The sequence below is a fragment of the Bidens hawaiensis genome, unplaced genomic scaffold (assembly GCF_021521415.1).
Source record: "Bidens hawaiensis isolate Kalapana, Puna unplaced genomic scaffold, B.hawaiensis_p1.1 tig00057717_1, whole genome shotgun sequence".
Lineage (NCBI taxonomy): Eukaryota > Viridiplantae > Streptophyta > Magnoliopsida > Asterales > Asteraceae > Bidens > Bidens hawaiensis.
Window position 1 is genome coordinate 1 of NW_027500398.1, and position 65,898 is coordinate 65,898.

General features: G+C 38.3%; 2 protein-coding genes across 2 annotated transcripts; one reads left to right on the top strand and one right to left on the bottom strand.

The window, feature by feature from the left end:
* Window positions 1-3,705: 3,705 nt before the first annotated feature.
* LOC143601983 (laccase-2-like) lies at window positions 3,706-6,669 on the top strand. The gene is made up of 6 exons (XM_077079242.1): window positions 3,706-3,845; window positions 3,951-4,102; window positions 4,196-4,440; window positions 4,528-4,656; window positions 5,325-6,290; window positions 6,373-6,669. Exons 1-6 carry the CDS (start codon window positions 3,729-3,731, stop codon window positions 6,501-6,503), a joined length of 1,740 nt encoding a protein of 579 aa, XP_076935357.1. The 5' UTR covers window positions 3,706-3,728; the 3' UTR covers window positions 6,504-6,669.
* Window positions 6,670-9,425: 2,756 nt separating this feature from the next.
* Window positions 9,426-9,980, bottom strand: LOC143601982 (uncharacterized). The gene has a single exon (XM_077079241.1). It carries the CDS (start codon window positions 9,978-9,980, stop codon window positions 9,426-9,428), a length of 555 nt encoding a protein of 184 aa, XP_076935356.1.
* Between the last annotated feature and the right edge of the window lie 55,918 nt (window positions 9,981-65,898).

The window sequence follows — 65,898 nt, forward strand, 5'->3', positions numbered from 1 at the left end:
TAATATTTTTGGAAATATTGCCGTTGATTGTTATTGATATATATAACAGCAGTATCACTCAAGCATATATGATGATCTTTACTAGCACTAAGTCTTGGAGTTTGGTAATCATAAGTTCTTACTACGTAACACATGCACATATTAAAAGGGGCTTTCATTAGAGGGAGTCGGTTCAAGATGGAGATAGACTACTGTGTTGAGACTAGAGAGGGAGATGCTATCAACGTCTTCCGGGGAAGCGAAGTGTCGGAGAAGAAGATGCTATGAAAATAATAATTTTCTTTTCATTTATAGAAGAAACTATCATATAAGCATTTATTTATAATAAACTAGTTTAAAGCAACGGACAATTGATGAAAATTTTAAACTTTAACCATTAAGTGAAATGCATTCAATAAAATTATCATATATTGTTAATACAATTATAATTTATGTTAAAATTACAGAAATTACATATTTAAGATTACACAAATATGTTACAAATAGGTAAAACATTCCTTGTACACTAAATTTGTGATTGTATTGGTGGGTATACATTGTTTATCAAAAATCAGCATCTTTAGTTCATGGCTGCTTGTAACTCTTAATAAGGTAACATATAGGTTTTCTTATAACTCTTCTGTGTGACCAATAGGGTTCTTCAAGTAAATACCAACACTAGATAAATGATAATGTATCCATAAAACTAACAAAAAAAATATTCATGCACATAAAATATCATACCTTTTAATAAATTAATATGATGTCATTTGAGATCATCTGCTCATGTTTATCAAAAAAACAGATTATCTCAAAAACCAGATTACCTGTAGGCTGTTGATATAATCATCCTTAAAATCTTTGGAATTTATGATAAATTTGTTGGCATTAATATTCAGTGTATGACAAATTTTTAATTGCTTTTATATTTTACAATTAACAATTGTATAATCAAGCAACATATAAAACTATAAAAACTATAACAAAAGGCTTTGTTTCATTTCATATGAAATGTAATTGTCAGGAAAATGACAAAAACATACTAACCTTAAAGCCATGTTCAAATAACAGTGAGTTAGCAGGATATTATAAAATTTAAAGTTGCATAAAGTGAAGGTAGAAATTCTTAAATTAGAAATTCTTAAATTTGAATACTAATCCCGTTTTATTAGTTAATATTATGGGAAATTGTTGGAATATTTAATTAATTGATATATATATTTTAACAACTTATAGAAAACAAAAAAAAGAAGCAAAAATTTCGGATTTTATGTAAGAATGGTAAATGACTTTTAACTAGATTAACTATTTCTTTTAAATTAATGTGAAAATGAAATATTCCTTGAAATTGTAACGAGGAACATGATTAAGTTACATATAATAAAAAATAAAAAATAGAAATAATAAATATTTCTAATTTTCTATTAAGTTACATTATAATAATTATGAATTTTAATAAATTTTTATAACATATTTTAATAATAAATACTATGACTGTAATTTTTTTTAAATTCTGTATATAGCTTTTTTATTTTGATATAAACTATAATAAACACTTTAATTATGTACTAACCAACATGTAACACTAACTTAAACCCAATTCATTGTATTTGTATAAAAATAAAATTAATAAGTTAATATGATATTGAAATTATGTAAATAACTAATGAAATGCTAGCCTTTTATTAGAGTAGGTAGATTCTCCATGTTTGCAATATTTATACAAAATATTTAGAGAAAATTTTAAAAAACACACATTTTCTTGAGTTCAAATGATATGAGAAAGTATTAAATCCAAATTTGAAACCAATCTTATATAAAAAAATTATGCACGGTTGGTCGAATCCCAGTTTAAAAACAATTTGTAGTTTACCAAACAAATTCAAATTTTTCGACAATGATACACCATTATTTTCTTATTTGCAATTACCCGTAACTTTAAAATTTTATTCTAATAGACATGCAACTTCAATTTTTATATTTCATTATTTTCTTATTTCACCATTAATGTTAATAAATGAATCGGTTAGGATTTACATTAATAAAAATATTGAATTCATTAATTGAAATGGCTTAAAAGATAAGGACTGTATATTAAAATTGGTTGAAAATAAATGTAAGAAGGTCTATGAGATTGACAAGCAACAAAAATGGTAATCTTTTCATTAGAGTAGATAGATTATTTGCAATTACCCGTAACTTTAAAATTTTATTATAACATACCTGTAACTTCAATTTTTATATTTACTTATTTTCTTATTTCACCATTAATGTTAATTAATGAATCGATTATGATTTACATCAATAAAAATATTGAATTCATTTATTGAAATGACTTAAAAGATAAGGACCATATGTTAAAATCGGTTGAAAAAAATATGAGGATGACTATGAGATTGACAAGTGGCAAAAGTGGTAGTTTTTTTTATTATAATAGATGGATTACAGAATATTCTTACTTAGGCCAATAGTAAATCCCTTAACCAAATCTCTATATTTGTTATATGTATCTATATATTATATATAATACATCAGATACGAGCAAATTAAGACATCTTCCTTTTAAGGTTACAAATCAATTAGCACAAGGTACCCTTCAATGCATTTAGGATAAGGGTAAACTTGTACAATAAAAAAGTCAAATACACTTAAATTCAGTTATTATATAATAGTTCAACATTTGCCTCTTCATTTTGCTCAACTTTAGTAAATTTAAAAATAGCTACAACTATGATCTTGATCTTTCACTCATACGTGATTTTTTTTCACTTTTAATACAACCCCCCCCCCCCCCCCAAATGATTTCTAAACATTAAGAATTTTTCATACGCTATTTTTTTTTTTAAATTACATCATAAAAACGAGCATATGTTTCTCTTTAATTTGAGTATGATATTGTTATAGTTTTTTTCAGTTGAAATTTACGTATGGTTGTTTGCAGTATGCTTTTGATGGTTTTTAAATTAAACAATGAACCAAACTGTTAGTAGTGGCTTTTTGTCGTCAAAAACCGAAACCGAACATTTGAAAATTGAAAATGACTAAGCAAAAGTTAATGAAAAAAAAATCAACCGTGAAATCAAACCATTAACCGGTTTGAACGGTTTTACGGTTTCAAATCGAACAACAAACACCCATAAATTTGTTACATGATTACCAAGGTACGTGTTTCCCGCTGCATCGCATGCGCAGATGTCTAATATTAGATTATGTATGAAAATAGAAAACTATTAACCTTAAACTATTCAATCATTCATTTATGATGTGTACTCAATTGGAACAAGAATTCAACAAAAATGGCTAAGAAGGTTGAAATGATAAAGGTCAGTTGTGGGAATCTCTTTCATCGAGTACTAAACCCATTATTATGTTTAAAGACTTACTTAGATTTCATAGTACATAACTTTATTCTTCATCCAACAGAGACAAGAAAGGGTACCAATTAAACATGCTACTATTTACTAAAGTGGATAATGTTGGAAAAATGAAATGCAAGTATATATACTTGGATGAGTTAACAACATAAATTAGTCAAAATTTAATTTTAAAAAATGACTTACAACATAAATTAGTCAAAATTTAATTTTAAAAAATGACTTTGACATTTGATCTTCTTGCTCCACCATGCAGTAGGTGGATGTCTTTTTTCCCGTGCATTGAAAACTTGTACCCAGCCACCTGTAGCTTTATATTTCATGCCTATATAAACCCTCCCACTAAAATGTTTCTTCATCTTTGCATATTTGACCATGGTGATGTCTTATCTTCCTTCATGTTTCTTTGGAGCTTTACTCTTCGTTACATTCTTTGGAAACTTGTACCCTGGAGTGGCATTAGCAGGCGTTACAAGGCACTATATGTTTAACGTGAGCACCTTTTTACTAATAGTTGATACATATGTTTATTTAGTACTTTTAATGCATCTTAGATGATCATCACCAAAAGAATACTTAATGTAATTCTGGTTTTAGATACGGTTGAAAAATGTGACAAGATTGTGTGGGACAAAAAGCATAATAGCCGTTAACGGAAAATTCCCCGGGCCTCGGGTTCTTGCTAGGGAGGGGGACCGTGTAGTCATAAAAGTGGTCAACCGTGTTTCCAACAATATCACAATACATTGGTATGCTTTATTAATTTATATACAAACACAAATGCTCACTTATGTTTTCGGTTACTTTATATTGATTGTTGATTGATGACGGGTTACGGCTAGGCATGGAATTAGGCAACTTCAAAGTGGATGGGCTGACGGGCCGGCTTACATCACACAATGTCCCATTCAAACAGGCCAATCATACGTTTACAACTTCACCATCACGGGCCAAAGAGGAACGTTATGGTACCATGCCCATATCTCGTGGATTAGGGCAACGCTATACGGGCCAATCATCATTCTGCCTAAACATAATGAATCATATCCGTTTGTCAAACCATACAAGGAAGTCCCAATCATGTTTGGTAAATTAGAGACTTAAATATATTTATATTATTGCAATATGTTGTGTTTGTATGGGTAAGGCTGCTAATCCTGGCATTGTATTATAGGTGAGTGGTGGAAGGCTAATACTGAGACTGTGATTAACCAGGCCATTCAAACCGGGGCTGGGCCCAACAGTTCGGACACTTTTACTATTAATGGGCTCCCTGGCCCTTCATTAAATTGTTCTGCAAATGGTACTTTCTACTAAAAAAACGTGACAAAAAGAGAAATTTTTTGACAATAAAACTCTCACTAATTGCAATCGATTAGCGCAAATGCGCCTCTAAAGATGTTTTTGATGTCACTAATTAAGTATGTTTTGTAGTATTCATGGTTGCATATGTGTCAATTTGGATTCATTTTCTCATACCCAGTATTAAACCCAAATTCACAGTCTAATGAACATGTTCCATTGGTTCAATCGCAATGATTGGACTGTTAACCGGTCAACCGTCCTCTTTTGACTTGATGGTTTCACCGGAAACCATGGACCAGATCAACCAAACTTGGTTCAAGAAATTTCTTGCCTCTTTTTTGTTTATAGAGTTGAAAACAGAAAAAATTTTAATTCTCTGTAAAGTGAAAACGTGAAATGTTTAATAAAAACGTGAAACGTTTAATAAAAAGAAAATGAGATTAATTTTTTTAGCAATGCATCTAAAGATAAAAGTGAGTTAGATATGTGAATCGCAAGTTGTGACCTATGTTAGGTATTACAACGGTATTTACCTACTCATCCCAACTACCCATATCTACTTGACTTTATAACACTAACACAAGCAAACCTTTTAAACATTCAATTTTATATTTACGTTCAATTTGAGTATTATATCTAACAATTTAAATATGATCATTCATGTAGAAACGTATAGTTTAAAGGTGAAGCCCGGGAAGACATATCTCCTCCGATTAATCAATGCTGCACTCAACGACGAGCTTTTCTTCAAAATCACAAATCATACATTCACGATTGTCGACGCAGACGCAAGCTACGTGAAGCCATTCGAAACCGACACAATATTCATTGCACCGGGCCAAACCCATAACGTTCTTCTCAAAACCAAAAACCTCACCTCCAACACCAAGTTCTTAATGGCCGCTAGACCATATTCAACCGCAGCCGCAGGGACGTTTGACAACACCACTGTCATCGGACTTCTCGAATACCACGTGGATAATATTACCTCCAACTCATCCATTAACACTCTCCCGGTCCCACCACTCCCACCAATCAACGCAACCACGTACATTGCCAACTGGACCAACCAACAGCGTAGTTTAGGTAACTCCAAGTTTCCCGCAAACGTTCCACAAACCATCCAAAGACGGTTTTTCTTCACGGTCGGTCTAGGAACCAACCCATGTCCGAAAAACCAAACATGCCAAGGACCAACCAATGCCACCAAATTCTTGGCCAGTGTGAATAACATTTCATTTATTATGCCTACAACTGCGTTACTTCAAGCTTATTATTTTCGACGTGGGAACGGGGTTTACACCACCGATTTCCCCAACAACCCGCTAATTCAGTTCAATTACACAGGTACCCCACCAAACAACACACAGGTGACTAACGGCACCAAATTGGTGGTTCTGCCGTTCAACACCACCGTGGAGTTAGTGTTGCAAGGAACCAGTATTCTCGGAGCCGAAAACCATCCTTTCCATCTACACGGTTATAATTTTTACGCCGTCGGCCAAGGCTCCGGGAACTTTAACTCGACTACTGACCCACCTAACTTCAACCTGGTGGACCCTGTTGAAAGGAACACCGTCGGTGTGCCGTCCGGTGGGTGGGTTGCAATCCGGTTTCGAGCTGATAATCCAGGTAAAATTTAACACCTAATTCATCGACAACCTGCCATAAAAATGCAACGTACTGATATTGTATATTAACTACTATGCTATAGGAATATGGTTCATGCATTGCCATATAGAGATACACATTACGTGGGGATTAAGGATGGCGTGGCTGGTGATGGACGGGAAGCTTTCTAGTCAGAGGCTGCTACCACCACCGGCAGATCTTCCAAAATGTTGACGTTAACTCCGGCGGTTACAAATTCGATTTTGGATTTAATTTATGTACCACACGAGTGCCGAAAATGTATTTCTCAATGGTTTTTCTCAGGGTTTTAATTATTTTATATCTTTTGTACTTCATATTTCAATCTAAGTAAAAGAATAATGTGTTTTCCATTCTGAATTGACTCTGTAAATCTTCTGCATTTCATTTATTAGTTATGTGTGAACTTATATATACGAATTAACATTTACAATTGTTTTTATCAAAATATTAATTAGGAAAGAATAGTTTTATACTTTATTACGCTTGGATAGTGAAAATGGGTGAAATCCTCTAGACCCATCGGCGTTCAAACCATATAAGGACTTCTGAAGCTTAAGAACTTGATGATTTGGAAGCTCCATACCAGACAGTGGTAGCATATAAATGTCTTCATCCAAATCCCCATGAAGAAAAGCGCTATTTACATCAAGCTGAAAAAGAGGCCAACTTCGTTTGGTAGCCACAGCAACGAGACTTCGAATGGTGGTCATCTTAATAACAGGAGAAAAAGTCTCATTATAATCAATCACTTCCTTTTGAGTATCTTCTTTGACCACCAAACATGCTTTACAGCGTTCAACAGTGCCATCTGCTTGGTGTTTAATTTTAAACACCCATTTGCTCTTAATAGCCTTCTTTCCAGGAGGAAGATCAACAACAGCCCAAGTATTAGTATTCTCAAGAGCCTGAAACTCTGCTTTCATGGCATCTTTCCATGCAGGAATAGTTGCAGCTTCTTTGTATGAAGTTGGCTCATGTAATTCAGAGAAGCTGTGGTGAGAGTTTGACTGGAAGGAAGGAGTTGAGAAGAAGAACAAGACACACAAGAGGAGCATGAATTAGTGACAGTGTGAAAGCAATGGTGAGAATAATTAGAATGATTACAGACATAATCATTCAAATAAGGAGGAATAGAAATTCTGGAAGACCTTCTAATGGGTGGATCATTAGAAGGAGGAGCATGAATATCGGAAGTAGCAGAAGAATTAGGAATGGAATCGGGAATTGAATTAGAAGCGAAAGTAGAGGAAGAATCATCAAATAATTGATTGATGATATCAATAGATGGAAAAATAAAGCTTTCTTTGGAGTTTGTGATTGAAGGGAATAAAACTTCAAAGAAAACGATATTTCTTGATATGATGATCTTATTTTGTCAAGATCATATAAACGATAAGCCTTTTTACCAAGAGGATATCCCAGAAAAATACAAGGAATAACCCGTGGTTTGAATTTGTCTCTTCCTTGACTCAAAGTAGAAGCGTAAGTAAGGCAACCAAAAGACTTCATGTGAACATAGGAAGGAAGTTTTCCTGTAAAAACCTCATATGGGGTTTTATTGTTAAGGATCTCAGTGGGGAATCGATTGATTAAATGTGTAGCTGTTAAAACACAGTCACCCCAAAACTGAACAGAAAGTTTAGATTGAAACATTAAGGCTCTCGATGTTTCAAGCAAATGTTTATGCTTTCGTTCAACAACACCATTTTGTTGAGGAACAGCAACACAAGTTGTTTGATGAATAATGCCTTTACTTAATAAGTAAGCACGTTGAACTAGTCTAGTCCCTAGTTCAAAAGCATTATCAGATCAAATGCATTTAACAGTCGTGCCAAATTGATTGCTAACCATTTCAATGAAAGATTGAAGAATAGGAAAAGTATTTCTTTTAGTGGAAAGCAAATGTGTCCAAGTTCTGCTATAATCATCCACAATGGTTAAAAAATATCTGAAGCCATTATAAGTAGCTGTATGATAAGGCCCCCAAATATCAATATGAATTAGCTCAAAAATTTTGCTTGTAGATGTAAAGCTAATAGGAAAAGGCAATTTATGTTGTCTTGCCTTAGGACAAATATCACAATGCTCGATAAACTTGAAAGATGAATTAGAAATGAAAGATAATTGTTTCAATTTGTAACCTGGCAAATGTCCTAGACAATTATGCCAAGTTTCAACGGCTATAGCAGAGTTACAAGATTTATTGAAAAGAAAAGAATTAGTAGCAAAAGTCTTAGTGGCTTCAAGAAGATAAAGACCATTGAGCATTTCACCAAGAACCAGATGGCTCTTCAGAAAAGGGCCATGTAAAACACAATTGGGTTTAGAGAAAAGAACAGTACCATCAGTATCAGAACATACTCTTGAAACAGAAAGAAGATTATTTTTAAAAGGCGGTACCAAAAGAACTTTGGACAAAGAAAGTTTATCAGTTAAAGGAACAATCCCATACTGATGAACAGTAACACTGGTGCCATCAGGAAGAGTGATGAAAATTGGATTTTGTAAAAAGGAAACACTTGAAAACAAATTTTGATCATGACACATATGATCATTTGCACCAGTGTCAATGATCCATTTCGAAGAAGATTTAAAAGAATTACAAGACATGATACCTCAAAAAGAGTCATGATTAATGATTGTAGCGTTGTTAGCAGCAAAAGTATTATAAGTTCCAGGTTGGAGTTTGTTTTGCTGCAACAAAACCATCAAGTCATGATACCATTGTTGAGTGATTCCTTGCTGATCAGAATGTTTTTGATCACTTTGTCCTTGTTCTTTAGCAAGAGTAGCAAATTTCTTTCCTGTGACAAATTTATAGTCATTCGGAAAACCAATCAACTTGTAACACTTGTTTACTGAATGCCCATTCGTCTTACAATGAGTACACACCAAAGTTCTTCTATTTTCTCCAGTTCCACCACTGACTGGCCCTCCAGTATTAACAAGCATAGAAGTAGAAGATGTGGTGAAATCAATGGTGGTGGTGTGAATTTCTCTTTGTTTTTCATCTTGAATCAATATCCCATATGCATGATCGATAGAGGGGAAAGGCTGCATCATCAGAATATTACTTCTGATCATATCATAGCTTGGAATTAAGCCAACAAGAAACTAAATTAGCCTTTGATCCTCCACATGTTTGGCAAAGGTATGAGCAGCCCCACACGTGCAAGAAGGAATGGAATTAACAATATTCAATTCATCCCAATTTGATTTCATTTTTGAGAAATAAGTAGCAATGTCACTATTTCCTTGGGAGATTTGGCAGAGATTCTTATGAAGTTGATAAACTCTAGCACCGTTAGCTTGGCCATATCTAGAGTTGAGCTCATTCCATAAACTTTGAGCTGTTTCGGCATACAAAACACTATCACAAATGTCGTGATTAAGAGTGTTGAGAATCCAAGAAATAACCATATCATTGCATCGCTGCCAATTTGAAAGATACGGTTGAGTAGTAGGCATGGTGACGGTGTTATTAATGAAGCCTATATTGTTCTTTGCCGAAAGAGCAATAGTCATTGCTCGTTTCCAGGCTCCAAAACCATTGCAGTCAAAGAATTTTGAGACTAGAATCATGCCTGGGTCATCAGATGCATGAAGGTAAAGAGGATTAGATGAATCAATTATGAGGTTTTGAGCAAAGGAAGTATTAGGGACTTCCATTTAGAAAAAAAAAACAGAAAAACGAACAAAGAACGAGAAGAAAAAAGACTTATGCGCTGAGTATCAAGACAAAAGAGACTTATGCGCCGTATAACTGACGTGGGCTGTAGCGGTCTACTAAAAAACGATTAATTAAAGACTTAAATACCTATAAACTAGTACGGGTAAGTAAGGTCGTCTCCAAAGGAACTCAAGGAAAGTGCTAATTTAATATTACTTAATTAATTATTTAAACTAAGGCGGACAGACGATGTCAAGCAGTTTTTGAAAAAGATTAATTAATACTAAACAATTACTTAGAAAGGTTTGTAAACAATATTAAGAAAAGTATTCACTCTAGGTTCGGGTAATGTGACATCTAACTTAATTAAAGATTCAACTGACTTGATTGCGCAGTAATTGCTAGACCTAATAGTTTGATTGTGATGACAAACGATACCCAAATCGAATTGTTGACACAATTGAAATTAATCTACTCAATTACCAATTTATGTTATGAAAACCAATTAATTTGCAAAGACCGATGATTACTAGTTCAATGACACAAGAGCTAACCCTAAATGTTGATGAACACAACCAAACAAGTGATGCAACAAGTAATAATCAATGACATAATTTGTTTAAACAATCAAAGCAATAAACAAGCAAGATCAAAGCATAAACTCAATCAAACTCTTAATCCTTAAGCATATTGAATCTGATCAGAAGTTAAGATACACAAACCCTAGCCTAGAATGAACAGGGGAACTTAGCCGAGCATTGACATATCGATTAAAACACTTATCTTGATAAACATACGATCAATGATGGAACCGGAAGCTTCGGGATGGCTGAAAGTCGTCTTAGAACACCTCTTCTACCTCTGGAAGTCGTAATAATCCGAATGGTGAGGTTAATGGGTTTTTATAAGGCAAAACGTAGATTTTTTCGATTTTAGGTCGGTTCGCGTCGCGCGAATGACAAAATAGTCGGGCTCTGGAATTGCAACTTCGCATCGTGCGAAGTTGTCTGGCCTGCATCTTCGCGTCGCGCGAAGATGTAAAATCTCGAAAAACTTTATTTTCTTCTTTCTACTACATCGTGATGTGTGCACGTTCAATCTCTCACTTCTAAATCTTCATTCCAAGCCCGTAAATATCCTCGATAAGCTCCATAACTTCCAAGTTCCTGAAAACGCAAAACAACGTTTGAAGTACCAATGTTCATTCATTTATTAAACTAAAATTAACTAATTAATACATAAGATTAACTAACTTTTACCCAACCATCAATAACATATGCGGCGCATATGTTGGATATATAGACATATGCGGGAATGAGATACGCGCTAGACTTATGCGGCGCATATGTCTAAGACATATGCGTTGGAATGAATAGAAACAAATATTGACATTTTGGATTGGATTTTGAGGATGAAAGTTTGTAGGGTTTAACACGAAAGTATAAGGAACAATCGTGTAAGACCCCGAATCTCGGGAACCCTACAGTTGGTAATCATATCCAAAATTCACAAAAATAAAAAAAAAACAAATGCGAGTTCATTTTATTAAAACCATTTTAGAGTATTAAACAGCGAAATTTACTAAGTATCAAAATTCCCAAAACCGGGGAAAAGATTCCAAACAATAAGCAGCGGAAAAAGGTTAAGTATCCAAAGAAAAATCCCAAACCCGGGTACAAGTGCCCAAAAAAAAAATTAAATGTAAATAAAATGTCTGTTTTATTTGAAACCCTCGACCAGAAATGCCTTCAACTGTCCGAGTAGCCTCCAGCACGACCAAGCGATCATCTCTAGTCCTTAACCTGAAAATCAATCTAACATACACACAAAGTCAGCTTGAGCTGAGTGAGTTCAAGTTTTCAATAAGCAATATTCATTAAAAAATTTAATTTCATAAGTATAAAATGTAGGAGAAAATCATAAGTAAATAAATATATAACTTTCCTTGGTCAAATCATAAGTAAATAAAATAATAAATAATTTTTCTTGGTCAAACACGCAACACGGGCCTCCTCACCCCGGGTCTTCCCAAAGTAATATATTTGACCGGTCGTGGTTTAACAAAATTAAAATCATGCAACACGAGCTTCCTCACCCCGGGTTATCCCCAAGTAATATATTTCACTGGGTCACGGTTTAACAAACCTAAACACGTGATACAGGCCTCCTCACCCCGGGTCTTCCCCAAGTAATATATTTGACCCGACCACGGTTTGGCAGAACGGCGGGCCTCCTCACCCCAAGTCACGAGACCCGAAGTCAAGGACTCAAGTAATATATTTGACCCGCCGGGACATAAACGTGCAACACGGGCCTCCTCACCCCGGGTCTTCCCCAAGTAATATATTTGACCCGATCACAGTTTACCAACACATACACATCCACATACACACTTACAAACATCTAAATCAATTAACCAACGAAGCCATATCATCGAGTATAATCCATAATTAATGGATAACCAAGAAATTACTATTGAGCCTATTAGCATCCTAGAGCCTAGACCATAAGTAATACGAATAACCTTAAGGTATATATGACCATAAACAAGTCTAACATATCCTGAGGCATATAATATAATTCACACATGTTTTCATAAAGGTACAACCACAAACAAGATTATACAATATCAACCCAATAGTTTAAACGAATAAAATTGGCTAAAATCATATAATGTGTGTATGCTAGCCCAAAACGTAAAAAGGTAAAAAGGGGCATCATGAACTCACCTGACACAAGGCATAAAATCACCACGAGCTAGAGAACCCCTAAGTATTCCCACAACTCACACGCCTGTCGGATTATACACAATAGTTACTAACGATACCGAATGAACTCGTTTATCCTACGAGGTGTTCTAACATGGTTTGAGTTACCTAAGCCTCGTCGTCACCAATTTCAATTACAACAGCCCCTGGGCCTTATATTTACCGAAACCACCCTTAGATAAACCCGGAAATAGGGAATTCCCAAATTACCCCCGGAAGTTGCTAGATGGGACGAATATGCATGTTTACGAGTTGCTTATGCACTTAGCAACGAACTCAGCCCCGTGTGGACTAAATTAAGTATAATTACAGCCAAAAAGTCAACACGAAACTACACGAGTTGAATGGGTCGGTAATCCGCATGAACAACGCATAAACTACCAATTAAACGCCAATTTTCGTTGTACAGACCCGTTTGAGAAACCGACAACCAATTCAGGCCCATTAACATAAAAATTAAGTTTTTCACAGCCCGTATAACATATTGAGGGTACACAATCTGAATTGGTTGTTAATTCCCTCAAACAACCCGCTAAACGCAACAATTAAAAATCTAGACAACCGAAATCCTAGTTTTCAATCAATCGACAATTGACTAACCAAACGGGCTTCATTACTAACGTATGATACACATAACATACCTAGGAAGATGACGAAGCAAAAACCTCACTTAAAACAGCCCCGAAAGGTACTCGATTGGACAGCCACCGGTTAAGCTTAAAACGAAAGTATCGATCAATAACTAGTATAACATGCAGATTTTAGCATGCAAAGATGTATTTCATTACATAGGAAAAACATCGAAAGAAATTATGAAATTTTTATCATCGTTGTATAAATGTCCTGGGTAGCTAAAAATATTTTTATTATATTTTTATAATTCACACAAAAATCATAAAAATTTCTCCAACATAGAAAGGTACGTGCAGTTATTTCAGTGCGCAGCAAAAGTGTTTTATTTGTTTAAAAATCATTACCAAACCAAATTAAACGATTCCAATTGATTTGTAATCTTAACTCAAAATATGAACTTTCATAAGTGGAATCAATCAATTTGGACTTGTCAAAAAAGAGCTATGATTTCGGGAAGACAGACCAGAATCCGTCACCCCCCCTCAGCTTTGACACACGATCTTATAAAATCATAAAAACCATTCAAATCTCGTCCAAAAATTTCATATTATACCTTTCTGGAAACTAGCCTCAAATTAGAACATCATGGAAACAAGAATCGATCAAAAAAAATAAATTTTCATCGAGTTACAGACGTAACAGTAAGCGAGTTCGAATCTGTCAGAAACTGTTTTGATCAAAACTCAACCCTAACATGTTCAACAAATGGTTTAATGGTGAAAAAGACTTGAATTGATATAATACTATCCTTGAATTGGAGTTGGATCCCTTGGAATGGCTGGAAAATAAAAAAAAATTGCAAGATGTGATGTCTTGTTCCAAAGTTTAATTAACATGACTTTCGAGAATGACTAGGAGGTCCCTATTGATGGCAGATCGGGTCTCGGTTAAAATACAATACTCTACAAGGCTTACTTTCTTATTAACGAAATTTAACGGGCGTTACAAATCGGTGAAAGTTTGAAGAAATTTTGACGGTTGAAAACCCGAGAAAGTGACAAAAGAGATGAAGAAGAAGGAATTTATGGAAGAAATGAGAAGAAAACCATCTGAAAAGGAGTAACAACCTGAATATATTAATCAAAAGATCAAGAATCCAGAGAAAACAACTGATGAAGAAAGGAAAACCGAAGAAAAAGATGAAAATCCGGTTTAAAATGAAGAGCAGGCCTTAATAACCATGCTCCGATACCATATAATCGTATAAACGATAACATGAAAGAAAAGAAAGAAATGCAAAGAAGAGAGAAATTTTATTGCTCTGGAATCAAAGTTACATATAAATGAAAGTAAACAAACTATATACACTAACATATGCGGCGCATATGTTGATGATTTCAACATATGCGCTCACACCCGGTTAGCAGAATCCTACGGGCGGTAGCCCTAGTGCGCTCGAAGGGGCAAAGCCATGGTTGTGGTTAAAGTTTTTTGAATAACAAAGTTATTTAATGTTGCTGAATTTAATCAGCAATATTAACTTTGATCGTTGGTATGAAAAAGGTTTTCAGTACTAAATGAAGATCCATAACAACTTTGTTCTTCAACACAAAAATATTGGAAGTTAATCTAGAAACAAGTAATTAAGAAAGTTAATGGGTCAGTTTAAAAAAAATGAAAGTTAGAGGGTGCTTCAAATTGCCACTTGAGGCAAGGGGTGCAATTCCTAAACAAAAGAATCGCGAGAAAGAGGTAATTTAAGTTAAAGAAACAAAGAGTTGAATTGGAAGTAAAGTAAGAAGGATGGTGGCTAGCCCCCCAAAATGCTCCAAGCATGGGTTCTTTTGTCGTTGGGGCTTACCCTTGTGACTCATTCATTCGATCAAGCGTTCCTTGGGCGTCGATTAATCTTGAATGACAGGCTACTCTGTTGTCGTTGTCTGATTTTTGGTTGTCTGATCACACTCGAAATTATGTTTCTACTTATCATATTTTTTCCCCTGCCAGGTAGTTTCGTACCTAGTTTTTTCGAACGTTTTCTAGGATCATAAGGAACCTCTATAATGACCACTACATCCGTTTCATTCTCTTAGATCTTATCTTTGATTGCTTTTTATGAAGTCGCACCGGGAGCTAGTGCTTGCTATCTGAGAATAGTTTCAAGGATCTCATCAGAAATGTTTGATACTTCTTGGGGCTTCTTTAGCGACCGTGAAGTCACCGGATGAATTGTCGAGTAGATAGATCAGATCCAGATATGGTTGTGCTCTGCGGTGATATGGACTCGACTCGCTCCTACCCACCTCGGGGCACCATAGCAGGTTGGGAATAGGTGGGATACTGGACGCAACCACTCCCTTGGTTGGGGGTTGTGTTGCCTCGTCTTTTGATCAATACCTAGTTAAGGAGGTCGATCACGAATGCTATAGGTGTGGGAGCGATCCTGGTCAGGGAAGGCTAAGACGGCCCCTCGCATATGGGTAGCAAGAGGGCGCTTATGCCTCGACAGTGGGACCTTTTGGAGAATGACCCATCCCAAAAGGGACAACACCCCCCCCCCTTCAAGCACACCTCTGTATCGACTGAATCACTCTAAGGGTCTAATTGGTGGAGCTGGTAAACCACGAGAACTAGTCAGATGCATGGGGCAGAGGGCTCGTAGTAAACCCTTTTCTTGATCCAGCCTTTTCTTATCATAAAAGGGTTGACATTTATTTAGTATTTTTATTATGCTTAATTTGGTATGTGTTTATAGTATGCTAAGATTATTAAGCTCATTTAGTGTTTTAGAATAGGTTATCTCGTTTTGAAATTGATGTTTATTTAGTATAAATAGAGGGTTTTGTTTTGTGGTGCCAAAAATTATAATTAACTGACAAAGTCGATATAGGTTGAGATATATCAAATTACAGCTTCATGTTCTTGGGCCTGATTTCCGACACAAAAGTGGGATTTATAGCTAGATTAGTTCTTCGGTAGCAAAAGTGGTTTTCAAAACCAGATTTGCTCATCGGTACCAAAAGTGGTCATCAGAACTAACTTTGTTATTCAATGCCAACTTTGTTGATAAGAAAAAACTTTGCTCTTCAAAATCAAAGTTGTTGATTAGTACCGACTAAAGCATCAATATAAAAACTATTCTAACTCATGTTATGATATAACCGCTAACGGTTATGGCGTATCATGAATGGTTGCAATGGCTGATGGTCAGGTATATGTATATATTTTAGTATGTCAATTGCTTAGTTTTATTTTTTATCACATGAACTTTGATACTTCATACGTGTTTATATTGTTACAGGTCATAGGTGATTAATGTAGCTAATTTGGACTTGTACGAGCACAAAATGAAGACCCAGGCCAGCACACAAAACGAGACACGAAATGAAGTTTCTTAATGAGAAGACCTGTCGCGCTATGCGACGAGGCTGAATACTATCCTTCGCGGTATGTGATGGACTGTTTTAGTGGATCATTGACTTTTTGGTCCATCTCTCTATGCGATGGACCTTGGAAGACCTAATCGCGATACGCGATGGGTGCCAAATACGGGAAAATTAGGTCTTGATATATTAAAACATTTTAACAATCCTAGACTTATTCATTACGTTCTAGAGTAGTTTCCAGAGCCCTAGAGTCGATTTCCAACCTTCCAAATCACCAAGAGATCATTCTGAATGCCTTACATCATCAGAATTGAAGACCTTTTGATGACGAGGCGAAGCTAATCTTCTCGAATCATACTCGAGATGTAAAGTATTGTATATTTACAGTTTTCTCATGTTTTAAGAATGAACTGTCTGTAATTTTTTTATGATTGATCTATGAGCATTGATGTTTGGTATTATTGTGTATACAGTTGGTTTAGGTTTATTACGATCAGAACGATTAGGTTTCCAGTTGCTATGATACTTGTTGATAGGGTTGTTTTGATTAGTTTTAATGTGATAAAGCATACAATTGCCCTTAGTTGAGTCACAATGGCAGGGACCGTTTGATAATTAGTGTCGTGTGTTAGCGATTGTTGATGCTTAAGGTTTAACTAGTTAACCAACCTGATTCGATTACTGACAGTTAATCTGTTAAAATACTTGAGATTGCTGTTTGTTGCATACTTGAACCCTGGATGTGATTTGCTTTTGTGAGCTGTTTGAACTTTGAACTATTTGCTTGCTTCACATTAAAAACCAAATCATTACTAGTGTGATCAGCACTGTTAATAGCTACTTCATAATGTTGAAAAAAATTAATTACATGTTACATTGACTAGATACTTCTCGTTGTTCGGAACCCTACTTTCCCTAACTAGTTTAAGGAGATTAAGATATCTGAATATTATTGTTTTTTACTAGATAGCGACAATCTAGCATCAAAATGGCACCATTGTCAGGGAGTTAGTGCGCTTAGTGTTTTGTGTAATTTAATTTCTTTGTTTTATTCTAGCATTAGTTTTAGTTTTAATTTTTTTTCCCATTTTATGCGAGGTGTTTTATTTGTGGAGATAGCAGGTTTATGCACACCCGCCATTCAAGAAGACAATCTTCACTTATCTTCGATCTAGAGGATAGCCCAACAGATTCGAGCTTAGGACAGAGAATTGGAAATGGAAGGCCAAAACCAGAACCCGAACCCAAACCCAAACCTTTTACCCGAAGACATCATCTTTCACCTTAACAACAATAATAACCAAAACCAACCCGAAATTATTCAAATCCACTTGTGAATACAAACCAACAACAAAACTCAAACAACTCAGCCAGTTAATCTAGAAACCAAACCAACCAACAACCCAGACCATCAGCTCCACACAATACCCCCGACGCAAAACTACGGTGTACCGAGATGAAAATTATGCCAGTATTCACACCAAGTATGAAGAATTTGAAGGGGAATGAAATAATTTTGATTAGGGGTAGGATGGTAATAATGAGGTAGATTAGCGGCTCAGATAGAATAGCGAGTTTGAGCTGGTAAATGATTTTGATGATAGTTGGGAAGAAGAAGATGAATCGGTGAATCAGCGGGGTGTAAGGAGTATGAATAGAAACAAGGGTTGAAATGGCGTTGGGAGAAACAGTAAACAAAGGTCATGGGATTCAGATTAACAGAGGTGATCAGATTAACAGAGGGGGGGGGGTGGTGAAGAAGAAATATTGTAGCCCTAGTTCGGGTGTTAAGAGTCGGTTCAGACCAGCTATTTCAGATAGCGCTTCACCGATAGTCCCGTAAGTGCATATATCGGGACGACGGACATTCAGCTCGCGTCTGTCTTACATTAACATTGTGCCACATTTTCACGAGATTGCTTTAGAAGACCCATATGCTCATTTGTCTGATTTTTCGTCAATTTGTGGGTTGATTGGTGATGGTACACATGATCAGGATGAGGCCCGGGCTGTTTCAGTTTTCATTAAAGGATAAGGCCAAACCTTGGTTCAATTCATTACTAATGTACAACATTCTAATCTGGTCTGAGATACAACAAGTAGTTTTAAACGAGTACTATTCACAGGCGAAGACAGTTGGGGCTAGAATTAAGATCCATCACTTTTCGTAGTTATCGGGTGAGTTTTTTCGTGAGGCATTCACCCGTTTCAAAGAGATAATTAGAAAATGCCCACAACATCAGGTCGAGTTATGGGAGTTAGTGAAATGTTTTGTAGACTGGCTGACATATGAAGATAGAAATCTTTTAAAAGGCATCGAGTAACAACAAATTGTTGAAACAGCCCAAGAAGATGATTGGGATTTTCTCGAGCTGATGTTTCAAGATTCTAAGTCCGAGGCATCTGTCGAAAGAAGAAGAAAACACTCGACTTCCAGATCAGTAAAATCAACATCAAGTGAATATTAATGGATAGCAGAGTTAGAGCGAGAGTTGGATTTGTATAAGAAAGATAAGAGTAAAAAGGAGGTTGGAAAATTCTGGGTAAAGTTCCCAGTTTGTGAAGATTGCGGGGAACTCGGGCACACAACTAGAAAATTGTCTAGAGTATGAAGATGAAGAGGAACCTGAAGAGGTAAACTATGCTTATGGGGATTCCAAGTGTTAAGGGTTTAACTCAGACACATATCACCTCAGCCTGAGGAACCACCCGAACTTCAGATACGGGAATGCAGCGAGTCAGTCAAATCCGAACTTTTAGGTTTCCAGCCAAAACCAATAACAGAGTAATACCGCCAAGGCGGCTATCAGCAGGGTTCCTCTAATCAAAACAACATTCGGGGGCATAACAGAGATGGTTATCAGTGCAACAGTTCATCAGGTGGTCAAAATCAGACCAACAAAAGGGGTCCTCGAGTAATTCAGATGAGTCCGTGCACTTGAAATCAGATGTTTTACTGAAGATAGTGACAGAGAACCAGAAAGACACTCAGAAGCAGTTCGAGTTAAGAGATAAATCTTCAAAAGCAATGGTGAAGCAGATTTGTTAGCTAGCCTCCGATGTGGCTAAATTACAGAAAAGTGTTGATCAGTTACCAAGTGATTCTACAGTCAGCCTGTAGCACTTCGGTTCAAGCTCAAAGAAACAGGTGAACCAGGTAAGTATTTTAAGAAGTTGGAAGGTTTTTAATAATAAGGTTGGGCTCCCACCACCATTGGTTAAGGGGGTGGTGGAAGAAGTTGATGAAAATGTCAATAGTGATAACGAACCAGAACCAGTTGCTTTAACTGAACCTAATAAAACTGATAACAAAAATAAAAGTAACAAACCGGTTCTGAAAGATGGCACCACTAATCCTAAGTATAAGGGTAAGGTAGCTAAAATCGTCCCCTATCTCGATGCTTTGTTGGCGCCACAAAGGAGAAGATGGCAACTAAACGGTACCCATAACAAGAGGAAATGTGGGAAATTTTTAAACAGGTTAAATTTAATACCCCCTATTAGATTCCCTAAAACAAATTCCCGCCTATGCTAAGTATCTGAAAGACTTGTTCACACAAAAGAGGAATCATAAATTCCTAAATAGTTTGACTTAACTGACAATGTGAGTGCAATTATTTACGGTGCTCTTCCACCTAAGTTGCAAGATCCGGGAGCGCCTATTATACCCATTCAAGTGGGAAATTTTAAAATGACACGGGCACTCCTAGATCTTGGAGCTAGTATTAGTATCCTTCTGGGGAGTCTGTACGATAAGTATGACTTCAGTTCGCTTCAAGCAGCTGCCACCACGGTTGTTCTAGCCGACCAAACACCTAAACTTCCCTAAGGAATGTTCACTGATGTGATTGTTAAGGTGGAAGATTTCTATTTCCCAGTTGACATTTTGGTTCTTGACTATGTTTCGGGTGAAAGTACCAAACAATCCACGGTTATGCTCGGTAAGCCATTTTTGGCTACCGCAATGCCAACATTAATTGAAGAAGTGGTACGGTTGACATGAAATTTGGTAACCATAAGGGTAGAAAGAATGTTTTCACGCATGTAAATAATTCTCCGGTCGATGACAAGTGCTTTATGGCAAATGTTATTGACAAGCAACTGGAGGAGGAAGAAAGGAAGCTAGAGGTTGCAACTTTGAGAGGAGGTCGGCCACCATGGTCAGTTCTGGTGGAGCCACCACCCGAGAAGATTGACACTAGGTTAAAACCATCATTGTAGGAGCCACCGAAAGTCGAGTTAAAGGAATTACCAAAGCATTTAATATATTTTTTTCTCGGTAAGAATGAAACTTTACTTATTATTATTGCTTCTAATTTGTTTTTTGAACAGCAAAGTACTCTACTGGAGGCGCTGGTTGTAAAAAAGGAGGCTATCAAATGGACTATTGCGGATCTGAAAGGGATTAGTCCCTCCATTGACATGCACAAACTCCTCACAGATCTGGAAGTCAAACTGGCACATGATGCCCGAAGGAGGTTGAACCTGAACATGAGAAAGGTGTTGGGCTATATTTTGTGGTTTATGCTTGGTATTGTTAAACTTAGATTGGGCTTAGTTGGGCATTTATGTGTAAACCGAAATCTATTGATTTTGGTGGGCTTTACTTTGTTTTGGGCTTAGGTTGGTAGTCTATATATAGAGGATGTATGTTTACATTTGTAGTGTTGCCAGTTTTTTCGTGAGCGGGTCATCAGTTGGGTTGTTCAATTCACATGGGATTTTGGCCGTCTAAGGGTTATCATAGACAAGCATTGTATTTGTAGTGCTTAAGCACCCGACGTTAATATTGACGTGTGTTTTGAAGCCATTTGTGTGTTTTACGTGTTTGTGTTTGTTAGTGTTCTTGAATCATCTAGCGTTGGATTTCCGCACCAACACCTAGATTGTTGATATCATATTTGTAGTGATCCAGATTCGGGACTTACAATTGGTATTAGAGCTAATCCTAAACTCTCTCACTTAATTGCTATCAAACGTATTTTTAGATATCTGAAGGGACAGCCGAAGTTAGGTCTTTGGTATCCCAAACAATCAAAACTTGATCTTTATGCTTTTGTTGATAGCAATTATGGTGGAGATGATATTGACAGGAAATCTACATCTGTCGGATGCCAGTTCTTAGGAGATCTTCTCATTTCATGGAAGTGTAAGAAACAACAAACGGTGTCCACCTCGACTGCTGAAGCGGAGTATGTTGCTGCATCAGCCTGCTGCTCTTAGGTTATCTGGATGCAAAATCAATTGCTGGATTACGGTTTGGAATTTCTTGATACTCCCATTTTTTGTGATAATGATGCTGCCATTGCAATTGTTAAGAATCCCGTTCAGCATTCTAAAACCAAGCACATTGACATTAAAATTCATTTTATCCGTGACTGTTACGACCGGAAGCTAATTCAACTTGAACAGGTCCACACTGATAATAATGTGGCGGACCTATTTACGAAGCCGGTCGGAACAACCAGATTCAATGTGCTTGTAGGGTTTCTCAAGATGCTGCGTTTTGAAGACTGGGTATTTTTGAGGTTTAAATTGTGTACATAAATTTTTTTGTGTCATAATTTCTGTACAAATTTAGGGGAAGAAAAAGAAAAATACAAAAAGAGTGTGTGTGTGTGTGCGCGCTTATTTAAAAAAAATCAAAAATTTTTGTTCTCTTGCTTAAAATCATGCCGGTTACTCAAGTTCAGCGGACATATTTCATATGTTTGGTCCTGTCATGAATTCTTGACTCACGGGATAGCCATTAACCTTAGGCCTGAAAGTGACCGGGGCAACTGAACATACATAAAAAAAATTAATTTTTGGTTTAACTATCGGTTTAAGTTCTTTCAGCTAAAAGCTTTTCAGATAGCTTAAAGTATTTTTAAATGAAAATTGATTCAACCTTTGAGAAATGATAGATAAATTGATTTTGAATGCCTAACGTGTGAAGTTATTAGGCTAAAAAGGCTTTGGATAGTTATTGATGTGTGTGGAAGCTTTTCATGATAAATAAAAGTTTGAAGTGATATAAACTAAATCTGCTAAACTTATTGTAGAGAGTCATTTTAAAGATATTTGCATGTCTCTAGATACATCTCTCCGAATGATAGGCAGAAAAGCAAGTACCCAGTCATCCACGAGCCCGTTAGTATCTTGATCACCAAAAAGATTATTTTCATATTATAAAAAAAAAATTTAATTTATCATTAAAATTGTTTTCCAAAAGCTTAAAGGGGTCTCAAGGAACTATAGGGGTGGGGCATTCAAGTAAGTCCTAAACACCCTGAATGTAAGGCTTGTAAGTCCGGATGGCATGTAAGTCCAACGTTCAACCTTAAAGCTTAAAATCATTTTGTCTAGAGAAATTTATTTTGATCAAGTACTAGGGGGTTGGAGTCAAATTGGGGTGATCTGGGGAAAGCCAAATACGCCTTGAGAATAAATAAGGGGCATCAGAGGTCCATAAGTGATGTCCATGTAAGTCTTATGTCTAATCGAATCTAATCATATCATTATCGCAATGAAAATCATGAAAATTACCCGCTATCAACCTTTTTACTATGTCACAATAATGCTGAAAATGAATCATTGTGAAAGTGCTTTAATCAATATGATTTCATGTTCGGATCTTTTCATAAAAAGGTGGTTCGTTTTTAAATAGCTGAAATTTGATCCCAATATATGTTGATTTTCTAAAGACTGGATAGGTAAATTTTGTTTTAGTTTAGTTTTTATTCTAATTTTATTTTATTTTTAATTTTTAGTTTTTACCTCATGTTTACTCGTGTCGAAAAAAATGTCTAAAGAAATCGTTTTCAAATGAATCGGGATGGTTTTTTAGATCATGAAATTTAACTGTTGCAAACAATGTCGTGGGCCATTCAGTTGGGCCGAATGTGTCCATAATATTTGTGTTATTGTTCGAGTCATCTTTGCTCCAAGTTGTTTGTGTTAATGGTGTTCTCGGCCCATACTGGTTCTCGGCCTAGATGGGTATCTCAGAAGTTCAAAAGGTTTTGTTTGCAGATTTGATTAAGTTTGGAAGGGAGTCAGTGGTTTATTAAGGTCCTTCATCCGTTGGTCATGTTTGGATGATTTGCTGAGATCGAGGCAGATGTTGATGCTGTTGGTGCAGCTGTAGCTGAGGAACATGTGGTTCCTGCTCAAAGGTACAACAGTCAGTACCTACTGCTGAACAAGTTAAAGAGTTCGAAGCGTTCAAGAAAAAGCTCCAGTTGACTGCATTGAAACCTCCTCAATCAGTCACTGCGACACATGTTGAAGATGATATTGACGAAGAGCCAGCCACCGATCTTATTCTACGCAAACGACGAAAGAAAGATCCGAGACCGGGCATGTTAGCTAGTGATGTGATACCAACTACTCAACCAACTGTTGCTGAGCCGGTCACTATTGAAGCTCAGACAGATCAAGGCCCATCTTATGCTGCTAAACAAACTCAAGAACAGAGTTTTGAAGATATCTTCAAGCACGACTAAAATCAAGCAATAAACCAAGGGGGGATTGCTGGGCTATATTTTGTGGTTTATGCTTGGTATTGTTAACTTAAATTGGGCTTAGTTGGGCATTTATGTGTAAACCGAAATCTATTAATTTTGGTGGGCTTTACTTTGTTTTGGGCTTAGGTTGGTAGTCTATATATAAGATGTATGTTTACCTTTGTAGTGTTGCCAGTTGTTTCGTGATTGGGTCATCAGTTCGGTTGTTCAATTCACGTGGGATTTTGGCCGTCTAAGGGTTATCATAGACGAGCATTGTAATTGTAGTGCTTAAGCACCCGACGTTAATATTAACGTGTGTTTTGAAGCCATTTGTGTGTTTTACGTGTTTGTGTTTGTTAGTGTTCTTGAATCATCTAGCGTTGGATTTCCGCACCAACACCTAGATTGTTGATATCATATTTGTAGTGATCCAGATTTTGGACTTACAAAACGTAGTAAGAAGGAGGTGATGATGTGGGTTGATGCTGGTATTATATTCGCCATTTCTGACCGCACGTGGGTGAGCCCGACTAAGTCTGTACCAAATAAGGAGGGCATATAAGTCGTCAAGGATGAATCAGGTAATGAGGTAGCCACTCAGGGCAGTAACCGGGTGGATGATCTGTATTGATTACAGAAAGTTGAATGCTGCTACCTCGAAAGATCATTTCCCATTACCGTTCATCAATCAAATTATAGATAAGCTATTAGGTCAGAAACTTTATTGTTTTCTAGATGGTTATTCAGGTTATAACCAGATAGCTATTCATCCCGAAGATAAGGAAAAGACCATGTTTTCTTGTTCTCATTTAGGCGAATGATATTCACCCCACGCCGTCTTTCAAAGGTGCATGATGAGTATGTTTTCACATATGGTGGGGTGGGAGGGTGGGGGTCTTTGAAAATATTCATGGATGATTTCTAGATTTTTGGCACATCTTTTGAGTCGTGTTTGAATAAGCTTGAAAAGGTTTTAAAATGATGTATCGAGCTCAACTAATTCATGGTCCAAGAGGCGATAATGTTGGCCCATATTATGTCGAGTCATGGGATTGAGGTAGACCGTACTAAAGTGCAAGGTATTTCCACTTTTCCTCTTCCCACGAATGCTAAAAGGCATTAGATCAGTTTTGGGGCATGCCGGGTTTTATAGGAGATTTATAAAAGGGTTTAGTGATATTACCAAACCAATATGTTATTTATTAATAAAAGATTACCCATTTGAGTGTAATGATAAATGTGATAAGGCTTTTAACATATTAAAGTAAAAGTTAGTTGAAGCCCCACTCTTGCAATCACCCGATTGGAATTTTCCTTTTGAAATAATGTGTAATGTGAGTGATTATGCAATTGGGGATATTTTGGTTCTACGGGTTGAGAAGAACCCCTTTGAAATATACTACGCAAGTAAAACCCTCTCGGGTGCTCAATTGAACTACACTACAGCCAAGAAGGAGTTACTGTAGTAGTAGTATATGCTCCAGATAAATTTCGGTCTTATATATGGGGTAGCAAAGTTATTATATATTCTGACCATTCGAGACAAGAAAGGGAGTGAAAATGTTGTTGCATATCACTTGTCCCGAATCATGGTGGAAGAAGGAGACGCAGATGGGTCCATTAACAAGTCTTTCCCAGAAGAACAGATTATGGCGGTTTCTCAAAATCCATGGTTTGCTCATATGGTAAATTTTAAAGTTTCAGGTGAACTGCCGAAGCATTATCCAAGGAGGAAGAATAAGAATTTTATATCCCAGGCCTAATAGTACATTTGGGATGACCTAGACCTGTTCAAGATTGGTGAATATTAGATGATCAGACGATGTATATGTGACACCCGGCCAAAATTACCTTAACTCGTTGCTAATGTAATCCATGTTTAGGTAATAAAATACTATAAGAAATGAAATAATGATATTTGAGTTAAAAAAAAAGTTCAAGTTTGTCGCGTAGCGAACACTCTGCAAAACAAACGACGGTAACAACTTAAATACCGTTAAAAGTCCAAACGTGTCAGAAATGACTCAAAAAATTATAATTATAATAAAAATATTAGTAATAAGTGATAAACTTACTTTTAGAAGATTCGTTTCGAAAAATTTAGAAAGTTTGCGATTCAAGAGCCAGTGTCGGACACCGGACGAGCCCAAACTCAACTGTCATCAAATTTCATTTTCTTAGTCCATATTGTCAGGAATTCAGTATCGGATAATACCGACTAAATATTAGTAGAAACGGAGTTCAATTGATTGCAAAAATTCGCGAGATGTTAAACTGGAAAGTTAGGACTTTGTTTAAAAATCACATTTTTCACATAATCCCAACCCAATCCACCCAACCCCCCATGGTATCGTCAAAAATCCTTGTGCAATCTTGAGAATAGATCTTGTGTGTGTGTGTTGGTAGATTAAAAACTTGCCAAGTATTGTTAACCTATCATACTGTCACACCCGGCCCTGAACGGCGGAAACAGCCTGGCGCGCGCGAGTGGGGATTGATACTTAAGCACGGGCCATTGCAAACATTCAAGATAAGATTTTCATTGCGCATGAAAAGTTTAATACAAATACATTACATTGTCTAAAAATTACATAAAATCATCCAAGTATAAAAACTGTTGAAGATTTCCACGCCATATCCCCTTGCGCGGCGAGAACAACCACGCGCATCGAAGGGATAGAACTAAAATCTTCCAAAAAGCTAGTTTTAGATGTTTAGCGTGAGGTGCTCTAAGTGTGACTCCATGCGCTACCTAGTTATCTCCTGAAAGACACGTAAAACATTTGAATCAGTATAAACTGAGTGAGTTCACAAGTTTTAGTAACTTGATAAATCGTATTGCATCATAATCTTGATAAAAATCATTCTGAAACATAATTCTGATAGCATCATTAAAACACATGCTTGGTAAAACATAGTTCTATCAACACATTCTGATAAAATCGTTCCGCGAGTTACGCGCGAACATTTCTGGGAACTGTGCTCGTCTGTGTAAGTGGCGCTGCCACTACGAGCGATTAATAATGTAATACCGTCCCGCGGGTTACGCGCGGACAATTCTGGAAAACTGTGCTCGTCTGTGTAAGTGGCGCTGCCACTACGAGCGATTAATAATGTAATACCGTCCCGCGGGTTACGCGCAGACGTTGTGCCGGAAAACAAGGCGCTCGTCTGCGTAAGAGGAGCGACCTCTACGAGCGGGCTCAAACCCATAGTACTGCCCCGTGACATGCTAGGCACTCGTCTGTGTAAGAGGTGCGACCCCTACGAGTGGGCGGATCAAACCAGCAGTCCCTACCCTTAGAGTTCCATTTGTAAAGTGATCACTTACTGGTATCGCACTCTTATCGAAAACCATAGATAACCGTTTGCATTGCTCGTAAATATAACATAATAAAACATTATTTAACACATAATTGTTTGCATTGCTTGTAAGAGTATCATGATAAAGCATAATTTAAGTACGTGTCCCTCGCCCCGAAAACAGTTTAAAGATAGTGAAAACAGTGAAAATAGGGGCTGTGAGACTCACCTGTGGTTCTTGTTAAGGGATTAATCGAGATTCGGGTTTTCTTGGTGTTGGCCTTTGAATTGAAGGTCTAGAATACGATTAAATAACAAGAAGTATATAAGAAATAGGAGAATATAAGGTTTGGAAAGTAGATCTCAAGTTTATAATCTCGGCTTACCTAGTAACTGGAACGGAATCGAAAATAACGGATGCTTGGGAGATGTTTAGTGCAAGTTTGCAGTTCTTAAGAGAGAAGTTTGAAGTGTGTTTGGGTGATAATTTAGGTTACATATTTATAGGCAAACTCAAGGGAACACAATCCCTTGCTTTAGGGGATTGTAATCTTTTCATATCTAGGTGTAATGATGATAAAGTATGGAAATTATTATTGTTTATTGTTTATTTAAAAGTGGAGTAGTGGATAAAAGATTTTGATTTGATTTGGTCAGGACATGCAGGTCTGTGGTTGGTGGGAATAGGGTGGCTGACAGTTGACTTTTCATGTTACAGTGTGCTTTTTCAGGTACTTTTGTCAGTGTACAGTAAAAAGTGGAAAATTTCTGAAACACGCTACTGTTTCCTTTTGGGCGGGAGTAATTTCCTTACGTCTAGAGAATAGACTAAGTGTTCTGTGCGTATCACTTTGTGCGCATAGCTTTCTGCGTGAAGGACATTTCTTTGCTGCGGGTAGGTGCGTAACCTTCTCACAGTCAGGGACATTGAGTTTCATTTGTAGATTCTCCAGGTGGTCTTGGTATTTCAACATAGTGATCAGTCATGTTGAAGTCAATTCCATCTTGGAGCTTCAGACAAACTAGCTTTCAATGTTCCCGCCATGCGGGGAGGTTAGTTCCCTTCCGCACGCGCATAAACGATTTAGGATGCACCCGCCTTAGCATCGTGCGGGATGGTCGACCCATAGACAACATAACGTTAAGTTACATGAAAACATAAAGCCAAAACATTCGCGCATGGCGCATATAACATATGCCCACGCTGGTTCTTAACACGGTGCGCTCGCGCAGGGCGCACATAATATGCCCGCGCTGACTAACATAGCGCGCTCGCGCAGGGCGAACATAACAAATGCCCGCGCTGATTCTAACATAGCGCGCTCGCGCAGGGCGAACATAACAAATGCCCGCGCTGATTCTATATGGCGCGCATAATATTTACAATCACCTAATTATTAGGTTGATTACTTAGTTTAAGGGATTGGGAATTTACCGGGTGTCACACATACACCCTACACCTTTCTAACCTATCACAACACATCACCACCCTACCTCTTCCCATCCACCCTTTATAACCATAACCACCCTCACCACTTCCCACACCCATCACCATTTTCTCCATACACCATAAAACACTCACAAAATTTTCAAGTTCCATGGAGTAGATGTTGGGTTCGTAGGCCTTATTGCCCAGTTTATTATTTGAAGTCCGAAGGGCGGACGAGTGTAGGGTGGCCAGACCGAAGCCCGGCCCGGTTTAGATTTCTTGTTTATTAAGATGCAAACCCTAGTTGTTTCTCTCTCTATATATATCATGCTATGTACTTGTAATCATTTTCACTAAATAAAGAATAGTTGCCACCCGTGGACGTAGGTCAGTTTAGACCAAACCACGTTAAATCCTCGTGTTTGTTTATTTCTTTCGTGTGTGTGTTAGATTTTGTGTGTGCGTTTAATCCTAACAAGTGGTAATAGAGAGCTTAGGTACTGATCACATGGAGAACACAAAGAACCGGTTTCATACACCATCGCATCACCGCTAGGGTTCCGCCGTTGTCGCCGCCACAACAGTTGGCTGTCACTGTCTATCACTGTCAAGGATTGGAGTGTTTGGATTCCGTAAGAAAGTTGTCTACGCATCACCACTGTGTACCGTTACCGTTTTCTCGCCATTAATTGGCTCCCTGTTGACAGTTCTATAGCCAACCACAAAAGATAAGAACAAAACTTCAACATTGTTGCTACTATTGTGGTGTTGCGTTCAAATTAGTTTTGTGGTGAAGAAAGCGTGTCTTTGAAAAAAAATTCTTAGACCAAGATAAGTTTTTTTTAACCTACTTTTCATTAGGTCGTGAAGCAAAAGGGCCATGCAAGCCCAATTTTTATCCTTTTTATTTAGTTAAGTGGGCTTGATTTTGGTGGACCAGATTATTTGTTTTCTTTTGGGCTTTATAATATAAGGCAGCAGGCCCAATTTTGTGTGGGCCAAAGTCTAGGTAGTTCAGCCCATAAATTAATTTGGGTCAAGATCGTAGTTGCAAAGTACGAGCCAATAATAGTTGAATCAGATCCTTTTTTTCTTAAGAACAGTTTGTGAATCAGAAGAAGCATTAAAAAAACCGAGAACCAATGTCAACCGTGTTTGTCAGGTTTTATCATTTTAGTTTTAAAGTTTCAATTTATGATTATTAGTTCATTATTCTGCTACGTTTAAATAGGTTGTTTTTAACAGAGTTCAGTAGAACAGCCGTTAAGTTCAGGCCCGTGCCATTGCTGTGTCTGTCTCTGTTTTTTTTTTTCCAGGTTTTCGTTTAGTCATTGTAATGGCAGAAGACGGAAAGGTTTCGATACAAAAGTTTGATGGACAGAATTTGGTTGGTGGATGATGCAAATTGAGGAGCTACTTTGTCCGAGATTTGGATGTAGTGCTTGAGGATGAAAAACTAGAAAAGTTGTCAGATAGACAAGAAGGCTATGGCTTGTATTACATTGTCGTTGTCGAAAGATGTGGCGTTTAACATCATGAAAGAAGCCACAACACGTGGTATGATGGAGGCACTATCCAACATGTATGAGAAGCCTTCGGCAACAAATAAGATCTATCTTATCCGAGAGCTAGTGACAACAAGAATAAAAGAGGGTGGGTCAGTTACAACGCGCATATTAATAATCTTAATTTGATCATATCCTTCTTAGTGTCAGTTGACATTAAGTTTAATGATGAAGTTCAAGGCCTTTTGTTACTATCCTCTTTGCCCGAAAGTTGGTCTCAAACAGTGACTGTAGTTTGTAGTTCGTCCACAAAAATTACGTTTGATGGGATTCAGGACTTGATTCTTGGAGAAGATTCAAGACGCAGAAGTTCAGGTGAATAATCAGGAAATATGTTAGTCGAATAAGGCAGAGGTAGGAGAAAAGAAAGAGGCAGTGGGAGCAAGAAGAGGATTCAGTCTAAGACTCGTAAAGATATAGAATGCTGGGGTTGTAAAGAGAAGGGACACTTTAGGAATTAGTACCCGAATGGTAAGAAAGAAATGAACGTTATAGAAGATGACATAGATGGCAGGGTCAGTAGCGATGAGGCTCTGGTTTGCAGTGTTAAGAGTAACCTTGATTCTTGGGTGATGGATTCTGGTGCATCGTTTCATGCCACTCACTGTAGTGAAACGATGAAGAATCTTAAATTTGGGATTTTGGAAAGGTTCGACTAGCTATCGATGATATTCTAGAAGTTACGGGTATGGGTGATGTTGATTAGATAACTTCAGCTGGTACTTCTTGTACTTTGAAAGACGTGAGGCTTATTCCAAGTTTGAAGAAGAGTTTGATTTCAGTTGGACAGTTGGATGACCATGGGCACGATGTTAAGATAATCTCTCGTATGAACATGTTTTCTAGCATTTCTGGCGAGATAGCCTCTCGTATAGGCAGAAAGTGAGCACTCTTCGTTAAACGGTTCATAATCACCCAGATGGTATCATGGTTTCTAACTGTACGCGATAGCTTAGTCATGAAATCCATGGTTATGTGTTCCCATTTCCATTATGGTATCTCTAATGGCTGCATCTTTCCATACAGTTTCTGATGTTCCGCCTTGACTTACAGGCAAGTCAAACACTCAATGACATAATCTACTACCTCTTTCTTCATGCTCGACCACCAGTAGTCTCTTTTCAGGTATTGGTACATTTTGGTGGTTCTCGGATGAGTCGAGTGTCTAGACTTGTGAGCTTCATCTAGGATCTGTCCTCTAAGATCTCTATCAAGTGGAATCCATATTCGATCAAATCTGGTCTTTACACTGTGAGTGGTATCCATCAACTCACCTTATTGCCCAAAAATTATTTATTTCTTCATTAATCCTTCATCCCTAAGAACTTCTGATTGAGCCTTGCAGATATCTAAAAAGAAATCCGAGTTAATGATCAGCTTACACGACTTCACCGTTGCAATGACTTTCTCATTTTTACGACTTTGTGCGTCAGCAACCATATTAACCTTACCAGGATAATACTTGTTTTTACAATCATAGTCCTTACAAATTATAACCATCTTCTCTGTCTCATGTTTAGTTCCTTCTGCTCAATTAAATACTTCAAACTCTTATGATCGGTATAGATTGCAAACATAGTACCTGTAACGATTCCGACGAAACCAGGTATACCCTAACCGGTAGACAATAGTTACGTTATATTTAATGTCGAGTACATGAATTACCATAGTGATTATACGAGAATACATGGTTCACTGTATTGATTGTACTTGAATATATAATTCATCGTATTGAATATGCGATTAATCGATCGATAGATATTGAAACCCGAACGAATCGAGGGTTCAATTATAGACGAGATATATGATATTTAGTGATGTTTACGAAGTATTAAAGCTTCGAGATAAGTGAATTAAAGCACAGAAAAAGAATTTTCGATTTAATGGTACGTCGGTACATTAAACGAAACCTTTAATACCAAACCGAGCAAGAGACGATCGATCAAGCCGAAAAAGATGCGCAATTATTAATAATATGATGTTCTAAGATAATAAATGCCATGGTTTAAGTTTTTAAAGTTTTTAAATCGGTTTTATATAAATTTCATTTTTTAAGCCGAAAACGACCGTTTTAGCCTCGTTTTAAGCCGAATTAAACATTTAACCGAAAAACGAAATGAACCAGATTATCCAAAACATTATCCAAATTGCCGAAATCTAAATGGGTGGCTAGAAATGGAGAAGTGGATCCCAACCCCACCTTCCATTGGTCCGATCGGAAGTGGGGATAAACCCCATGCCACTTTTATTTTTTTTACAAGCATTCCAACATCCTCCTACTCTCTCCACATGAACACTCAAGAAAATCCAGAATTTTAGCAAGAAAACCGAGGTAAAAATCGAGTTATTTACGTGTTCATTTTCCTTTCTTGAGTTTATTTGCAAGAAAATGAGGTTTCAAGTGAAAAGGGGTGAAAACCCCGATTCGTGCATGATCAAGTGATGTATACGGGTTATACAAGGGATCTTGGTCCAAGAAAGGAGTTAAACGAACCAAAAACGAATTTTTACGGTTTAAACTTTAGTGTTGAAACAATAACCGAAACTATAGTGTAAGAGGCTTGATGGTGAGTGTAACTTGCTTGGTATAGTGGTATGTTGGTTGTAGGTTCTGTATTTTGTGGTAGATAAGGCGGAAAGACGAGTTTGTAGCTTGTAGTGGCGGAGATCGAAAGGTATAGTCGGTTTTTATATAGTGTATGAGTTTTTGGACAGATTGTGGACGGTTTAGAGTTGGGTCATGAAATTTTACAGAGGTATTAAGTACATGAAAATATGAGTTATGTAAAAATTTGGTAATTTTTGGATAAAGGATGAATATTTGGTGAATTTAATGCTCGTTTTTGGCTAAAAATGATGAAAAATACTTAAATATCATGATAAATTCTGGAAAATTCCTGATAAGCTTTTAATAACATGTATAAGTCACACACAAAATTTTAGGTCCGTTGGAGAAGTCTAAGTAGGCTTTTCGGTTAAACGAGTTCTAGGGTTTTCTAGCTCGGTTTTAGTGAAAATGGCATGTAAAAAGAGATTTTGGTTCTGGAAAAATTACAGGGGACTATGGGGATGGCAGGGGTCATCCAGAAAAAATTTGGGATTTTTCTAAGGTCGTTTGGTATTTACGACATATTTAGTGATTAAATGGTGTTTAAAAATAGATAAATAAATTTTAAATATAAAAATTAATTCTGGAAATATTTTTATAAAATTCCCCACTGTCAAAAAGTGATTTGTGCAAAATTTCAAGATCCGAGATTAAACGGATAATTATTTGTGCAAAAACAAACTTTTAAAGTTTAAAACGCGTAAAACGGTAAAGTTCGCCTAAACGAGCTGACCGGTGTATAAAAACCCTAAAAATGAACTATTTTCATATAACTGAGTTAAACAAGTAAAAATAAATCATCCGAAAATAATTCGGATGATTTGGGTAATTTTATCCGATAAAACAGTTTCCGGTGCACTAAAGACGGAAACTGGTCCCGCGGCCAATCGGGGCGTCTAAACCGAGCTCAAATTTCACAACTTTAAATAAATTATTAGTCAACCACTATTTTCGGGTCGTGTGTGACCAAACTCATTTTTGAAACGTAAAAAAAACGGATAACCTTGCTAGGCACGCAAAACGGGGAAAACAAACTAATAGTAATTTTGACTATTGAACTCTAAACGATATCACAATCTGAGTCCGGAGAAGTGTTTCTGGGTTAACATTGCCCCCGGAATGGGTACAGTACTGGGTTAACAGTGTCCCCAGATTTCCCTAGAAGTGTTTCTGGGTTAACATTGCCCCCGGAATGGGTACAGTACTGGGTTAACAGTGTCCCCAGATGTCCCTAGAAGTGTTTCTGGGTTAACATTGCCCACGGAACGGGTACAGTACAGGGTTAACAGTGTCCCCAGATGTACCGATTAACACCGTTAAAGCTATATTAATAGTGATTGTATAGTAACGATCGTAGGGATCATATTACAGATTGGACGTGTTAACTGATAATGACTGTTGTTACATGCTTGCATGTGCTAAGGTGAATTTCACGAGCCCCTTTTTCTGAATTGTTTTCAAATATTTTCCGGGGCGGAAAGCATGTTATTATTAAAATGTTTAAGTACATACTGAACGCATGGATTTGCGTGTATTTATATATGTTTTATTGTACGGGAATGGTACGGAAATGTACTAAGATGGTAATTGTCTGAGTTGCTAACATTGTAAGGCCCCGCAACACGAGTGATTAGCTAAAAGCCGGTAGAGTGTGAATAGTACTATTGGTCTGACAAACCCAACTGGTCCGGCATGGATTTGCTGATGTTTCCCAGCCAGTTGCACATGTCTATTTTGTTGTTATTTATTTTGCTATGTAATGTTAGACATAGCGGTTTGGGGCAGGTCCGTGGGCGGAGTATGCCACGGGGTTGTGTGTGGATAGTCAGAGGTTTCACTTGTGGGCTCAGCATAATTACATCGATAATATTATATTATGATATTGATTTATCATGGTTTACTCAAATTGTGAAACTCACCAACTATTCGTAGTTGACCCGTTTTCTCACATGCTTTTCAGGTACGATTAAGATGAAGTGATTGCTTACATTCTAAGTGCTTGATGTGTGTAAGATTTGTGTGCAGGATGTTATGATACATTATATTAAATAGAATAATGTATCGTATTGTATGATGTGTGTATCACCTAGATGGTAATGAAACATGAGATAATGTAATTTGAAGTATATTAATGCATTCAGTTTTCTTTATAAACAATGTGGTTGATATCAGAGGTGTCTGTTGCATCCCGTTTACGTTTCCGCTGCGGTTTCGGGGTGTTACAGAAGTTGGTATCAGAGCCATTGGTTATAAAGAATTGGGATGTCTTTAAAAGATACCTAAAACATAACCAGTAGCTCAAGTATTATAGGATCTGAATATCAACTAATAATATATAGTGACGAGATCTGGATGAACTTGGATGGACAAGTGAGTTATTATGGTCCGGAACATAATAACAGACTTGTCCGCACGAGGGAATTTAGGGGAAGTCACTGGATACATTAATAGGTAAAAATGGCAACATATGTGTAAGGTATATAATATTATTTATGCGTGCTAATGTGTGTATATATATATATGTACATATCTTGTGGGTACATGTATTGAGAAATAGGACCCGGATAAGGAACCGGGGGATGAAATAATAAAAGTACCAAGGACGCTGAAATTTCTAGAGCATCGGTTGATGATAAGTCTGACTTATCGGGCCATAGTTATGATAGTACCAAGTTAGATCTCCCGTTTGACATTAACCAGAAATATCTAGTAACCGTCACTCCCAACCGAAATTAATAAATCCCTTACCCTACCAATACCGGTACCGTATATCTTAATAACCCCCTATGTTCACCCGAACCGCCGACCCTCACGTACGGACGGACCTGCACCTGAACCCATTCTTATTCCATTAAGATAAAAAAATAAATAAATAAAAATAAATTTGATAATAAATGAGCAGATAAAAATAATATATAGAAATATATATGTGTATTTCTCACTCTCAAACATATGAGACACACCACCTCCAGATCGAGAGTTACTGATTTTAGCGAACCTAGAACGCCTGAGGACATTGACTGAGCAAGTGATAGAGTTTCCCATAATAGTAATTGGTAATATTTGAAGGCAACATGGGTTGCGCGATTACCTTGAACCTTGCAACTCCCTATGTTATCCTTACATCCGCTAGGTGCCTATACCCATGTATACTCGAATAGAATGATTACCCGTACACAAAGAGGTGTTGGAATCACTATAGCATAGTTGGTTGTTCGTTCATAGGTGGTATACCGTGTATGCCGGGTATACAAATAGACACGGATATTATAACTCCGTGGAACGTAATCATTTGGTGCTCACGGTGAGCATGTATCGGTTATGCTGACATGCAGAAGGATATTGAAATCAAGCATATTGAACATTAATCTTTGTTGAGAAAGATCTATATGTCAGTTGGTGACAAGGGTTATGAAACATATTTAAACGTTAACGGACGTCAGGTTAAGTCCATATGTTATTATATTTGTGGGACATATATACTAGATACTGGTATGTGTAATATGTATGATAATATTTGGTGTGTATGTGTACCTGCTGTTATGATTGAGCTGGTAACGAGTTATACGGTGAAATTAGTATTGATTACTGCGTACGGGATGGGAGAATGACATAAAAAGAATAACTCCAATGATGGAGATTGATATGAGTCAGTTGATTGCTCAAAGATAGCAGATGATGATACCGAAAGTCGTATCACAGATCACTGCTAGTGTTGATGCAAATGTGATCGCAGAATTATAGATCGAGCAATCACATGAATATGAATATTTCAATTCTTAGAGTTATTACTAAGAGTGATAACGTCCCACCGAATACTATTATGACTACAAGTATTAGTTATAAACTAAACAGGAATAGTAGTCGTAATGAATTAGATCCGGTATGAAGAATATGTTTGTTGGTTGTGTTAAGGAAATTATTAATAGCTTACTGATGGTAAAGGGGGAAATAGATTAGCGAGTGGATAGAAAAGATCGAAATGGTTAAGGATATTGGTAAGAGTCTAGAACATTGTGTAGTGAAATATGCTACAGATATGTTGGTAGATTATGTTGTATCGTGATGGAACACGATGGTACAAAATTATAGTTAGAAAATTATTACTCAGATGATATGGTCGGAATTTAAAATTCTTGTGCTAGAGCACTTTTATTCGAGTAATTAAGTTCAGAGATTGGAAACTGAGCTATGGAAGATAGAAATGTTGTGTGCTGATCACTTAGAACACGCTAATCGTTTGAAGGAATTGTCATGTCTGGTAACATGGCTAATTACTCCTGAAACTAAGCGAAGTGAGCGCTATATTGGGGACTAACTCCATCGATAAGGAGTATAGTCAATCCTGTAAAATATACAACCTTTGGAAGGGTTGTGACACAAGCCAGCATTGATATATTTGACTCTATGGGAAGCGGACTGAAAGGAAATTAGGTGAGACGTCGAGTGTTAAAGAAGAGAAATGATAAAGGTATAGTGCAAGATAGGCTTTTGAATAAGTAGGTATGTCCTACAACCCAGAATTATACTAAGACTAGTTCTGGTGTGAAAACATGAACCGCATGAAGGGTCCCCTTGCCACTTTTATTTTTTTTACAAGCATTCCAACATCCTCCTACTCTCTCCACATGAACACTCAAGAAAATCCAGAATTTTAGCAAGAAAACCGAGGTAAAAATCGAGTTATTTACGTGTTCATCTTCCTTTCTTGAGTTTATTTGCAAGAAAATGAGGTTTCAAGTGAAAAAGGGTGAAAACCCGAGATGAAAACCGATTCGTGCATGATCAAGTGATGTATACGGGTTATACAAGGGATCTTGGTCCAAGAAAGGAGTTAAACGAACCAAAAACGAATTTTTACGGTTTAAACTTTAGTGTTGAAACAATAACCGAAACTATAGTGTAAGAGGCTTGATGGTGAGTGTAACTTGCTTGGTATTGTGGTATGTTGGTTGTAGGTTCTGTATTTAGTGGTAGATAAGGCGGAAAGACGAGTTTGTAGCTTGCAGTGGCGGAGATCGAAAGGTATAGTCGGTTTTTATATAGTGTATGAGTTTTTGGACAGATTGTGGACGGTTTAGAGTTGGGTCATGATATTTTACAGAGGTGTTAAGTACATGAAAATATGAGTTCTGTGAAAATTTGGTAATTTTTGGATAAAGGATGAATATTTGGTGAATTTAATGCTCGGTTTTGCTAAAAATGGTGAAAAATACTTAAATATCATGATAAATTCTGTAAAATTCGAGATAAGCTGTTTATAACATGTATAAGTCACACACAAAATTTTAGGTCCGTTGGAGAAGTCTAAGTAGGCTTTTCGGTTAAACGAGTTCTAGGGTTTTCTAGCTCGGTTTTAGTGAAAACGGCATGTAAAAAGAGATTTTAGTTCTGGAAAAATTACAGGGGACTATGGGGATGGCAGGGGTCATCCAGGAAAAATTTGGGATTTTTCTAAGGTCGTTTGGTATTTACGACATATTTAGTGATTAAATGGTGTTTAAAAATAGATAAATAAATTTTAAATATAAAAATTAATTCCGGAAATATTTTTATAAAATTCCCCACTGTCAAAAAGTGATTTGTTCAAAATTTCAAGATCCGAGATTAAACGGATAATTATTTGTGCAAAAACAAACTTTTAAAGTTTAAAACGCGTAAACCGGTAAAGTTCGCCTAAACGAGCTGACCGGTGTATAAAAACCCTAAAAATGAACTATTTTCATATAACTGAGTTAAACAAGTAAAAATAAATCTTCCGAAAATAATTCGGATGATTTGGGTAATTTTATCCGATAAAACAGTTTCCGGTGCACTAAAGACGGAAACTGGTCCCGCGGCCAATCGGGGCGTCTAAACCGAGCTCAAATTTCACAACTTTAATTAAATTATTAGTCAACCACTATTTTCGGGTCGTGTGTGACCAAACTCATTTTTGAAACGTAAAAAAAACGGATAACCTTGCTAGGCACGCAAAACGGGGAAAACAAACTAATAGTAATTTTGACTATTGAACTCTAAACGATATCACAATCTGAGTCCGGAGAAGTGTTTCTGGGTTAACATTGCCCCCGGAATGGGTACAGTACTGGGTTAACAGTGTCCCCAGATTTCCCTAGAAGTGTTTCTGGGTTAACATTGCCCCCGGAATGGGTACAGTACTGGGTTAACAGTGTCCCCAGATGTCCCTAGAAGTGTTTCTGGGTTAACATTGCCCACGGAACGGGTACAGTACAGGGTTAACAGTGTCCCCAGATGTACCGATTAACACCGTTAAAGCTATATTAATAGTGATTGTATAGTAACGATCGTAGGGATCATATTACAGATTGGACGTGTTAACTGATAATGACTGTTGTTACATGCTTGCATGTGCTAAGGTGAATTTCACGAGCCCCTTTTTCTGAATTGTTTTCAAATATTTTCCGGGGCGGAAAGCATGTTATTATTAAAATGTTTAAGTACATACTGAACGCATGGATTTGCGTGTATTTATATATGTTTTATTGTACGGGAATGGTACGGAAATGTACTAAGATGGTAATTGTCTGAGTTGCTAACATTGTAAGGCCCCGCAACACGAGTGATTAGCTAAAAGCCGGTAGAGTGTGAATAGTACTATTGGTCTGACAAACCCAACTGGTCCGGCATGGATTTGCTGATGTTTCCCAGCCAGTTGCACATGTCTATTTTGTTGTTATTTATTTTGCTATGTAATGTTAGACATAGCGGTTTGGGGCAGGTCCGTGGGCGGAGTATGCCACAGGGTTGTGTGTGGATAGTCAGAGGTTTCACTTGTGGGCTCAGCATAATTACATCGATAATATTATATTATGATATTGATTTATCATGGTTTACTCAAATTGTGAAACTCACCAACTATTCGTAGTTGACCCGTTTTCTCACATGCTTTTCAGGTACGATTAAGATGAAGTGATTGCTTACATTCTAAGTGCTTGATGTGTGTAAGATTTGTGTGCAGGATGTTATGATACATTATATTAAATAGAATAATGTATCGTATTGTATGATGTGTGTATCACCTAGATGGTAATGAAACATGAAATAATGTAATTTGAAGTATATTAATGCATTCAGTTTTCTTTATAAATAATGTGGTTGATATCAGAGGTGTCTGTTGCATCCCGTTTACGTTTCCGCTGCGGTTACGGGGTGTTACAGTACCATATAGGTAGTGCCTCAAAATCTTGAGAGCATATACTACTGCTGCTAGCTCTAAGTCATTCGTCGGGTATGTACTTTCATGAACCTTCAACTGTCTTTACGCATACTCTATGACCTTACCTCGTTGCATCAATACACAGCCTAACCCATGATGCGAAGCATTGGTACAAACTACCAAATCCTCATTACCATCGGGTAACACAAGGATGGAGATTGTGTGAGTCTTTTATTAAATTCCTCAAAAGCTTCTTCTTGGTACTTATCCCAATTGAATACTATAGCCTTTCGAGTCATACCGGTCAATGGTTCGGCTACCTTGGAGAAGCCCTGAATAAATCTCTTATAATAGCCATCCAACCCTAGGAAACTGCGTATCTTAGTTGGGTTTTATAGAGTCTTCCATTTATTTATCGCTTCAATATTAGTTGGGTCTATAGTTATCCATTCGGGATTAATGGTGTGACTTAGAAGCTGTACTTCGTGCAACCGAAACGCGGACTTCAAAAACTTAGCGTACAGTTTCTCTTTCCTCAAAATCTCCAATACTTCTCTTAAGTTCTCAGCATGGTCAGACTCGCTCTTTGAGTAAATCAATATATCTTCAATGAAAATGATAATTGACTTGTCTAACATCGACCGGCATACCGTATTCATCATTGTCAAACCCCAACCTAAGGTGGAAATGTCGGGGTGTGACCCGATTGTTCACAGCTCGAAGATACTATCATAATATAAAAGTGACAATATCTAATTAATTATTTTATTTCAATTATACACACAATATCCAAATACAACAAACAATTTAAATATATAAATATAAGCTTAAATTATGATTATCTTGATTATATCCTAAGGTCTTGTCTACGTGTCCAAACTTCAATCTTCAATACAAGTAATCTGCATATGCGTATAAAATGGAGTTTGTCAACATAAAGTTGAGTGAGAATATCACCAGTTTGACACAACAATATAAATAAGCATAACGTGATAAGTGCGGTAAATATAATCAAACCATAAACAAGTATGTAGACCGTTGCCAAGCGAATCGGGCGTTGGTCAATAGCAGGAGCACCCACTATACGAATGAATGAATAGTAATCCCAACATATGAATGAATGAATGAATAGTAACACATCATACGAATGAATGAATAGTAATACAAGTGAGCAAGTAGCACGTATGTTTGAATATATATATATATATATATATATATATATATATATAGTATTAAATACGGATACGTACGCATATGTCCCCAAAACGTTTAGAAAAGTTGGTAAAATAGGGGAATGATAAACTCACCTGATCAAATAAACTCAACGGGAATGAATACGACAAGAAAGCGATACTCACGCTTTTCGAGAATTACAGACAAGAATCCTAATTACAACAATTTCAAGAATGAATATGAATCAAACAACAAACCTAAAAACTAGATAAAGACTCGATAATTTATGATCGAGTGTATTCTTACGAAATTTAAATATAACTTAGACTTATTATCAATTTCATTTATCAATTTTATAATAAATAGCATATCTTTTAATAAATTTGTAATTACAAACAAAATACTTAAATAACTAAGTTTTTACAATTTTTCCATAGATTATATAAAGAGGTTTATTTTAAATAATGATTTTAACCCAAAGCTATATTTAGTGTATTTATATCTATCTTTCACCATTAGAAAAGGTTTCTTTTTAATTAAATATTGTAAATAATAAAGGATAATTAATAAATAATAATTTTCATATAAAATATGATCTTTTATAAAATACTTAAACTTATACTATTAATATGTTGATTAACGAGATTATAATAAATATATAGTTTAGATTAAAACCTTATTAAAATCAATCTTTATACATAATACCTATTCATATATATAATTATTTATGGTTTTTAACAAAGATTCGGAAACAACTAGTTTAAATGTCGGTGTGGTAAAAATATTGAGTAAATAGTGTATTAAAATATTAATAATATATGTTTAATGATTAAGAAAAATAAATAAATAAATTATTAGAAAATCTGACAAAAAAATCAGCTGGGTGGGACTTGAACCCGCGCCCACCAGCTACCATAGTCTTAACGCGCACACCCCTAGCCACTGGGCTAGGGGGTTTAGTTGATTAATACTTTGAACTGATAAATTATAAACAACAACTCAAAATACAAACAAGAACCCTAGATTATCAATTGATCAATTTGTCAAACGTTTGAATAATTGATGTTAGGGCTTTTGTAAAGCATTCCAAAACGAACTCAGCCATGTAAGTTATCACCTAATCCGATGATTAAACACGGGTCCAATTTGAATCAACAAAGCCCGCCAAGTATGACGACGAACAGAGTATAACCAGCAGATTATAACCCAATCAACCAAAGGGGTTTAGTTGGCACTGGGTCCAAAGGTGTGCAGACGCGAGCAATTGTATTATGATTAATCTTACCTTATATAATCGATTTAGGTCAAGTCGGTTTATCAAATATATCAATACGCATCAAATTGTATCTCGCTTCTTAATTAAAGAGGTTGGTTAAGCCAATAATGGCAAAGGAAATCAAAAACGTGATTCAATTCCTAGTTTATGACGAAAATTGTGGCTCAAGAAAAATAAACGGGTCACGGTTACAGGTAAACGGGTATGGACCATGGGTTACGGGTTCAGGGACCAAAAGGTAATAAAATAATATGCAGAAATTGCGGTTTAGTCCCTGGAGATTTGAGGTGGAAACAACAAAGGTTTTAAGTTTAGTTTTGGGTTAAAATGTATATTTTTCAAAGTTACACACACACACACACACACACACATATATATATATAACCCATAAAATTTTAATGATTACTCGAGAAACGCGATATTTTTCGTGCTAGTATTTTCAGAACATAAACGAGTCGGGTAACAAATATAAATTAATACGTTGAAAAACCGAGTTGTTACAATCATATCCATAAACGCTGCTAGAGCATTCGTCAGACCAAACGATATCATGAGGAATTTGTAGTGTCCATACCGCGTCTGAAATGTTGTCTTAGGAATGTCCACCTCTTTCACTTTCAACTGATGATAGCCTGATCTAAGGTCTATACGCGAGAACCAATTAGCGCCTTGTAATTGGTCAAACAAATCATCAATCTATGGGAACAGATATCTATTCTTCACCGTAAGCTTATTTACCTCCAGGTAGTGTATACGCATTCTCATACTTCCATCTTTCTTCTTAACGAATAACACTAGTACGCCCCACAGGGAAACACTTGGCCTTATAAAACCTTTGTCGAGGAGTTCTTGCAATTGGGACATTAATTCTTTCATCTCGTACGGTGCCAGGGGGTAAGGTGCTTTCGCGACGGGCTGTGCCCCTAGTATTAACTCTATATGAAATTCTACCTCACGCACCGGTGGTAACGCTAGAAGGTCCTCTGGGAACACTTCCAGATACTCACACACTACAGGAACATCTTTCAGTTCTCTCGTCTCGGCCGTACCGTTGTCAACATACGCAAGGTAGGCACTATACCCTCGCCTCAACAAACCTTCGACTTTTATCATCAAAATGACGTTAAGCCCTGAACTTTCTTTATCACCATAAGTCTTCACCGTACCACCCTCCAAAGACTTTAATCTTATTAGCTTACTCCTACACACTATCTGAGCTTCAAACTCAGGCAGCCAATCCATCCACAATACTACATTGAATCCTCCTAAGGTCATCACATACAGAGTAGCAGGGAACTCACATCCCTCTAACTTGATCTTACAACCCTTAACCATTCTCATTATTCTAACAGAGGTTTAACTAGCTGTTTATACTATAAAAGTTTCAGGCATACGATAACATTTCATTTAAGCTATCTTACAAAATGACGTAGCTACAAAACTTCTATTTGCACCTGAGTCAAATAACACAGAGGCTGAAATACCATTTACTTGAAGCGTACATGTCACCACGTCTGGAATCTGCATGGCTTGTTCTTGAGTAAGCATGTAGGCTCTAGTCCTTGGCCTGGACTTCCTTCTTCCCACTTCCTCCAGCTTCACCATCAATGCACTCCCTTGCCATATGACCCGTCTTACCACACTTGTAATACGCGTGCTTTGCACTGCATTCATTGGCATAATGCCCCACCTTTCCACACTCATAACACACATTAGACCCAAGTTTGCACTCCCCACCATGAGCTTTCCCACATTTGTGACAAACATCAGTACCCTTACCCCACTTGCACTAACCACCGTGAATCTTACCACATGTCTTACACGACTTCTTCTCCCATTCCTTCGGCTTCTTGTCTTTAGATTTCCACAGCTGAGTGTCAGGTCGTTTAGCATGAGCAACTTATTTCTTCTATTTCTTCTCTTCCACTTCCATGTCATCTACAGCAAGGTCATCGTAAACCATCCATGCTAGCACAACAGCAGAATCAAAGGTTGTTGGTTTACTAACCCTTACTAGAGTGCAGACATTTTGTGAAAATCCCTTTATGTAGCGTCTGATTCGCTTCGCCTCAGTAATCACCAAATCGGGCACTAACTTGGACATGCGGTTGTATTCAGCATCAGCACAAAATCGCTTCATCACCATCTTCTTCAGATCTTCTCATCTCATGACCTTAATCTCCTTGGGGGGGGGGGGGGTCTTTCTTTGTTTCACAGTTTCCCACTAGAACATGGCTTCATCCCCAAAGACTAGGTAGCAAACCCACCGCATGGTCTGGATGGTACTCGCTGATTCAGATAACCTTGTCCATAACAGTTATAAATTGGAGAGTGGCTATAGCATCACCCATACCAGTCAGCTTTGGTGGATCACAACCCTTAAAAAGCCTGTAAGTGCACCCACCATGATCCTTCTCTTTCTTAATAACTCTCACAGACTTGACTTCGCTTGAGTCACCTTTCTTGGTCTCATCATCCTTCTCAGTATCATCCTTAGTCTGCTCGATAGCTTGGGTGTTTCCCTCACTTGACTTCCTTGAACTCTTACATCCAGTGGACCTTTCAAGTTGCATGTCTTTTACTACATTAGCCACTGCTTGAGCACTTGTAACTTGAATATCAGGATCAAGTCGATACCCTTCGTTGCTACTCTAGCCTCGCACAGTCTCACTTCCTTCCTCTCTAGTGTTAGCGATTGGTTCTTCAAAAGGAAAACAGTTGGCATGTGGCCTACCACAGTATCCCATGCGACCTCCATGACCGATAGCTTTCCTTGCACCAGCCATCTGTATTCTATAAGAAAAACACAAACGCCATCACTCTATGAACCATTTAGTACAAGAATAGTAAGGCAAACAGTTAACAACAGTGGCCAGCTATGATTAACCAATCACGTTACTCTACGTGTCTTGTACACTTTCTATCATGACTTCACGTGTGCTAGGTGCTGCTTTTAAACAGTTAGACAATCAATCAAACATATCATATAATCATATATTCCTGTCTCTAACAATTAAGCTAGCTTTCTTACTCAATATTACCTTAGTTAAAAATTAAGAAAACACTTTACTGTTACCGAGCTTGCTTGAGTGACACATGGCTTTCTTGAACTGGCATCTTATATCTATTCTTTTTTAAGTCTCATTCTCTGTTCGAGTCTAAGCATGCACGATGCCTGTTTCTCTCAAACTTATGCTCTAATACCAATTTATAAAGCCACGAGCCCGACAGCCCTACTTTTGTGTTGGATTTACTCATAAAGAAAGTTCTAAATATCATAGTGAATTGAACTTTTCGCGGAATAATAAAACGTCAACCAATATATTACAAACATTAATATTTGTCTTAAACATTCAAATTGTCTTAACATAAATGTCATCAAATGAACACCATAAAGTTTTCTTCATAGATGCCAGCCTACTTAGTCCATGCCATGTGTCTCCCTAAAGCTGGCTGCTTAAAACGATTTTCCTGCGTGCAAACTAAAAGTCAACTACATTGAGTGAGTTCTACTTAATTAGGCAACATACATTATATTCTCATACTTACGTATACGTATCGAAGATGCATATTACATACTTAACCTGCCTACATTTCTTTCATACGCACATACATGCATGCATTCATACTTTCATTCTTTCATTCTTTCATACTTTCTTGTTTTAACTTAATACATACATAATTACCTCCACGTTTTAAAGAGCCTTTTGCCCTAAAACCTCACAGATATTATTAGGGTCTGGTCCCTACATTCGTATATTATTAGGGTATGTTCCTTACATTCACATATATAAGAAGGGTCTGTTCTCGACATTCGCATATATTATTAGGGTATGTTTCCTACATTCGCAGATATTATTATGGTCCTTATGACATAACAAAATTTTTCCTACTAAGTTTGGACCACAAGTGACAACTTTTAAAGTAGAAGGACTAAAATAGAAATTCTGATTTTTTTTCTCTTCGCGCTACGCGAAGAATCAACCAGAACTCCTTCACAATACGCAAAGGAATAACACAAAAACCGATGTAAAGCGATGTCACACTACGTGAAGAAGATTTTCATGCTATTCGAGACCTTGTTAAGTTTCCTTGACATGTGGCAGGTCTAGAGAAATTTCGGCTTCACGCAACGCAAAGGGACGCCAACATAGTTCTTCGCGTTACGCAAAGGAAGCCAATTTTGGCTATAAACGAGGAGTTATGGGATTTAGCTCTCCTCATCCCAAAACACCTTCATTTTCATACACTCAGTCTAGAAATCCATGCTCGATTTTCTCGATGAACCGATGACCCACCCGTTTTCTCAAAGCACGTGCATGTTACAAAGCCCTGCTAAAGTCCAACCGTCTTTATTTTCTATTACCGAAGTTTAACCGATGAGTTTCCGCTCTTTTTCTTATTATTCATATTCTCGAATAATCGTATTAAGGTAGGGGTTACGATTAAGTTATTTCAATATATAGTTATTATAACATAGACTTAGTCGAGGTTATAGTTTTCATCCTTGAAAGATTACTATGTTCAAAATAAGATTTTACAATAAATGATGTTAACAAAAATATATTTTGACGGGCATGTAGTAACTAGAATGGGGGATATCATTCTTCCAAATCACAATCAACAGTAGGACCAGTTTACTCACATGGAGAAACTCACCAATGTGATATAACCTATTAGGCGAAAGTATGCTATTTCAAACGTCATATAAATACCAGTATATTTTCATAAATAGCTGTAATTTTATCAAGGTTAAACCAAACATAGAGTCTGCATCTTAATCAAGAAACACCATCCAGGTACTTATACAAATCTCTTTTATGACAGGTTAACATCACAAACAGGAAAGGTTTTCAAACGGCAACGAACCAATCACATGTGAATGCGTTAAATCTTTACAAAACAGACAGGCATTTTACTCTTGTGATGAGTGGGTTGTTTATTATAAAGACTCAGATAAAACATTTGCATGAGATTACATGATCTCTAAAATCGTTACAATACAAAGTAGAAAATAAAAGCAACTCAGACTGGAACACATGTGTCTGGAACCAAACGTAACTGAATAAGCAGGCATGCAAATAAAGTCAGTCATAACCAATTCTTCAATAGGTTAACAGAACTTGGGGAACCTTTGAATTATGTACGTAGGGTAGTGGTACAAACCCTGGGAATGACAGGAATTCCTATTGAGTTTGTAACAGAAAACTATATTTGTATTTAGCAACGTTTATAAAAAAGCTGTTAGAGTCAGCAAACGTTTAACCAACATATCGCTGACGTATTTTTCCCCACATTGCATTAATTAGAAGCAAGAAAAAAGAGTGTTTGAGTGTTGTGACGGCTAGGGAAGGAAGAAGAAAGCAAGGACAAGTCTCGGGATTGATTTCCATCAGTTTACATCAGCTTATTGCAGCCCAGAATACTTCATATCCTTACATCTTTTTCATTGTTCATCAAACTTTATTTTCTTGTTCAATTGATACATAGTTTTGCAATTGTGTTATAGATTGATTTGTTTATGATTGCTATTGATTGTTGGATGATTGTTAAGATGTTTGGGATGAGTTTATTGATGATTTTATTAAGTGTTCATGGCTGTCCAAAAAGTATGCTAGGCTAAACTTGTTAGTTCTACCTATGAATGATGAAAATTGTTAGTGTTTGATGAGCTTTTTGGATTGTTTGATTGATGGACTTGAATTGTTATTGTAAAGTTTGATTTAGAAATGGAATAGGTTGTGTTTAAGGGCTGGAAATTTTAATAATTCATTGCATAAACCTCTTACGTTAGTTGATTAGTTTTGTATTGATTGATCGGTGCTTGTTTGATTCTAGACTTTGTGTTTAGGGTTTGTTTGCGGTAGGAACAACCGTAGGGTTTTGTTGCATGATTTATTGTATTAAGTACAGCGGTTAGACACCTTCTTAGAGACCGAGAGGTGATAAGAAGTTGGGCTTGTCTCATTGCTTTTGCATGCTAGAATAAGGATTGCGCGAGAGCGAGTTCGTTTCTTGTCTGGTTTAGGTGTTTTGAGCGACTAGTTGATCTATTTAGGTTTAAGTTGAATTGTTCCTCTATCCTTGGTTGTGTAGTATTCATTGCCATTAGGTTCAAGTGTTGGTGAGACCGAGAGGTGAGTCAACATTAGAACACGTTAACAATTGTTTCCCGGTTTTGTCGTTTTAGGCGATTTTGAGTAGTTTAGGTTTATTGAGTGAGACCGAGAGGTGATCCAGTGAGCCCAAGCGATCCTTAGTCGTGTCATCTTTAGGAACCGGTGTCTAGATATCATTCAATCCATTAGCTTGTTAGGCTTAGAGTTTGATTCAAACCTAGGTAGACGTTTTTCTCCATCCGAAGTTAACACAGTTAGTTTGTCGTTAAGTTTTCTATTTTAGGTAACTTTTGTCAGTCAGTCTAGTTAGTCCAGTTAAGTAATTAAAAATCAAAAATCAATTAAATATTATTCTTAGGTAGGTTTTGTCTAGGGTTTGTGATCGTTAGCGTCTTACGTGTCCACGTGTTCGATACTCTGACTTCCTAGGTCTATAATACTTACGATCGGTACACTTGCCGGTTGTGTGTGGTTTTAGGATTTTCTTTTTATATTTAAAGCTTAGTTGTGAGGGTCATTGTTATAGGGTTATCCGACACACATCAAGTTTTTGGCGTCGTTGCCGGGGACACGGTTTTAGGCGTTTTGAAAGCGACTCGAGTTAGGACTTACCTTGTATGCTACTTGTAATTATTCTTGTTTTGTTTTTCTTATTTGTTAGAATAGTTTAGTTAAATTTATTTCTAATTATAGTTTTATGCGATAGACTCGCTCTCGTGGACCACCCGACACTGAAGCATTTCCCGAGCCAGAGAGAGTTTCGTGAGAGTCGTCGTCCTGTTTCACCCTCGTCCACTTCTTCATCCGTTGACTCCGACGATAGGGATAGGATCATGGGCGACATTCCACCACCGAGGAGGACAGTTGCAGACCGAGCCCGTCCGGCCAATGCTGGCTCGAGATCCAGCATCGCACCACCCGCTATTGTTATTACTACGAACTGGCAGATCCGTCGAACATTCTGAATACCATTGCACATTCTGTTCAGTTTCACGGGTTGCTTCACGAGAACCTGCATTCTCATCTCACTCGTATCGCGCGTATCTGCGACACTTTCCATCTTGCTGGCGTATCCGAAGACGCCGTGAAACTCCGCGTTTTTCCGTTCTCGCTCATCGATAAAGCGAGTCTGTGGCTTGAGTCCCTCCCACAGGGCTCCATAGCTACTTGGGCTGCCATGCAGACCCTATTTCTTGAGAAATACGATCCTCCGGCTAAGGCCGCTCGTCTACGTAATCAGATTCATTTTTTTCAGATGGAGGACACCGGGAGTTTCTACGAGGCATTGGAGCGTTTCAAAAATCTTTTATCGTTGTGCCCGAACCACGGCTTGCAAGATTGGACGGTTTTCGAGAAGTTCTCCAATGGAGTGACGTACGTGACGCAAAACATTCTCGACACGGCTGCGGGAGGAAATTTGCTGACGACGAAGGACCCGGATGAGTGTATCGCTTTGTTTAACGGATTAGCTATGAGTGAATTCTAGAGACCGCCCGCCAGAGGAGGCAAGACCGTCGATTCTATTTCACGCGGCATGCATTCGGTGGACACGACCACCGCACTCACGGCACAGGTAAAGGCATTACCGCAGATTGTGAAGGACTTGCAGACGAAGAGCAAGTTGTGCGAGATATGCAGAGGAGGGCATGATACCGTTCAGTGCCCAGTCAGTTCGCAGGAGGAGGCCGTAGACTTTATAGGAAATCCAAACCGAAATCCTAATTCTTTTAATTCTTATAATTTAGGATGGAGAGGCAACCAGAATTCCAACTGGAGGGGCAGTAATCAGTCCGGTTTTCAGCAGCATCATAGTTTGTTTCAGGATGCCGGTGAGGGAGCGAGCAGTGGGGAGAACAAGCCCACTTTGGAGGAGTTGATGGCGCAGCAGACGCAGATGTTGTCACAGCTTATGACACAAGGGGATTCCCGTTATAAAGAAACCCAAGAGAAGTTCCGTGAGCACGAAACCTTCATGAAAAATCAGGGAGCATCGATTCAGAATCTAGAGCGGCAGATGGGGGAGATAGCTAGTCGTTTAAATGAGAGGCCACCGGGTACACTTCCGAGCAATACCGAGCAAAACCCGAGAGAATTCGTGAAAGCTGTGATTACTAGGAGCGGTGCAGGGACACGAGATGAGCCCGTGATTCAGGAGACGTCTAGAGGGAGAGTCGTCGAGGAGCCTGTAGTAGTTGTAGAGGAGCAGGTGGATGATGAGATTCAGTTGGAATCTCCGCCAGCCCAGGTGCATCAGAGGAGCAGCCCAGGGAGTTCAGCACAGGCCGAGAGACAGCAGTTACCGATCGAGCCACCGAGAGTCTACAAACCTAGAGTGCCATACCCCGGGAGACTCCGCAGAGATAGAGATTAGGAGCAGAACTCCAAATTCCTTGATCTTTTGAAGCAGCTTTACCTTAATATTCCATTCCTTGAGGCACTGAATCAGATGCCTAAACAGGCGAAGTTCCTTAAGAATATTCTCTCGAATAAGGAGAAGTTAGCTGAGGTCGCTTCCATCCCTTTGAGTGCTAGTTGTTCTGCTATCTTACAGAGGAAGTTAACAGAGAAGATAGCTGATCCAGGGAGTTTCACAATTCCCTGCAGCTTGAGTGATGATACGGTGATTCATGCACTGGCCGACCTTGGGGCCAGTATTAATCTTATGCCGTCTTTCGTGTACAGCAAGCTGGGCTTAGGCGAACCAAGGCCTACCAGGATGAGTATCCAGCTTGCTGATCGTTCTGTGAAGTATCCGCGTGGGATTGTTGAGAACATGCTCGTTCGCATTGGTAAGTTCATCTTCCCGGTGGACTTCGTTATTCTTGATATGAACGAGGATGATAATGTTCCACTCATTCTGGGCAGACCTTTCTAGCCACCGTGTATGCGTTGATCGACGTTCGCGATGGCAAACTGATTCTTCGAGTCGGGGATGAGAACGTCACGTTTGACGTTCGATAGTCACCTAAGCATCCCAAATCAGCTGATGACTCCCTATACTTCATTGATACGATCACGACTCATGTGGGGGAGTTTTCCAGTGACCTCTGTGGAGGCTCCGCCTCAAACATACAGATTTTAGATAAGGAGACTCCAGAGGTTGAGATGGTCGCCTTGACTGAACAACCCTTTGATGTTGACAATGAGTCGTCCTCCCTTGATTCTGAGTTATCTACAGGAGATCATCGTTTTCATCAGTTGGAGGAGTTACGAGACCATATTTACGCGCATTCATATCGTTATAAGCAGCGGGCGAAGGAATTGCAGGATCGTAAGTTGAAGGGTAATAAGCAGTTTAAGTGTGGGGATTTGGTCTTATTGTATAATTCCCGGTTAAGGTTATTCCCGGAAGTTGAGATCCCGTTGGTCAGTTCCGTTTACGATTACTGAGGTTTTCCCGTATGGCACTGTTGAGATAAAAGATAAAGGCGGGATGTTTAAGGTGAATGGTCATAGACTGAAGCACCACATTGGCGAGCCGATGACTGATTAGACGGTCGAGGTATTCTACCTTGACTCGCTCTCCGAGACGTAGACGTGTGGATGCATCACTCTGGAGACCGCCCGAGTTGTAGAGTTTGTATTTATGTTATTTGTGTGTGTTATCTGTTTTATCTTTTTTGTCTATTTTAGGATGTTCCAAGATGAAACCTCTAGTACTCAATCTCCATTCGAGTCGGTCGATTTAAGGGGTGTTCTTTTATAAAAATAAAAATAAATAATTAAATAAATAAAAAATTATAAAAACCAAAAACACAAAAATATGTTTATTTCTTTATGTTTTTGTTTTCCATGTTGTACGCCGTTACATGCGAGCGAGTTTGAGTTTTGCAGGTTATATTATGCGCATGGTAGCTACGATGGCGTTGTGGAACAGGTTCTCCCAAGGTTGTGGCCGCGAATAAAATGCTATACGGTCGTTTGGTTACTACTCAGCTATTGAGGATTCTGCACACAAACCAGGGGAGAAACCCGTTCTTTGTTTTAGTCTTGTATACTTTATTTTTATTTTCTGTTTTATTTTTATTTTATTTTATTTCTTTTACTTGTACTCATCGAGAACGATTTCGTTCTAAGTGTGGGGATGGGGTTCATTTTACTTAGTTGTAGGAAAATTTTTGAAAAAATATAAAATTAAATAAAATTAAAAAATTAAAAAAAAATTAAAAAAAAAATTGAAAATTTTTTAAAAAATAGTCCCTTGAAATAGGTTTTCTCTACGTTAAACAGGTAATGATATTATTACCGAGTAGTGTTTGTTTCATAATCTTGGTGTTCTTAAAATATATATAATAAATAAGAACAGTGCCCATTAGACCCTCACGTAATGTATGGCAATCGAACAGTTTAGACTTAGTAATCGACGTGCTGGTAGGCTCAGCCTTCAAGAATGAAAGGACGGTTTGGTTGTTGACTTAACTTTATAGAAAATGGGATGAAAAGGCGGGTCATACTCAAGCCTTATGTTTAGTTTGATCGTAAAAATTAAAAATTTATAGAAATTGGAATAGACTAATTATACGATGCTTGGGTAGGCTTAACATTAGGGTATGCAAAGTAGCCTGTGATATAAACATAAATTTCATGCTTTCTAGTTTTAGTGGTTAACGCTTCATAGGTGTATGGTTTTATAACCTTAAATCCTGTATTGATGGGATGCCCCGGGGGACGGACACCATGGGTCTTTATGCGATTTATCATCTGGGTATTCACATCTCCTAAGTGGAGTTATAAATATTAATAGAGCTCAAAGAGCAAACCCGCAGTTTATCTGCCAAACATAAGTCAATAAACATGATCACCTCGTACTTCAAAGTACAAATACACTACTGACTTGATCATACACGCTGTTAGTCATATGGGGTCCCCTTGCTCGCGCCTCATTACCATTAAGAAACGGGCCACAAGGGACACGTCATATGTAAGCCCTACAGATGAATCTGTGAATACTCACCCTTGGAGATGAACTTTGGGGTATTGCTTGATAACGGGGGTATGCCATGTAGTGGGGAACACTTACTAGTTAGCTACTTAAACGTACATTAAACGTATCTAATGGCTGCTAGGTAGACCTTAATGCTTAAGCTTAGGTGGATAAACAATACCCTTGATTGTCTTTAGCTATTCATAAAAATTGGTACATCATGTTTTGATCAACTAGATATAAGGTTTAAATCAAATTGGGGTGACTCGGGTCCGGTATGGTTATTATTTGTTGGGTCCCACTGTTATTCAAACTGATAAAATTGTCGCGCTTTATTTGCCTAGGTAAGTATTGGGGGCATGGGTTTAAGTGGACAACAATACTGGCTATCGACCTGATCTAGCTTATTAGGTGAATACTTTAAAATATTAATAATAATAATAATAAATAAATAAAACCAAGAGTGGTCGGTTTAACTCGGTTATAATCCTGTGTAGTATTCTTTTTTAGGGACGAAAAGGTCTTAAGTGTGGGGATATTTGATGTGTTGTAAAACACACTTATTTTCCGCACCTTTTATCTACGTATTATATTATATTTTTTGTGTTTTAACTCGTTTTAGATAGCTTTTACATATTAATCTTTATCTTGTAGGCTATGGGTGGAAGATTGAAGAAACCGAGCTTTTCGAGGAGTTTACGAGCCTTTTACGCATACGTTTTCAAGTAAAAACTCAAAGCCCGGCCTGATTACATGTTGGAAAAGCCCAAGACCCTCTTATATTATAACATAAAAAAACAGAAATAAAAACCCTAAGCCCCTAGCTGGTTGCGATCGGCCAGAACTCAGCAAAGGAAGAAAAGAAAAAAGAGTGTTTGAGTGTTGTGGCGGCTAGGGAAGGAAGAAGAAGGCAAGGACAAGTCTCGGGATTGATTTCCATCAGTTTACATCAGCTTATTGCAGCCCGGAATACTTCATATCCTTACATCTTTTTCATTGTTCATCAAACTTTATTTTCTTGTTCAATTGATACATAGTTTTGCAATTGTGTTAAGAGATTGACTTGTTTATGATTGCTATTGATTGTTGGATGATTTTTAAGATGTTTGGGATGAGTTTGTTGATGATTTTATTAAGTGTTCATGGCTGTCCAAAAAGTATGCTAGGCTAAACTTGTTAGTTCTACCTATCAATGATGATAATTGTTAGTGTTTGATGAGCTTTTTGGATTGTTTCATTGATGGACTTGAATTGTTATTGTAAAGTTTGATTTAGACATGGAATAGGTTGTGTTTAAGGGCTGGAAATTTTAATAATTCATTGCATAAACCTCTTGCGTTAGTTGATTAGTTTTGTATTGATTGATCGGTGCTTGTTTGATTCTAGACTTTGTGTTTAGGGTTTGTTTGCGGTAGGAACAACCGTAGGGTTTTGTTGCATGATTTATTGTATTAAGTACAGCGGTTAGACACATTCTTAGAGACTGAGAGGTGATAAGAAGTTAGGCTTGTCTCATTGCCTTTGCATGCTAGAATAAGGATTGCGCGAGAGCGAGTTCGTTTCTTGTCAGGTTTAGGTGTTTTGAGCAACTAGTTGATCTATTTTGGTTTAAGTTGAATTGTTCCTCTATCCTTGGTTGTGTAGTATTCATTTCCATTAGGGTCGAGTGTTGGTGAGACCGAGAGGTGAGTCAACATTAGAACACGTTAACAATTGTTTCCCGGTTTTGTCGTTTAAGGCGATTTTGAGTAGTTTAGGTTTATTGAGTGAGACCGAGAGGTGATCCAGTGAGCCCGAGCGATCCTTAGTCGTGTCATCTTTAGGAACCGGTGTATAGATATCATTCAATCCATTAACTTGTTAGGCTTAGAGTTTGATTCAAACCTAGGTAGACGTTTTTCTCCATCCGAAGTTAACACAGTTAGTTTGTCGTTAAGTTTTCTATTTTAGGTAACTTTTGTCAGTCAGTCTAGTTAGTCCAGTTAAGTAATTAAAAATCAAAAATCAATTAAATATTATTCTTAGGTAGGTTTTGTCTAGGGTTTGTGATCGTTAGCGTCTTACGTGTCCACGTGTTCGATACTCAGACTTCCTAGGTCTATACTACTTACGATCGGTACACTTGCCGGTTGTGTGTGGTTTTAGGATTTTCGTTTTATATTTAAAGTTTAGTTGCACTTTTAAAGATTTTAAAGTTTATAAACCGAAAGAATTCTATTAAGATAAAGGTGCAATAGTTACTCTGAGTTGGTTAAAAGAAAAGGAGTCTATGGTAATCGTAAGCAAGTGTACTAAAGAGGAAAGAATCTAGTATACCTCTAAAATTTTCAAAGGGGAGTTACTGGAGTGTTTTAGTCGAAGTCAAGGGTAGAAGCAATTTGTACCTAGAATGGAAAACTTTCAAAGAGTTGATTAAGCAAAACTTCTATCCGATTTATGAAACTGACCAAATTCAAACCAAACTATGGAACCATAAAGTGATTAGAACCAATCTTAAGGAATATAACACAAAATTCCTTGAGTATTGCTGGATAGTACCACATTTAGTTACCCTCGAGTACAATAAGGTCACCCGTTACATCTATGGGTTACCTAAGGAGATTCGTGATCTTGTTCGTTCACATATTCCATAAACTACGGAATTTGCTATGGAACTTGCTGGGTATCTAATGGATGGTACGATCAGAAACCATGATAAGGAGAAAAAGAATACGGGTGAAAGGAAAAATGAAGGTGATGGAAGGAGGAAGTTTGATAAAAAGAGAGAGGGGTCGTTTGTTTATACCCGACCGGTTTGTAATAATTATGGGAAAAGGCATATTGGGAGGTGTATGCGACCAACAATCAAGACTGAGGTTCGCAAGTTTGATTTGTCTACAACTTGCAACATTTTCAAAAGACCTAATCACATGTAGGAGGATTGTAGAAAGAAGACCATAGTTTGTTTTGACTGTGGTGAAAAAGGGCACTTTAGCACCGAATGCACCAAGAAGAAACTAATAACTGATGGTGTTGGAGGTAGTAGTGTCAAGAACGATGGCAAGAAGGGAAACACTCGTGCTTTCATGCTCAATACTCAGAAAACAGGAGAAATACCAGACGTAATTACTGGTAAGCTTCCTATAAATAATGTTTATGCTAGACTTTTGTTTCATTCGGGAGCAAATCAAAGTTTTATAAAATATAAGTTTTATAGTCTATTAAATGAACATTTAGTTAAATCAAACAATTATTGTGAGGTAGAAACCGCTAATAGAAACCTTGTTGGTGCATTTTCTGTGTAATAACAGCTTAATAGATTGGACATGTTTGTAATCGAGCCTGTAATATGTTTGTGTTTGAATGTTATGTAAACGAGCTTGGAATGGCAGCGAACTTAACAAGTGAAGTTGTTAAGTTTGCCTCTAATGGGCCAGGCGAGCATGTCCAGTTTATAAGGACATTTTCGGCTTAGGGTTTAGGTTAGACATTTTAGATATTCCATAGACTCCCAGGCCATTCCAGCAGTTTTAGATAGAAAATGAACAACTGGTCGTAGTCTCTTATTCTTAGGTTGATTGTAATCTGTTTATAATCAATAGAAGAATCGTTTAAAGTTCTTGTTCTTGTTAAACTCGTTTACCTCTCGTTAGCGTTAATCAGAGGGATTCCGTACCCTCTGATAGTACGTGTCAATCCTGTATCGATCCATTCGAGGGACCTACAATTGGTATCAGATCGTTAAGCTCGAAATTATGTGGTTCGGGATCGATTAATGAGTGTTTACGAGCTATTTAATCAAGATTTCATGTTCAAAATCATCAATGAAACCTTCCTCATCGAAATATCACCCTTACAGTCCATAACCATCTCTAACAGCCGTCACAAACACTAAAAACTCCAATTTTTGAAAGTTCCAACCGTCTAGGCGAAGTTGTCGCTAAGGTTTTTCACAGACTAGTTGAAGTTATTGGTGAAGTTATAACTCAAGTGAAGTTGTTGGTTAAGTTATAAACTTTATTTTGTGTTCGTGAACAATTAATTTCTTTAATAAACGAACACGGACACAATATCTCGTTCGGTAAGTATTTCTGAACCGTTAATAAACACATTATTTCCTTAACAAACAAAATGAACAGAACCTTGTTCATGTTTGTTCGGTTCGTTTGCACCCCTAGTATTGATGATCGTCAGGTCATGGCTAGCACTAAACCCTCCTCCCATCGTCACAAACAAGATATGCCTACTGTAAAAACAACCAAATGGTGGTCATGGCTCTACACATCTAATTATTTTTCATAATTTTTTCTTTGACTTCTTTCCAAGAATTTTATTTAACTTTATTTTAGAATTTTTTTAGGTATAAGTGAAGCGATCACAATAAAACACCGATAATTACTCTTCTGATAAGTGATAACGATGATGATAAGGATGAAGTGGATGGCAATGATGGTGAGAAAGAATATAACTAAAGGCATGCATAAAGATGTTATTGATTCAAATGGTTTATGTGGAAAAAAAGAAGAAATTAACAAAATTATGATTCTTTTTACTATGAAGATATAGGAGTTTCATTAACGCAAAAATGTGTTTGAATATTTTCATGTGTTTATTGTGTATCAATTAATAAAACTAGTAACAAAATTTATTATGTATCACTATTATTAATTCTACATAACGTATCATCCCTCAAAACGCTTATGTTTTCCTACAAAATCATTGTCGGTGTTTATTAAGGTATAGAAGAATAGAAATAGATAAGTCGGTCACGGTAATGGATCTAGCCGGTGTTATTGGAGGCTAGCTCAGAGCCCACTAAGGGCCTGTTTGTTTCATCACTTAATGGGAGCATTTAGACTTATATATCTGACTCACTCAGATGTAGAGGCATTCAGAGCGTTTGGGTCTTTTTAGAAACACATCTGAATGATTTTTGGAACCTCTGATTCGGTAAGCTAGGAATTGAGTCTGAATGACATTCAGACCTAATTACCCTTCCTCTCCCCTCAGTCTTCAGATACCCACCACCAACCACAGATGCTCACCAAGAGTTCCTCGTTCGTCAATTGAAGACCCGGCGATTTTATTGTAATTTCGTTTATGTGGTTCAATTTTGTATGTCTTTCAGTTTTGATTTATGGTTCAGAATCTATTATTAAGTTTCGTATTTTTGGGGTTTAGGGTTCATACATTGGTTTCAATTGGGTTGTCAATTTCATTTTATTTTTGTTTTCTACAGTAACACATAAAAGGACCAGTCGAATTTGCTTTGTTCTTCCATCTGCTACGCATGTATTCTGTTTGTGTGTTTATATTTTGTAATATGAATTTTAATCAGATTGATAGCATTCGTAATTGTAAGAGATTAATTAGGACTTCATTTTAGTTTTTCTTCAAAAGGGTTAAATAAAGTGGGATTGGTCATATATATTGTGTTCGTGTTTATATTATGGGCTAGGTTTGGTTTTGCAATCGGTTTTTATAGAAGTTTTCCATCGGTCGGTTTCAAAGTTTTCAAACCATGGTGGGCAGTTTGGTTTACGGTTTATACTAAAAGTTTACCATTTTACTTTACTTAACTCCTTGTTTCATTTTTTTTCCACACAATCTCCTATTTTCGGGTATAAACGCGTTTTTTGCTGCTGTTTTTAAACAGGCCTGCTGCAATTTTTTTTAATGAACATAAATATTTGCTCGATTAAGTGTTCGTGTTCATTTATATACTCTTTGTTCAAAATGTAGATTCTTAAGCTTAGACCACTTAAATATGATGCCTATTAGTTTTGGTATATGAATCTGTTTGTTTTAAATACTCCATCAAGCATATATGATATATAACATATGCAATCTCAATAGTCAACATGTTCAAATGGCAACAAATACCAACTCAATAACCAGAAGCTTTGGCAAAAAAAAAAAGATACTGTTAGCCCACTTATATATTGACACCTGAAAAAACCGTAGTGTCGGGGCCGTTAAAGACTCGAACATCTGTTCCAAACCGGTAAGCAGGTTTACACGTAACAACACAATCATCCAGCTAAGAAGAAAGTCATTACTCACACAAAACTATAATAGCATATACAAATCTCAGCAAAACCCCTTTGCGGTGCCAACTTTCTCATGTATACTAATTTGATAATTTTTTAAGTTTCGTCCCCTTAGATGCTGGTTTTGTTTCTTGTTTTTTGAGTTTAGAGTCGTAACTTTCTCATAGATATCAATACGGTACATTTACTTGCTCTATTTAATATTTATAGAATTAGTAATACTATACACTTCAGCCAGTTCCTACAAACTGTAATATTTATCTAACCTAATGTCTTAACTGTGATTTAGTTAATAAAATAATAATTCTTAGAATTCATTAACTTGTTTTATAATTTGTTGTGAAAACGCAATTAACTTGTGGAACATATGTAAAATGAGTCAAAGTGGAGATTTGACTAAATCTGATAGAGCGGTTGATGGGATATTTGGGTTTTATCAGCAGGGGTTATCGACCATTTCACAACACTCATCACAAGGTGAAGAAACACTAAGTGACCCCGGGCAGATTATAGGTAATCTGGGGGCTAAGTAATGTTTCCCACGAAGGTTAGGTCCAGCAGAGTAAGTTGTACTTCAGGGAACCTGCAAAACAGACACCGTAAGCTCGTCACTGAGAAGGGGGGGGTTCCTCCTTGTGACCACCCTCCGGCGTGAGAATCAGTCTATATTGCTCTTTGAATATAAAAGTATATGAATACTATTAGAGCAGTTATCAAGTAAGTTATACGAGATAGTAGATGATGAAATGCTAATACCATTTACTGTCTTTTATAGCCGAAGGTGGGTTTCCAAGGAGTTTAGCCGGCCCAACACGCTACCAACTGTAACCTATGCACGTGCCCTACCTGTGAGTGGTGGATAGGTAGCGGCTGACACAGAGCAGGCGTGCCGTGCACTCTTTGTCTTCTACCAACTGCAGGCTAGGCACGTGGTCTGGCAGGAGTTGGTGGGCAGGCGGCGGCTATTGGTCACAGTGCTGTGGCGTGCTGTCTGCCACGCTGCTGTCAGTGAGCTGTCGCATTCTTGGTCAGATCTTTTGTCTTTACCTCGTCAGGTATCACGCAAAAGATCCTCCATCATACGGACTGGCCCATTTTGGCGGGAGTTTTCCCCCTCCCGCCTTTGCTCATTCTTTCAGGTGACACTGAATATTTGTAAGTGTTAAGCCTTATGCGTGTAGCTATGCTGTGCGGGTAGCCTTCCCTGATGGCTTGTATCCGCAACTGCGGGAACAGGCGGGTTACTTTACCATTGGGAGGCTTTTCCCTGCGTATGCAGCTTGCATACTGCGCGTAGGCTTCTCTGAGCATGGTGGGTCCTGCGGGAGTAGATGGTCTTTGCGCAGACATCCCTGTTCAAGGTGAGTCATGCGGGACCAACTGAGCCCTGCTGGGACCTACCTCTTCAAGTCCCCCCAGTCCAATGTTCTTCTCACGAATGTCTAATAAAGTGAGGTGAATTTTTGGACTTAAGCAAAGGGTTTTGAAAAGGGGTTTTTGTAAGGTTTTCCATGGGGGTTCTTCCCGCGGAAGTCCTTGTCACTTGCAGAAATTCCCGAGTTTCCTGCTTGGTCTTTGGGTATGATGCGGGTAGGTCTGTAACCTCCTCGCAAGTCAGGAGCATTGAGTCTTAGTTGTGTGGATTCTCCCTGTGGTTCTGGTAGTTTTTGAACATAGTGATCAATTATGTTTAAACCACCAATTCCATCTTGGAGCCTCAAACATCGTAGTACTCGATGTTCCCGCAATGCGGGGATATTACTTCCGTTTTCACAAGCATTGCCCAGAAGATCCTTCCTGGTTTCAATTCTCAGCGGGTGCTAGGTATGTGAAGGGTTTTGCCTTTACACTGTACCTGCGTCCGTCTTACGGTTACTTTACTTCCAAGGTATTCCTGGCGTCCATTCCCTGCGGGTGCTAGGTATGTGAAGGGTTTTGCCTTTACACTGTACCCGCACCCGTCTTATGGTTACTTGGTTGCCAAATATTTTGGCTTCAATTCCCTGCGGGTGTTAGGTATGTGAAGGGTTTTGCCTTTACACTGTACCCACACCCGTCTTATGGTTACTTGTTTGCCAAGGTAAGGGGTATTTTCCCGCTTACTTTTTTGAACCTTAGTCTTCAAATTTTTAAATTTTGAAATTTGAAGAGTTGGATGGATCAATACCTCAAACGTCGTGCGACGGTTTCTTCTGACTGTGTCAGGACGTGCCAGAAGTTATGGCGACATGACATTATGTGGTCATTCCAGTTGCTTTTTCAGGCGCGTGGGCACGGGATTTCGGGCGCGTAGCCGCGAAATCTCTGACACACGTCCTTTTTGACAGCTGTTGCCAGTTCGCTTTTGCCACGCGTCATAGTTTCATTGCACCTTTGATTTCTCTCTCTTCCGTATTAAATTCATCGCATTAATTGCGATTGCTATATAAAGGGGGAGAAGGTTATTTGCAATTCACACTTTCCACTTTCATCTCTTCTTCTCCAGTAATTTCCGGCGAATTTCTCTTTTTCAGTAAAGCATTGCTCTGAAATCTCTTCTTTCTTCCACCATGTCTTCTCACGATGCTGATGATCAGAAGACTGCTGGCGAATGCCAGTGTTATCTTCCTGTCGAGCTGTACCAGTATATCGTCAGGAAGTTCATGCTCGAGTCTCTCGAGCCTGAGTTTCCTGAGCCCCACCATACTGTGTACGATGCCCCTAGTGGCAAAATCGGGGTTTATGCTGCATTCTTTGTCTACGGGAACCTTAGGTTTCCGTTGACAAAGTTTGTGTACCGTGTCCTAGAGAGGCACGGTGTGCACCTGACAGAGGTGCACCCCATGGCCATTGCCAAGGTCCGGCACTTTGAGTGGGTGTGCCGGATACTGGGCCTTGAGCCCCTTGTTGACCGCCTGATGACCTTCTATACTTGGAGGTGCATCCAAGGGTGGTACACTCTTACAACCCGTATCAAGGGTTTAAAGATTTGTACCACCGAGCGGAGTCTTCGCTCATGGAGAAGAGAGTTCTTCTTTATATCCGCTCGAGCCATCCCCATTGCCATGAAGTTCAAGAATGGCCAGCCGCTTCCGAACCTTCCCGCCATCAACTACGAGGAGGCGGAATGGTTCGCGAAGATATCCCGGGTCCAGTCCCCGGTTTTCCGTTTTCCGGAGTCGGCGATGGTGATGCTGGGGATGAGCCGGGTGTGGAAGGCGGCGAATGCGGATAAGGTTCCGATCGTCCTTGAATATGGTTCGAACTCTACCCCTTATGGTATGTCTTGTTTCTTTTTTGCTGACTACGATTTTTTCTAACTTTCTTGTTGATTTCAGAGGGTAACGATCTTCAGTCGCTCCTGAATCCGCGGGAGGAAGATGGTCCTGCGCGGATGGGTACTCGTGCTCTGGACGAGAACGAGTTGCCCATCTTAGAGCAGACTGCGGGTCGGTTCGTGGAGGTTTACCCGCCAGGCCAAGAGATCCTGAGCCACCGACGGCCAGGTAAGCCTATCTTCTACCCTGAACCTCTCAATGCTGTGCCTGCTGCTGGAGTTCATGACATTTCTTCTTCTGAGGAATCCGCAGAAGGTCCTCCACTGGTGCGGAAGAAAAAGGCTGCCGTCGGGAGAGGCAAGGAGAAGGTGGCCTCTACGGCCGACCCGGTAGTCCTATCTGACTCGGAGTCAGATAATGCAGAGGTGGCGGGGAAGCCCGGTGGTGAGGAGACCACCGCTCCGGAGGCTGCAGGTGTTACCTCCGGGGAGGCAGCGACGACGACGGTTACCGGTGTCAAGAGGCCGGCTCCATCGGGTTCGCCCCCGCTCGTCCGTGCGTTCAAGCTCAAGAAACCCCGTAAGTACCCCCATAATTCTTGTCTAGATTTGTTGTTTCAAATAAATTTTTCTAACACTTTTGCTTGTGCAGGTGTGGATGTTGACGCATTCCAGGGTGGAGTTGGAGTAAGTATTCCCCCGCCAATGACGGTAGGCTCGGTCAGCCTTCCCGAGGCGTCGACCCAGGCGTCTACGCTTGCTTCCGCTGGTTCCAGCCTTCCTGAGGCTGTTCCAGCTGAGAAGGTGTCTCCGCCGGCCGTGAGTGCAATTTTTACAGCATCTTTCACGGAGCCGGCGGTTACTGTTGCTGAGGAGACGGCGCCAACAATGGCTACCACGGCGGCTGCCACTATACCTGCGCCACCGGCACCGGCGGCCGGACCATCAGGTACGCGCCGGGCTTCCCGCCGATCTACGCCACCTTCCCGTCTGCCTGACCTGTTGGATGGATTTCCTTTAGGTTCAGGTGATGGGTTTGGCGGCTATCGGCCTGTTATTGACCCTACAGGTACGTAGGGTTCTTTTTTCTTTGTATATTTTTGTCATCTTTTCCTAACTGCCTTTGTTTCTTTTGCAGTGTCGGATTCCAATGAAGTGTATGTTCCAAGATGGAACATACGCCGAGGAACAACCCTTCGCACCCCTGTGGAGTGCGTGGATTGGGCTCGCCACGCTGCTCCTCATGGTGCGTTGGGGGAAGCCATGGCTAGCTACCAAGAGGGTAGGCTAACCAATGAGCTTCGGGTTCTCCAGGCCCGAACGCAGCCCCGCGTCGAGCTGCTTTGTCGTGAAAACGACAAGTTAAAAGCAGCTCGCGCCAAAGATGTATCTGAAGCGCGGGCTCTTCGGGAGGAGAACCGGCAGTTGGCCGCTGCCGCAGCCGAGAAGGAGAAGGCATTCAAGGCCCTCGAGGTTGAAGTCCAGGCGCGACTCGAGGCCCGCTCCAAGGCTGCCCAAGCTGTGAATGAACAGCTTCGGCTGGCCAAGGAGACTGCGCGAAACTCAACTGAGAGGGCTGCCAAGGCTGAAGCTGTTGCTGAGCCACTTCGCGAAGAGAATGAGCAGCTTAAATGCAAATTAAAGGCTCTTCAGCATGCTCATGACGCCTTGGCAATGGAAGATGCCAAGAAGCTGCAGGAGATCCTTGACCAGAGGGGGATGCTTGACCGTACTGAAAGGAAACTCAAAAGCGTCGAAGAAGCTGCCGCCAAGGAAGTTCAACTTGCCAACCTTGATAAAAGCGGAGCCGAACGTGCTTACAAAGAAAGTCAAGCTACCCTCCAATGGCTGCTTCGAGAAGCGTTGCCTGAGGTATCTTCATCTTTTTCTTCACGCTTTCCGCTCGTAATTAGAAAATGTTCTAACTTGTAATTCTTTTGTAGGTTGTGCGTCGGGTCCTTTCAGAGACCTCTTACGACGATGCAATGAGCGCAGCCCTCAACGCTTCTCATGAGGATGGGCAGAAGACTGGCTTCCTGCTTGGTCTAGGGTTTGCTGAGAGAGGCTTTCCGCCCTCCAACTTCCCTTTATTCAATGTTAATACTGAAGCTGCTTATGACCAAGCTGTGAATCAGTACGCTGCCTTCCCGCATCCAGTGGTGGAGAAGGTGAATGAAGCTGCTGCTGCTGATGATGGGCTAAGCATCCTTAAGGCTTTCCTTGGGCAGCCGCGCTCTGACGGTGCTGGTCCAAGCGGAGGTGGCCCTGAAGCCTGATCTTGAAGATCCCTTCCCCCTGCTAGGATAGCCTTGTATAGATTTCTTTTAGGCGGGTAGTTACCCAGCCATTCTTGTAATTGATTGTGAAATATTAATCTCTTTGCGTATAAGATTGTTATTTCCTTGGGTTCTTTGCTTTATAAACTTATGACTTGTATACTTAGTTTAAATTAGCAATTTCCCAAGTGTTTAGAATAAGAACCTTTGAACGTGGTTGATGATGGGTTAAAGTTTCGCCTCCTCCTTCGTGATTGTGCGGGTAAAACCGTCACTTGCACTTGGTAGGATGGCTAATCTTTACCCTCTATCTGACCTGCGTGTAGGTTTTCCTTTTCGAAATTTCTAAGGCATTAAGTTAAACCTTTGAACGTGGTTGATAATGGACTAAAGTTTTCGCTTCCTCTTTCGTGATTGTGCGGGTGTAACCGTCACTTGCACTTAGTAGGATGGCTTTAACTTTAGACCTATATCTGACCTGCGTGTAGGTTTTTCTTATCCTTTTAAGTGTTCATAAGTTAACCTTTTAACGTGGTAGACGGTAAGTTAAGTTTGGCTTCCT

Bases quoted from the DNA above. Each gene is read 5' to 3' on its own strand.
- LOC143601982 (XM_077079241.1), bottom strand. From the start codon at position 9,980: ATGGAAGTCCCTAATACTTCCTTTGCTCAAAACCTCATAATTGATTCA.
- LOC143601983 (XM_077079242.1), top strand. From the start codon at position 3,729: ATGGTGATGTCTTATCTTCCTTCATGTTTCTTTGGAGCTTTACTCTTC. The intron at 4,103-4,195 runs GTATGCTTTATT...GGTTACGGCTAG, and splicing joins AACAATATCACAATACATTG to GCATGGAATTAGGCAACTTC. The intron at 4,441-4,527 runs GTAAATTAGAGA...ATTGTATTATAG, and splicing joins GGAAGTCCCAATCATGTTTG to GTGAGTGGTGGAAGGCTAAT.